The 72,089-nt window shown below is 38.5% G+C and overlaps 1 protein-coding gene and 2 pseudogenes across 1 annotated transcript; 1 reads left to right on the top strand and 2 right to left on the bottom strand.

Annotated features, from left to right (window-relative positions):
* Positions 1–29,647: 29,647 nt before the first annotated feature.
* On the bottom strand, positions 29,648–31,226 carry Gm5605 (predicted gene 5605; annotated as a pseudogene).
* On the top strand, positions 43,220–65,288 carry Slc10a2 (solute carrier family 10, member 2). The gene is made up of 6 exons (NM_011388.3): positions 43,220–43,700; positions 49,941–50,059; positions 55,158–55,246; positions 56,710–56,885; positions 59,326–59,483; positions 62,224–65,288. Exons 1-6 carry the CDS (start codon positions 43,324–43,326, stop codon positions 62,349–62,351), a joined length of 1,047 nt encoding a protein of 348 aa, NP_035518.1. The 5' UTR covers positions 43,220–43,323; the 3' UTR covers positions 62,352–65,288.
* Positions 67,514–69,210, bottom strand: Gm5739 (predicted gene 5739; annotated as a pseudogene).

Below are 72,089 nucleotides of genomic sequence, written 5' to 3'. Positions count from 1 at the left end.
ACCTTTTCTTATACTCTATCACTTTGACCTTGGTAGAACAAGAAATCTATTTCATACTACAGTTTTAATGAGGTTGTTAGCTTGTATATCTAATGAAATGATGGCTTATGCCATGAACTTCTAACTTCAAAATATATTATTTTAGCTATTCAAAGAATTAATGTCTTCTCCTTCCTAACTGGGTCTGCCTGGGACACAGCCAGCAGAATGAGTTGGGTGCAGCTCCCTGACCTCTACTGTCTGGCCCTGAGCTTGCTCTTTGGTTCTGAGGGGCCTTATGAGATCCCATGAGTTTCCTGCTTCCCCTAGAAGGCTAGGGGTCCCCAAAAACTACCATATTGGAGCATTGCCTCACCAGTTACTTGCCAGTGGTGTCTGCCTGAGGCACAGCCAGCAGAGTCAGGTTTCCTGACCTCTATTGTCTGGCCCATAGCTCTCTCTGCTTTTCCAAGTAGTCGAGCTGTCATAAGGATGATCCAAGCAACACCAGGGAAAACCAGATATCTAAAAGACAGCATAAGAACACAATCAAAAATATCCAGGGCATTATAGCACCACCAGAGACCAGCTAGCCTGCTACAGCAAGCTCTGGATAATCTAATGAAAATGAAGCACATGATGATCTGAAACCTAAATTTATCAAGATGATAGAGACCTTTAAAGGCAAAATGAATAAGTCCCTTAAAATACATTCAAATGAGTAGAGGTATTTAAAGAGGAAACAAATAAAGAAATACAGGAAAACATAAGCAAACAGGTGAAGGATATGAATAAAACTCTAAGATCTGAAAATGGAAAAAGAAGCTATAAAGAAAACATAAACTGAGTCAATCCTGGAGATAGAATGTCTAGGAAAGAGAACAAGAACTACAGACATGAGTGTCACCAAAAGAATCCAAGAGATAGAAGAGACAACCTCAGACATAGAAGATATGAGAGAAAAATCAATACACTGGCCAAAGAAAATGCAAACATCTAAAATGTTCATTTAACAAAACATCCAGGGAATCTGTGACACTGTGTAAAGACCAAATATAAGAATAATGGGAATAGAAGAAGGAGAAGATTCTCTCCTTAAAGGCTCAGAAACCGTCTTTAAAAAAAAATCATAGAAGAAAATTTTACTAACCTAAAGAAAGATGCCTATAAATGTACAAGAAGTTTACAGAACACCAAGCAAATTGGACCAAAAAAGAAAATCCTCCCTCCACATAATAACCAAAACACTAATTGTAACAAAGAAAGAAAGAATATTAAAAGCTGCAAGAGAAAATGGCCAAATGACATATAAAGGTAGTCCTATCAAATTACACTCAACTTTTCCACAGAGACTCTAAAAGCTACATGATTCTGGGTAGATGTCTTGCAGAAACCACAGATGTTAGCACAGAAGCTGATACCCAGTGAAACTTGTAATCACTATAAATGAAGAAAACAAGATGCTCCAACAAGGAAAACTCCAACCCAATAAGGCTAACTACACTAAAGAAAACACAAGAAATTAATAACTTTACATCATTAAAACTAATAGGAGAGAAACACATACCACTAACATCAAAATAACAGAAATGAACAATCATTGATCATTAATATCTCTCAATTGAGTCAATGGACTCAATTCCCCAATAAAAAGGATTCAGGCTAACCAATTGGATACATAAACAGAATCCATCATTCTGCTGTATTCAAGAAATACATCTTACCAATTGCCACACCCAATTTAGTAAAAACTGCGTGGCAGGCCCAGAAGCTTGGACACAGCCCTGAGGCAAAAAGTTTCATGGAAAATTAGTCTCCTGGAGCCTTGGCATCACATAGCACGAATGCTCCAAACTTGTCCTTGTATTAGTCAGTGAATGGATCTGTGTGCTTTCCTTCAATACTGTTTTATTATAAGTGCCTCTAAGGAATGATTTTTGACATATGGCTAAGTAAGATTAGCCTCCACTAGTGTTCCAATAGCCTAGGAAATTGTTGAGCCAACCTTGGGCTTTGATATTTGTAAGACTGCTACTCATTTAGATGAAAAGCCTCCAGTGTTGACAGACAGACAGTAAAAGAAATCAGGCATTACAATTTACTGGAATAGAGCTAGAAATCTCAGGGCTGATCTACAAAGTATACTTAGAACAACAGCCGAGTCACACAGGAATTTAGACACAGGAATTTACAATTGCCTAAGGGGAAGGTGGATTATACAATAGACTAGAATTGGAACTATGGCAAGGGCATGAAGCCCTTGCCCCTGGCTTCTAAGAATAAGTTGACCTTAGGTAGGGCTGCTTTTGACCCCGGTTGTAAACACTGCTTTTTATCCCAGTTGTAAACACTGCCTGGTTCTTTTTAACTTTTATGAATGTATTCCTCTGTTTTGTGTGAAGAGTCATTTTGCACCAGGTACCCTCAATGTGCCTTGGATGACCTTAATGTATCACTTAACTTCCTTGTCTCCTTCTATAATATAAATCTGATCCTCACTTTGAGAAATTATATTCAGATCAACACTCTCTTGTGTTCGTATCTGTTTGTCACTTTTTCCTGACTCTTTGTTCATCTGAACACCGAAGCCCTGGTTCCTCATGGGTTAAGGGACCCAATGAGTCCAGTCTGCTCCACGGCAACCAATAAAAATAGACATTATCTCAGAGTAAAGGGCTGGAAAAAGGGTATTCCAAGTAAACAGGCCCAAGAAACAAGCTGGGGTAGCCATTCCAATATCTAGCAAAATAGACTTTCAACCAAAAGTAATCAAATAAGATGAGGAAAATACTCATCAAGGGAAAAATCTACCAAGAAGATGATGTCGCAATTCTGAACCTCTATGCCTCAATTGCAAGGGCATCCACATTCATAAAAAGAAACATTACTAAAATTTAATCACACATAGAACCCACACATTAATATTGGGAGACTTTAATTCTCCACTCTCACCAATGGACAGGTCATCATGACAGAAACTTAACAGAAATAATGAAAATAATCGTATCCGGTCACTATGGATTAAAGCTTCACTTCAACAAAAAACAGAAACAACAGAGACTACATAATCATGGAAACAGAACAACTCTCTACTCAACGATCATTGAGTCAGGGAAGACATAAAGAAAGAAATTGAACACATGCTAGAATTCAATGAAAATGAAGGCAAAAAATATCCAAACGTATGAGACACTATGAATGCAGTACTAAGAGCAAAGTTATTCACTAAGTGCCTTCATAAAGAAATTGGAGAGTTCACATACTGAAAGCTCTAGGGAAAAAAAAAAAAAAAAAGCAAAAACACCCAACAGGAGTAGAAGTCAGGAAATAGTCAAACTTAGGGCTGAAATCAATCACTTAGAATCAAGGAAAACAAAAGAATCAACAAAACCAAGATCTGTTTCTTTGAGAAAACGACCAGTTAGACAACCCTTAGCCAAACTAACTAAAAGGCACAGAGACAGTAACTAAAATAACAAAATCGGAAATTAAAAGGGAGACATAACAACAGAAACAGAAGAAATTCGAAAAATCATTAGGTCTTACTTCAAAAGCCTTACTCCACAAAACTGGAAAGTCTAAACAAAACGGATGATTTTCCAGATAGATACCACTTAACAAAATTAAATAAAGATCGGGTAAACTTTCTAAGCAGTCCTATAATGTTAAGAAAATAGAAGTAGTCATTAAAGATCTCCAAACCCCCCCCCCCAAAAAAAATCCCAACCAGGTGGTTTTAATGCAAAATTCTGTTGCAGTAAATATCTATCACAAATAAGCACTGGCGATGAAAACACAATTCAATTAATAGGAATACATGCTGTGCACCTAGATTGGGCAAATCTATTACTACACTACCATCTTCCCCATATAAGAGACCCCTTATAACTTGAGGTTTCTCCAGTCCAGGTGCTTCTGCTCCATTTTCCTCCTCCTCCTCCTCCTCCTCCTCCTCCTCCTCCTCCTCCTCCTCCTCCTCCTCCTCCTCCTCCCCCTCCTCCTCCTCCTCCTCTTCCTCCTCCTCCTCCTCCATCATCCTCTCTTGCTCTCTTTTTCTCCCAAAATCTTCAGCTCCACATTCCCCTCTTTCTCTGACCAATCACCAGCTCTAGCCTATATTTATGAATTAAGGTGAGAAGGATGACAGGAAATCACCTGAGTGATGACTCATTCCTTGTTCGAAGCCCCTCACAGGAGAACAGAATTAACATCAAATACAACTAGCCACAGCCCTATCCACAACACTTCTCCCTTTCTGTCCAATTAAAAGACTATTTTATCTCAGATATAATTGAACACAACTATTACTATTTTGTAATTTATAAAGTACAATAGACCTAACACCCAATTCAACATCTTTGTTAATTAAATTGAACCTCTGTTATCCATCCTATCTTTAAAAACTTATAATTATATATCTTACTCATTTCCTGACTTTAGATTGTAAGTCATCTGAAAACCATCCTTTCAAATCTATATTATCTTTCTCAATGCTAAACAGCTTGGTGGGCTATACAGTCTTCACCCATCAGAAATCCAAGAATGACTAATATTATCTGAAAATATGAGAAGCACAAAATATAGCTTCCAAAATTTAGCCAATTTATAGAGACTACTGACCACCTGGACAGTCCCTTATACTTAAAGTTTGGAGCATCAGCCTTCTGGCCCAGGGTCATCTGACAGACCTTTGAAATGCAGAATTTTGAAGGACTACTTACCCTGTCTTGGCAGAGATTATCAGTCAACTATTTCACATGGTATGTTCTTTTTCTGTACAGTATTTTGTCTGAAATGAGGCAATTCTTGCTTAGTGGCTCTCTCACCACAACTGGAGCAACTCCAATTTATGTTCAATTTCTTATTTGAATCCAAGAAAGGGAATGATGTCAAAAGCAGACCTGTCTCAACAACAAGTGAGTAAACAATATTAAATGTCACATTCTGTGGACTTCTGAAATTTTTGAAAGCCAACTATCGATGTGAAGTAGTCTTGACTGTTCTCTGTTACCTACTCTCAGCCATTTCTAACTAAAATAACTGAAAACACCATAACAAACTCAGAGCCATGAATTTCCTATTTGGCCCTTAACTCACAGGCTTAAATGTGTCAGATCTTTTTCTAATAACGGAAATAGAAGAACTGGGTCTATGCCCTGCACTTCAAAATATTTAGTATCAATAGAATTTTATACCAATGAAAACCTTTGATTTTGCATCAAATTATATACCGTTTAAGAAATAAACTCTTAATCTCTTAAGAGATTATTAAGAAATAATCTCTTAGTAACAAAGAGATTTCTACCAAATGAGATTATGGCTATGCAATAAATTCTAAATATTCTTCCCTGTTTTAATTATGACCAATCCTACATTCCCTAGAAAGATAACCTGTGGTCTGTTCCAATCCAATCGCATGGGACCTGAGACTGCATTAGGTAGGAAAGCAGAAAACCCGTCCTGATCAGGGGCACAAGTCCCTTCCGGTCCCGCCAGCACCTGGGTAGCTAGGGCGCAGAGTCGGCTGACACCCACAATCTACCCAAAAGACCCGTCACAGGATCTTAAGACCTCTGGTGAGTGGAACACAGCTGCTGCTCCAATCCAATCAGTTGGGACCTGAGACTGCATTAGGTAGGAAAGGAGAAAACCTGTCCTGATCAGGGGCACAAGTCCCTTCTGGTCCGGCCAGCACCGATCCATAAGACCCACCACGGGATCTTAAAACCTCTGGCGAGTGGAACACAGCATCTGTTCCAATTCAACCACACTGGACCTGAGACTACATTAGGTAGGGAAGCAGAAAACACAGCCTGATCAGGGGCACAAGTCCCTTCCGGTACACACCAGCACAGGGGTACCTTGGGCTTGGAGTCTGCGGACACCCATAAGGTATACACAAGACCCTCCACGGGATCTGAAGACCTCTCTGAGTGGATCACAACTTCTGCCAGGAGGCAGGTTCGAACACCAGATATCTGGGCAAATTCCCTGCAAGAGAAGAGCCTACCTGAGGAGAGTACTCTGAACACTGAAACTCAGGAGAGAGCTAGTTTCCCAGGTCTGCTGATAGAGGCTAACATAAACACCCAAGGAACAAGATCTAACCAGAGACAACTACAACTAACTCCAGAGATTACCAGATGGCGAAAGGCAAACGTAAGAATCTTACTAACAGAAACCAAGCCACTCACCATCATCAGAATGCAGCACTCCCAACCCACCCAGTCCTGGGCACCCCAACACACCCGATAAACTAGATCCGGATTTAAAAGCATATCTCATGATGATGGTAGAGGACATCAAGAAGGACTTTAATAACTCACTTAAAGAAATACAGGAGAACACTGCTAAACAGGTAGAAGACATTAAAGAGGAAGCACTAAAATCCCTAAAAAAATTGCAAGAAAACACCACCAAATAGGTGATGGAATTGAATAAACCTATACAAGACCTAAAAAGGGAAGTAGACACAATAAAGAAAACCCAAAGTGAGGCAACGCTGGAGATAGAAAACCAATAAAAGAAATCTGGAACCATAGATGCAAGCATCAGCAACAGAATACAAGAGATGGAAAAGAGAATCTCAGGTGCAGAAGATTCCATAGAGAAAATCAGCACAACAATCAAAGAAAATACAAAATGCGAAAAGAACTTAACTCAAAACATCCAGGAAATCCAGGAAACAATTAGAAGACCAAACCCACGGATAATAGGAGTAGATGAGAATGAAGATTTTCAACTTAAAGGGCCAGCACATATCTTCAACAAAATTATAGAAGAAAACTTCCCAAACCTAATGAAAGAGATGCCCATGAACATACAAGAAGTCTACAGAACTCCAAATATACTGAACCAGAAAACAAATTCCTCCAGACACATAAAAATCAGAACAACAAATGAACTAAATAAAGAGAGAATATTAAAAGCAGTAAGGGAAAAAGGTCAAGTAATATATAAAGGCAGACCTATCAGAATTACACAACACTTTTCACCAGAGACTATGAAAGCCAGAAGATCCTGGACAGATGTTATCCAGACCCTAAGAGAACACAAATGCCAGCCCAGACTACTATACCCAGCCAAACTCTCAATTATCATAGATGGAGAAACCAAAGTTTTCCAAAACAAAATCAAATTCACACATTATCTTTCACGAATCCAGCCCTTCAAAGGATAAAAATAGAAAAAAACAAATACAAGGACAGAAACCAAGCCCTAGAAAAAGCAAGAAAGTAATCCCTCAACAAACCAAAAAGATGACAGCCACAAGAACAGAATGCCAACTCTAACAACAAAAATAAAAGGAAGCAACAATTACTTTTCCTTAATTTCTCTTAATATCAATGGACCCAATTTCCTATAAAAAGACATAGACTAACAGACTAGCTACACAAACTGGACCCAACATTTAGCTGCTTACAGGAAACCCATCTCAGGGAAAAAGACAGAAACTACATCAGAGTGAAAGGCTGGAAAACAATTTTCCAAGCAAATGGTCTGAAGAAACAAGCTGGAGTAGCCATTCTAATATCGAATATAATCGACTTCCAACCCAAAGTGATCAAAAAAGACAGGGAGAGACACTTCATACTCATCAAAGGTAAAAACCTCCAAGAGGAACTCTCAATTCTGAATATCTATGCTCCCACTGCAAGGGCAGCCACATTCATTAAAGACACTTTAGTAAAGCTCAAAGCACATATTGCACCTCACACAATAATAGTGGGAGACTTCAACACACCACTTTCATCAATGGACAGATTGTGGAAACAGAAACTAAACAGGGACACAGTGAAACTAACAGAAGTGATGAAAAAAATGGACTTAACAGATATCTACAGAACATTTTATCCTAAAACAAAAGTATATACCTTCTTGTCAGCAACTCATGGTACCTTCTCCAAAATTGACCATATAATTGGTCACAAAACAGGCCTCAACAGATACAAAAATATTGAAATTGTCCCATGCATCCTATCAGACACCATGGACTAAGGCTGATCTTCAATAACAACAGGAGTAATGGAAAGGCAACATTGACATGGAAAATGAACAAAGATCTTCTCAATGATACCTTGGTCAAAGAAGGAATAAAGAAAGAAATTAAAGACTTTTTATAGTTTAATGAAAATGAAGCCACAACATACCCAAACTTATGGGAAACTATGAAAGCATTTGTAAGAGGGAAACTCATAGCTCTGAGTGCCTCCAAAAAGAAACTAGAGAGAGCATACACTAGCAGCTTGACAACACACCTAAAAGCTCTAGAAGAAAAGGAAGCAAATTCACCCAAGAGGAGTAGACAGCAGGAAATAATCAAACTCAGGGGTGAAATCAACCAAGTGGAAACAAGAACTATTCAAAGAATCAACCAAACGAGGATCTGGTTCTTTGAAAAAATCAACAAGATAGATAAACCCTTAGCCAGACCCACTATAGGGCACAGAGACAGCATCCTAATTAACAAAATCAGAAATAAAAAGGGAGACATAACAACAAACCCTGAAGAAATCCAAAACACCATCAGATCCTTCTACAAAAGACTATACTCAACAAAACTGGAAAACCTGGATGAAATGGACAAATTTCTACCAGATAGCAGGTACCAAAGTTAAACCAGGATCAAGTTAACAATCTAAATAGTCCCATATGCCCTAAAGAAATAGAAGCAGTCATTAATGGTCTCCCAACCAAAAAAAGCCCAGGACCAGATGGGTTTAGTGCAGAGTTCTATCAGACTTTCAAAGCAGATCTAATTCCAGTTCTGCACAAACTATTCCACAAAATAGAAGTAGAAGGAACTCTACCCAACTCATTCTATGAAGCCACAATTACTCTAATACCTAAACCACAGAAAGATCCAACAAAGATAGAAAACTTCAGACCAATTTCCCTTATGAATATTGATGTAAAAATACTCAATAAAATTCTCACTAACCGAATCCAAGAACACATTAAAACAATCATTACTCCTGACCAAGGAGGTTTTATTCCAGGGATGGAGGGATGGTTTAATATACAGAAATACATCAACGGAATCCATTATATAAACAAACTCAAAGACAAAAACTACATGATCATCTCATTAGAACAGAGAAGGCATTCGACAAAATCCAACATCCATTCATGATAAAAGTCTTGGAAAGATCAGGAATTCAAGGCCCATGCCTAAACATGATAAAAGCAATCTACAGCAAACCAGTAGCCAACATCAAAGTAAATGGTGAGAAGCTGGAAGCAATCCCACTAAAATCAAAAGGCTTTCCACTGTCTCCCTACCTATTCAATGTTGTACTTGAAGTCCTAGCCAGAGCAATTCGACAACAAAAGGAGATCAAGGGGATACAAATTGGAAAATAAGTCAAAATACCACTTTTTGCAGATGATATGATAGTATATATAAGTGACCCTAAAAATTCCACCAGAGAACTCCTAAACATGATGAACAGCTTCGGTAAAGTAGCTGGATATAAAATTAATTCAAACATGTCAATGGCCTTTCTCTACACAAAGAATAAACAGGCTGAGAAAGAAATTAGGAAACAAAAACCTTCTCAATACTCACAAATAATATAAAATACCTTGGCATGGCTCTAACTAAGGAAGTGAAAGATCTGTATGATAAGAACTTCAATTCCCTGAAGAAAGAAATTAAAGAAGATCTCAGAAGTTGGAAAGATCTCCCATGCTCATGGATTGGCAGGATCAACATTGTAAAAATTGTTATCTTGCCAAAAGCAATCTACAGATTCAATGCAATCCCCTTCAAAATTCCAACTCAATTCTTCAACAAATTAGAAAGTACAATCTGCAAATTCATCTGGAATAACAAAAAACCTAGGATAGCAAAAACTCTTCTCAAGGATAAAAGAACCTCTAGTGGAATCACCATGCCTGACCTAAAGCTTTACTACAGAGCAATTGTGATAAAAAAAAAAAAAGAAAAAAAATGACCCAGAAATGAACCCACACACCTATGGTCACTTGATCTTCAACAAGGGAGCTAAAAGTGGAAAAGACAGCACTTTCAACAAATGGTGCTGGCACAACTGGTGGTTATCATGTAGAAGAATGCAAATTGATCAATTCCTATCTCCTTGTACTAAGGTCAAATCTAAGTGGATCAAGGAACTCCACGTAAAACCATGTAAGACACTGAAACTTATAGAAGAGAAAGTGGGGAAAATCCTCGAAAATATTGGCACATGGGAAAAATTCCTGAATAGAACAGCAATGGCTTATGCTTTAAGGTTGAGAATTGACAAATGGGACCTCATGAAACTGCAAAGCTTCTGTAAGGCAAAAGACACCGTCATTAAGACAAAAGGGCCACCAACAGATTGGGAAAGGATCTTTACTATCCTAAATCAGATAGAGGACTAATATCCAATATATATAAAGAACTCAAGAAGGTGGACTCCAGAAAATCAAATAACCCCATTAAAAAATGGGGCTTAGAGCTGAACAAAGAATTCTCACCTGAGGAATAACCTAAAAAAATTTTAAGCATCCTTAATCATCAGGGAAATGCAAATCAAAACAACCCTGAGATTCCATCTCACACCAGTCGTAATGCCTAAGATCAAAAATTCAGGTGACAGCAGATGCTGGCAAGGATGTGGATAAAGAGGAACACTCCTCCACTCTTGGTGGGATATGCAAGCTTGTACAACCACTCTGGAAATCAGTCTGGTGTTTTCTCAGAAAATTGGACATGGTACTACTGGAGGATCCCGCAATACCTCTCCTGGGCATATACCCAGAAGATGCTCCAACTAGTAAGAAAGAAACATGTTCATATGTTCATAGCAGCCTTATTTATAATAGCCAGAAGCTGGAAAGAACCCAGATGCCCCTCAACAGAGGAATGGATACAAAAAATGTGGTACATTTACACAATGGAGTACTACTCAGCTATTAAAAAGAATGAATTTATGAAATTCCTAGGCAAATGGATAGACCTGGAGGGCATCATCCTGAGTGAGGTAACCCAATCACAAAAGAACTCAAATGATATGTACTCACTGGTAAGTGGATATTAGCCCAGAAACTTAGAATACCCAAGATATAAGATACAATTTGCAAAACACATGAATCTCAAGAAGAATGAAGACCAAAGTGTGGACACTTTGTCCCTTCTTAGAATTGGGAACAAAACACCCATGAAAGGAGTTACAGAGACAAAGTTTAGAGCTAAGACAAAAGGATGGACCATCTAGAGACTGCCATATTTGGGATCCATTCCATAATCAGCCTCCAAACGCTGACACCATTGCATACACTAGCAAGATTGTGCTGATACAACCCAGATATAGCTGTCTCTAGTGAGACTATGCCGGGGCCTAGCAAACACATAAGTGGATGCTCACAGTCAGCTATTGGATGGATCACAGAGCCCCCAATGGAGGAGCTAGAGAAAATACCCAAGGAGCTAAAAGGATCTGCAACCCTATAGGTGGAACAACATTATGAACTAACCTGTACCTCAGAGCTCTTGACTCTAGCTGCATATGTATCAGAAGATGGCCTAGTCGGCCATCACTGGAAAGAGAGGCCCATTGGACTTGCAAACTTTATATGCCCCAGTACAGGGGAATCTTGGGGGTCGGGGAGGAAGAGTGGGGAGGGAAGGATATGGGGAAGCAAACACAGAAAGGCTCTCTCAGGCGTAGATACCTCTCTGCCATTTTCTGTAGGCTCTTCAAATCCAGTCAGCTTTGACGCCACACTGCTGCTGCCTATATCACTGCCCAAGCTCCGGGACAATGAATTTTTATCTCAGGTTAGTTGATTTCAAATCAGTACATTGGGCACCAGTTTGTCGTGGTAAATACCAACCCTAATAAGCCTGGGCAATGAAAACACAGCTTAGTTAATCTGAATGCATGCTGTACACCTAGATTGGGCAGATATATCACTACACTTCCATCTTCCTCGTATAAAGACCCCTTATAACTTGGAGTTTCTCCAGACCAGGTTCTTCTTCTCCACTTTCTTTCTCCTCCTCCTCCTCCTCCATCATATCTCTCTCTCTATCTCTCTCTCTCTCCTTTTCTCCTAAAACCTTCAGTTCCATATTCCCCTCTTTTTCTGCCCAATCACCAGTTCTAGCCTATATTTATAAATTAAGGTGGGAAGAAGGTTTATAGGAAATCACCTGAGTGATGACTCATCCCTTGTTCACAGCCCCTCACAGGAGAACAGAATTAACATCAAATACAACTAGCCACAGGCCTATCCACAACAGAATCCTGCCAAATTTTCAAAGAAGAGCTAATACCCATACTCCCAAATTATTCTACAAAATAGAAATAGAAGAAACACTGCCAAATTTGTTCTACGAGGCTACAGTCACCCTGATACCTAAACCACACAAAGACACAACAAAGACAGAGAATTTCCAACCAATTTAGGTTGTTAACATCTATGCAAAAATTTTCACAAACAGAATCAAAGAGCACATCAAAACATCATTCGTCATGGACAGAGCCTGGAGACCCCAATGAAAGAGTTAGGAAAAAGACTGAAGGAGCTGAAGAGAATTGCAACCCCATAGGAAGAATTAACCCAGACCACCAACCAAACTATACATTTTCCAGTCCTGCTATATATGTAGCAGAGAGCTGCCTTATCTGGCATCAGTGGAAGGGGAGGCACTTGGTCCTAGCAGGCTAGATGCACCAGAAAAGGGAATGTTAGAGCAGTAAGGCAGGAGTGGGTGGGTGAGTGGGTGAGGATGCACCCTCTTAGAGGCAAAAGGGATGGGAATAGGGTGGAGGGCTCAAAGAAATATCATAAAAGAAAATTAATTATTTTCTTTAAAAAATGTTCAAAGTCCTTAGTCATCAGTGAAACACAAATCAAAATGATTATTATTCCACAGTACCCCCATCAGGATAGCTAAGATCAAACACTCAAGCAAAAGCTCAGGCTGGTGAGGGTGGAGAAAGGGAAACACCCCTCAATTGCTGGTGGGAGTGGGAACTTGTGCAGACATTCTGGAAATCAATTTTGTGGTTTATTGGGAAATTGTGAATATTTCTGCCTCAACACTTAGCTCTACCACTCCTAGGCATATACACAAAAGATACTCCACCATGCCACAAGGATACTTGTTCAGCTATATTCATAGTAACTTTACTTGTAATATCTAGAAACTAGAAACCACCTAGATGGCCTTCAGCTGAAGAATGGATAAAGAAAATGTGGTTCATTATACAATAGAATACTGCACAGTGGTTATAATAAAAAAAAAAATAAGGGTGTCTTTAATTTCACAAGCAACATATCATCCTCATTGAGGTAACCCAGACCCAAATGATCATGCATGCTATGTACTCACTTTCAAGTGGATATTAGCCAAAAAGTACAAAATAGCCATACTATAATCAATAGACCCAAAGAACCCAAATTACAAGGATGGCCTAAGGGATGATTGTTGAATCTTTCTCAGAAGGGGAAATAAAATAGATATCGGAAGGGGAAGGAAGGAGAGAACTTGATGAGAAAGAGGATTTGGAAGGGGCAGAGGAATCTCTAGGATCGGCCAGAGACTTGGAATGGAGGAGGCCCAGGTGAAGACTCAAGCTGAGACTCCTAGCAATGGGGGATATGGATCCTGAAGTGGACACTTCCCATAGCCAAGCAGGACTTCCAGTGAAGGGATAAGAGCAAGAAACCCACAAAACCTCAGACCTAAAATGTGTCCTGCCTACAACATTTGCAGGGACAATGATAGAGCAGAAATAGAGGGAATGGACAACCAATGACTGTCCCAAATTAAAACCTATCAAAAGGTCTTGTGTAAGGCAAATTTTTAATTATTTTTATTAACAGGTAACCACATAATTTAAATTAATGAGCAAGTAACTGTATCTTAACTTCCAAAAGGTTTCCCTTTCAATTACAACATACCACATTTAATAGCTTCAGTCTGATCTCTTTTTTTTTCACTACTTCCACTACCCATGCAACAAAGCACTTAATATACTAAAAGGGATTATTCATTTCAAAAAGAAATAACAATCAACTATATTTGTATTGTAACAAATATGAAAATACACCATATGTGGTATTTATAAGTAATACACTATTATGTTAAAAAAAATAGTTCTTCAACTATACCATACATAGGATTTCCTATTCATGATAAATGTCATATGTTTCATGCTGCTGAAAATTCACTGAAAAGGACTCCACATCCACAGGCAGGTAATGGAGAGAAGTAGCAGGTCTAAATATTTTAGAACCGCTTTACTCATCATTAATTGCGTGTACTATTTTTTACCCATTATGCTCACTTAATTTGAAAGAAGCTTCCTTCTGCACCCATACTTCCCATTCCTAGTGTGGAGCTCATATCATTGTTTGCCATTCATTTTCTTTGCCCCATGTTCATGAATCCTGTGACCCACATGGTCTCCTACTGAGCATGGTCACTTCCAACTGAGGCTAGCAGCAATGAGATACACTGTATGGAAAGTTGAAAGTCAAAGAGGTCAAAAAGGAAAATAGATGTATAATCCATAAGAGGTAAGAGATTTCCCTAGCCTTGGAAATGGCTTATAATACCCTGCTCAAGGGAAAAGATGATGTCACTGTATTGTCCTTAGAAATATTGCTTAGTGACTCACCACTATTAAAAACTGACCCAGTTTGTGTAGCAAGCCTATTCTTAGGTTACCAAAATGGACAAATAAAATTCCACTGAAGTAATAAGGAAGGAATTCCCTTGGTAACTTGTGGAAGACATTTATTTGTAAAAGATCAGATGTTCTATAAAAGACCAATGTTACATTGACATGTATGGGACAAATTTGGTTAGCTAGTTCTTAATGGTTAAAGATTTTACTTTCCTCCTTTCTCCAGAAGGTGACTATTTTTGCCTTGACATGCCCACCCCACCCCACCCCCAGCCATCTCAAGTTACTCAAGTTATCTATCTAGCTTATCAGAAATGAAATTCAATATTTTTGTCTCAAGAAACAAGTATGCAATTTGATAACTGCTTCTCTCATAGCTTCTGGATATGTTGTGTATTCCTGGAGGAACAGCTTAGTCCCATGCTCAGCAGATGGCTTCCAAACAGAATGCAGTCATGAGTTCTCTTCTGAATCCATTTCACTAATGAGAACTGTATCCAGACAGAGCTGACTCAGAGGTTATGTGCCCTAGATCTTGAATGTCACTCCAAACAAATGCCCAATAGCCGAGAGTCCATTTATTGTGGAGACAATTGTATTTGTGCCCATTGTAGAGCTGCAGGCAAAGTCTAGCAATATGACAACAGAAAGAAATAAAATTCTTTATTTTATACATCCTACTTTTATTCCTGGAAAACTAACAAGGCCAAATAAATGCACAGCAAAGGATTCCTGAAGCTATTTTGATATTTTGTACACACAGCTTCTTTGTAAACATCTATTGTAAAGATTAAATCTTAAAACCATGTATTCATTCTAAACACTATTTATTAATGCCTGTCTAATGGTTTTAGGTAACAACTATGTCTAAATTTTGCTTAAATATCTATGACTTGCATGTTAAATCACTAAACTTTTTGCTGTTAGGTTTTTCTAAACTAGTTGCCTTTACATATTCCTTTCCCTATTTTTATTTTATAAGCTAACACTAACTCCAGACTATGTGCCTTCAAGCAACTTACTTCACCTTCTCTATCTAATGATTTTCTTTTCCCTGTAAAATTAAGCTACAACAGATGCTCCCCTTAGAGATTGTGTTCATATTTTGGAAGCTAGTGCATGAAGTGAGCATAGTCCCACACAGTTGTAAGATGCTGTATCACCATCAGGAGAAAGGAAAATCTCAGGCTACATGTCTCTTGATGTTAGCTGCAGGCTTATCATATATAGCATTTATTATGTTGAGATATACTCCCTCCATGAATAGCCTCTCCATGACTTTCATCAGCAAGGAATATTGGGTTTTGTTAAGTTTTTTTCTATATCACTAATTATTCCTATATTTGAATATATTTGTGATATGTAGTATTTATTAATACACATATATTAACTACCTCTGCATCTCTGAAGTGAAGCTAACTTGATCATGATGAATGAGATCATTTGACGTGATCTTGCATTTGGTTTGCCATTATTTTACTGAAAATGTTTAGATCTGTGTTCATGAGGGATATCAGTCTGCAATTTTGTTATCTTGGGTCTGTAGTATTAGAAATATGAGTATCATCTAATTAACACTAGGTAAGTGGTGGCTGTCATTATAACCTAGTACCCAACAGGAGAATGTTCCACGTATCTGCATTTGTTACATGCTTTTCCCACTCAACCTTTCACCATAGACATTCCCATTATTAGCTCTGTTCTCTACAACCATCCAATCATGTTCACATGAGAGTAAAGACTGTATTACTTTATGTTCTGCAAAGAAGGAAAGAACCCGACAAGCAGAAGTACCCATAAATACTTGTCAGATTGAGTTGGAAATTATATTGTATGGAAATATCTTTATATTTACATTACATTTTTTATTTGAAATTTTATTACTACTGTCAATGTCATATCTTTTCCTTTTTCTTTTATACTCCTCTTATTAGCAGTAAACAATATTCTAAGTAAGTTTGGCCTATATACTGAAAACCAGAGATAAGTGATTAGAGAAAGAAGGAGTAAGTATTTTCAGAAGTAAGTTCAATAGAACCTCATGGCCTTGGGTAATGCCATAAAACACCAGGTTGTAGTACCACTGAAATAAAATGAAGATAAAAATGTAAGATTATTTTATTATTCTTTGACACTATATATTTCCTTTGATTATTACTAAAACAGCTTTGCAAGAATTGTTCCTCTTGAATTGATGGATTAGAAATTTATTTCTAAATGTCACTGTATTAGAAAGTGCCTAATTAAGGAATAGGGTGGCAACATACAAGCATAGCCCTTAAGGTTGATTAATCTGGTTACCATAGGACAGGGTTCAAGGAAGCCTCCTTTTTTTTTTTTAATTTTTTTTTCTTTCCATTTTTTATTAGGTATTTAGCTCATTTACATTTCCAATGCTATACCAAAAGTCCCCCATACCCACACACCCCCACTCCCCTACCCACCCACTCCCCCTTTTTGGCCCTGGTGTTCCCCTGTTCTGGGGCATATAAAGTTTGCGTGTCCAATGGGCCTCTCTTTCCAGTGATGGCCGACTAGGCCATCTTTTGATACATATGCAGCTAGAGTCAAGAGCTCCGGGGTACTGGTTAGTTCATAATGTTGATCCACCTATAGGGTTGCAGATCCCTTTAGCTCCTTGGGTACTTTCTCTAGCTCCTCCATTGGGAGCCCTGTGATCCATCCTTTAGCTGACTGTGAGCATCCACTTCTGTGTTTGCTAGGCCCCGGCACAGTCTCACAAGAGACAGCTACATCTGGGTCCTTTCAATAAAATCTTGCTAGTGTATGCAATGGTGTCAGCGTTGAGATGCTGATTATGGGGTGGATCCCTGGATATGGCAGTCTCTACATGGTCCATCCTTTCATCTCAGCTCCAAACTTTGTCTCTGTAACTCCTTCCAAGGGTGTTTTGTTCCCACTTCTAAGGAGGGGCATAGTGTCCACACTTCAGTCTTCATTTTTCTTGAGTTTCATGTGTTTAGGAAATTGTATCTTATATCTTGGGTATCCTAGGTTTTGGGCTAATATCCACTTATCAGTGAGTACATATTGTGTGAGTTCCTTTGTGAATGTGCTACCTCACTCAGGATGATGCCCTCCAGGTCCATCCATTTGGCTGGAATTTCATAAATTCATTCTTTTTAATAGCTGAGTAGTACTCCATTGTGTAAATGTACCACATTTTCTGTATCCATTCCTCTGTTGAGGGGCATCTTTGACACTATATATTTCCTTTGATTATTACTAAAACAGCTTTGCAAGAATTGTTCCTCTTGAATTGATGGATTAGAAATTTATTTCTAAATGTCACTGTATTAGAAAGTGCCTAATTAAGGAATAGGGTGGCAACATACAAGCATAGCCCTTAAGGTTGATTAATCTGGTTACCATAGGACAGGGTTCAAGGAAGCCTCCTTTTTGCTGTCTTTTTTACACACACTCCTTTAATTTCTTCTTCTACCATGTAAGATACAAGAAGTCTTTAACAGGTGCTACCTGACATTGGACTTCCCCAATTGCAAGAGACAAATATGCTTCCATTATGAACTATTCATGCTCTGATATTTTTTACTACACGAATACCACATTAAGATGGTCCACATGGAGTTTAAAATTCTCTACTGTCTCACTGTAAATGCATATTTTTAATTTGAGTAATGAAATCTGGCATAAACATAGAAAGTAAATGCTAGTAGATCTTTAGTCTTCCCCAACTTTGTGTCTTGGTCTCTGTAATTTCTTTTCCAAATCTGAAACTTCTTTTCTAAAAGTTGAAAAAATGGAAAGCAAGAGATTTACTGTAAATATAATTGTGTACTGGGACTTTGTAGTCAATATTTTAAGTACAAAGCTAGATATATGTGATGCTTTAGCTTCCTTTCAAGAAGAACATCTGAAAAAAATGTACTATTCAAACTGCTACATTTTTAAATTTGTTTTGAGTAAGAGTCACAATCTGTAACCCAAGCTGGACTGCAACCAACTCTGTAGCTCAGGCTATCATGATAAACATGAATATAAAATACATGATAAACAGAAAAACTCTGATGTTTTTCTTTGTTTTCAGATATTTTAGAAAAATATTTAAGAAAAGAGAGAGGGAGAGAGAAAACTATTGAAGAAAAGAGTGAGGAAGGGTGGGGACTGCCGATTCTGTGGGAGGAGGAGACTTTGAACTAATTTATACAACACTGGTCAAGGTCCAGGGTTGAGTCTATATAAGGAAAGTAATGTGGGCAGTTCATGCTTTCAAGAGCTCCAATAAAGCTATTGAATGTGTTAAAATGTGTGCTTTTCACTAAACTAACAGTCCTATATTTGTTGGTTATAAAGGCAGTGGCATTTAAGGAAACTGTACAGGTTCAATGACCAAAAGGCTAAATGTGTCAGAAGCTCTGTGACCTGTGCCTCACATAGCACATCCATGGAGGAGGGCGAGATGACAGGTTAGGTAGAACTGAAAAAGATACCTGGAAAACTGCACCATGCATCCTTTTAAAAGATCAGTAAGCTTGGAAACTATTATTTTAGTCATTGCCCATCTTATTATTTCACTAATTCTCTTTTTATTATTTATTTAACTTACATCCCAATCATAGCTACCCCCCCTTCTGCTGCTCCCAGGTACTCCTTCTTACTCTCCCCTTCTCACCCATATACTTCTCCTCCCCTTTTCCTCAGGAAGGTGGAGGCCTCCCATGGATAGCAACCAACCCTGGCATATCAAGTTTCAGTAAGATTAGGTACATCTTCTACTGAGGCGAGACAAGGCAGGACAGCTAGGCAAAATATATCCAAAGTCAGGCAATTCAGAGATAGCGCTGCTCCTACTTTAGGAGTCCCACATGAAGATCCAGCTGTACAACCCTTACATGTGTGCAGAGGGCCTAGATCTGTCCCATACATGGTCTCTGGTTAGCATTTGATTCTCTATGTGCCCAAGTTACTAAATTCTGTAGGCTTTGTTGTAGTGTCCTTGACCTCTCTGGTTCCTTCAGTTCATCCTCCCAATCTATACAGGATTCCTCAAGTACCTATTAATGTTTGGCTGTGGGTTGTTGTGTCTCTTTCTATCAGTTTCTTGGTGAAGCCTCTCTGAAGGCAGACTAGGCTCCTGTCAGCAAGTATAGCCGAATATCACTAATAGTGTCAGGGGGTGGGCTCCTTCACATGGCATGGGACTCAAGCTGGGCCACTCATTGGTTAGCCCCTCCCTCAAATTCTGCTCCATCTTTTTTCCCTGCACATCTTGTAGTCAGGACAAATTGTGGGTCTAAGGTTTTCTGCCTGGGATAGTGTCCCAATCCCTTCATTGAAAATTGTGCCTGGTTACTGGAGATGGCTGGTTGAGGCTCCATATCCCCCATTGCTAGAAGTCTTAGTTAGAGTCATCATCATAGAATCCTGAAAGTTTCCACTGTCCTACATTTCTAGCTCATCCTAGAGTTGCAGCCCCAATACAGTTGGCTTTCCTAGTGCTTTCTCCCTTCACTCTTCTCCCACCTCATTCCTCCTATTCACAATCCCATCACCTTTCCCTGAAAGGTCCACTTCCTTCATCCACTCCCAATGGATCTATTTCCTCTTCTCTGTGAGTTTAAGCACACACACACACACACACAGAGGCTGTTTTTATTACTTAGCTTCTTTGAGTCTGTGGTTTGTTGGACAGTAATCCTGTGTTTTATGGCTGATATCCACTTTAAGTTAGTACATACTATGATTGTCTTTCTGGATCTGGATTATCTCACTCAGGACAATCTTTTCTATCTCCATTCACATTCCTGAAAATTTTCATGATATCATTGTTTTTAATGGCTGAGTAATACTCCATTGCGTAAATGCACCACATTTTCTTTATCCATTTGTACTGGTTAGTTTTGTGTCAACTTGACACAAGTTGGAATTATCACAGAGAAAGGAGCTTCGGTTGGGGAAATACCTTCATGAGATCCAGCTGTAAGGCATTTTCTCAATTAGTGATCAAGGGGCAAGGGGCAAGGACCCCTCGTGGGTGGGACCATCTCTGGGCTGGTAGTCTTGGGTTCTATAAGAAAGCAAGCTGAGAAAGCCAGTGGAAACAAGCCGGTAAAGAACATCCCTCCATGGCCTCTGCATCAGCTCCTGCTTTCTGACCTGCTTTAGTTCCAGTCCTGACTTCCTTTGGTGATGAACAGCAGGATGGAAGTGTAAGCTGAATAAACCCTTTCCTCCCCAACTTGCTTCTTGGTCATGATGTTTGTGCAGGAATAGAAAGCCTGACTAAGACACCATTCTTCAGTTTCAGGCCATATATGTTGTTTCCACTTTCTGGCTATTATGAATAAAGCAGCTATGAACATAGTTGAGCAAATGTACTGGTGGTATAGTGGACCCTCTGACTATATGCTCAGGAGTGGTATAGCTGGGTCTTGAAGTAGATCTGTTCCCAATCTTCAGAACCACCAAACCGATTTGCAAAATGATTATACAAGTTGCACTTCTACCAGCAATGAGGAGTGTTCCCTTATTCTACATCCTCATCAACCTGAGTTTTTGCTTTTAATCTTATCTATTAGCATGGGTGTGATATGTAATTTGAGTGATTTTAATCTTCATTTCCCTGATGACTAAGGATGTCGAATATTTCCTAAAGTGCTTCTCAGCCATTAGAGATACCTCTGTCAAGAATTTTCTTCTTATATCTGTACTCCATTGGTTTTGTATTTTGGTTATTTGGTTTGTTGATATCTAGTTTAATTGAGTTATTTATATATTTTGCATGTCAACTTTATGTCATATGTGAAGTTGGTGAAAATCTTTTCGAATTCTGTAGGTTGCCATTTTATACTTTTTTTTTCAATTTTTAGTTATTTCACTATCTTTATTTTAATTTTAAAATTTTTTTATTTTTAATTTGTTTTACACTCCATATTCCATTCCCTGCCCCCCATCTGCCCTCCATCTGCTCCACATCACATACCTCTTCCCCACCCTACCCCATCACCATGTGGATGCTCCCAACCCCCATCCCACCTGACCTCTAAACACCCTGGGGCCTCCAGTCTCCTGAGGGTTAGGTGCATCATCTCCGAATGAACACAGACCTGGAAGTTCTCTACTGTATGTATGTTGAGGGCCCCATATCAGCTGTGTGTGCTGTCTGTTTGTTGGTCCAGTGTTTGAGAGATTTCAGGGGTCCAGATTAATTGAGACTGCTGGTCCCCCTACAGGGTCATACTTCTCCTCAGCTTCTTTCAGCCTTCCCTAATTCAACAACAGGGGTCAGCTGCTTCTGTCCATTAGTTGGATAAAAATATCTGCATCTGACTCTTTCAGCTGCTTGTTAGGTCTTTCGGAGGACAGTCATGATAGATCCCTTTTTGTGAACACTCCATAGCCTCAGTAATAGTGTCAGACCTTGGGACCTCTCCTTGAGCTGGATCCCACTTTGGACCTGTCACTGCACCTTCTTTTCCTCAGGCTCCTCTGCATTTCCATGCCTGTAATTCATTCAGAGAGGAACAATTATAGGTCAGAGATGTTACTTTGTGATGGTAAACCCATCCCTCACTTGATGCCCTCCCTTCCTGCTAGAGATGGGCTCTATAAATTCTCTCTCCATACTGTCTGGAATTTCATCTAAGGTCCCTCCATTTGAGACCTGGGAGTTTCTCACATCCCAGGTCTCTGGTGCTTTCTGGGGAGTGCCCCCAACCTCCTATTTCCTGAGGTTGCCTGTTTACATTCTTTCTGCTAATCCTCATGGTTTCCATTCTTTTCCCTCACCTAAAACCAGATCAGGTTTCCCTCTCCCTCCAACTCCCCCACCAACCTGTCCACTTTCCCTCCCAGGTCCCCCCTACCTCCCCATTTGTGATTACTTTCTTCTCTCCCCCAAGTGGGACTGAGGGGTCCTCACTTAGGCACTTCAGTTTGTTGAGCTTTTTGAGTTCTGTGGAGTGTATCTTGATTATTCTGTAACTTGTTTTTGGTTTTGCTTTTTTATTTTGTTTTGTTTTGTTTTGTTTTTTCTAATATCTACTTATTAGTGAGTACATACCACACATGTCCTTTTGGGTTTGAATTACTTCACTCAGAATAATATTTTCTAGTTCCATCAATTTGCCTGCAAAATTCAGGATGTCCTCATTCTTAATAGCTGAGTAGTATTCTACTATGTAAATGAACCACATTTTCTGTATCCACTCTTCTGTTGTGGGACATCTTGGTTGTTTCCAGCTTCTGGTTATCACAAATAAGGCTGCTATGAACATAGTGGAACATGTGCCCCTTTAAGGCATCTTTTGGGTATATTCCCAAGACTGGTATAACTGGGTCTTCAGGTAGATTTGTTTCCAATTTTCTGAGGAACCTACAGATTGATTTCCAGAGTGGTTGTACCAGTTTGAAATCCCACCAGCAATGGAGAAGTGTTCCTCTTTCTCCATATCCTCTCCAACATGTGTTGTCACCTAAGGTTTTGATCTTAGCCATTCTGATTATTGTAAGGTGGAATCTCAGAGTCATTTTGATTTGCATTTCTCTGGTCACTAAGGACTTTGAACATTTCTTTAGGTGCTTCTCAGCCATTTGAGATTTCTCAGTTGTGAATTCTTGGTTTAGTTCTATACCCCACTTTTTGATTGGGTTGTTTGGGTTTTTGGTGATTAACTTCTTAAGTTCTTTATATATTTTGGATATTAGCCCTCTATCAAATGTGGGGTTAGTGAAGGTGTTTTCCCAATCTGAAGGTTGCTGATTTGACTTATTGACTATGTCCTTTGCCTTACAGAATCTTTCCAGTTTCATTGGATCCCATTTATCAATGCTTGATCTTTGAGCATGAGCCATTGGAGCTCTGTTTAGGACATTTTCCACCATGCCAATGAGTTCCATGCTCTTTCCCACTTTCTCTTCTACTAGATTCAGTGTGTCAGGTTTTATGTTGAGGTCATTGTTCCACTTGGACTTGAGCTTTGTACAAGGTGAAAAATATAGTTCTAGTTTCATTCTTCTACATACAGACAGCCAGCTAGACCAGCACCATTTATTGAAGATGCTTGCTTTATTCCATTGTATATTTTTGGTGTCTTTGTCAAAGATCAAGTGGCCATAAGTATGAAGTTTTATTTCTGGGTCTTCAATTCTATTCCATTGATCAACAAGTCTGTCTCTGTAGCAATACCATGAAGTTTTTATCATTATTGCTCTGTAGTAAAGCTTGAGGTCAGAAATGGTGATTCCCACAGCTGTTCTTTTATTGTTAAGAATTGTTTTCGATATTCTGGGTTTTTTGCCTTTCCAGATGAATTTGAGAATTGCTCTTTACATGTCTTTGAAGAATTGTGTTGGGATTTTGATGGGTATTGTGTTGAATCTATAGATTGCCTTTGGTAGAATGGCCATTTTACTATGTTAATTTCTTGTCAGTGCCCTTTGCCTTACAGTTTTTCAGTTTTTTGAGGTCCTATTTTATAATTATTGATCTTAGTGCCAGAGTTGTTGGTACTCTGTCCAGGAAATTGCCCCCATGTGTTAATGCATTCGATCAGATTTAGTGTATTTAGCTTTATATAGAGGTTTTTGATTCACTTGAACTTAACTTTTATGCAGGGTGGCAGATATGAATCTTTTTGCATTCTTCTACATGCAAACATCAAGATTTACCAGCACCATTTTTTGAAAATGATTTCTTTTGTCCATTGTATATTTTTGACTTTTTGTCAGAAATCCAGTGTGGATTGGTGTGTGGACTTACTTCTGGTTCTTTGATTCAATTCGATTGATCAACTTGTCTGTTTTTCGTTAGTTCCATGCACTTATTAATATTATTGTTGTTCTGTAATACAGCTTGAAGTCAGGAATGGTAATACCTGCAGAAGTTCTTTTATTGTTTAGAATTGTTTTCAGCTATCATTGATATTTCTGTGGGTTTTTTCTACATGAAATTGAGTACTATTGTTTCAATGTATGTAAAGATTTGTGTTGGAATTTTCATGTGAATGTCATTAAATCTGTATATTACTTTTGATAGGTTGGCCATTTTTATTATGTTAATCCTACCAATCAATGACCATTGGAAAATTTTCCATCTTCTGATATCTGATATTTCATTCTTCAAAGATTTGAAGTTCTTGTCATACATGTCTTGCACTTGCTTGATTAGAATATTTTACCTCAATATTTTATATTATTTATGACTATTGTGAAGGATGTTCTTTCACAAATGTTATTCACAGCCTATTTATTGTTTCTAGAAAGGAAAGCTACAGATTTTTTTTAGTTAATTTTGTATTTAGCCACTTTGCTGAAAGCCAGGTGAAGCAATCCAGTCAGCAGTAACTCTCCATGACCTCTGCATCAGCTCCTGCATCCAGATTCCTGTCCTTTCTTTTTTTTTTTTTTTTTTTTTTGAATATTATCTTTTCTTTTTTTTTTAATTAGGTATTTTCCTCATTTACATTCCAAATGCTATCCCAAAAGTTCCCCAGACCCTCCCTCCTACTCTCCTACCCACCCACTCCCACTTCTTGTCAGTGGTGTTCCCTCATACTGAGTCATATAAAATTTGCAAGACCAAGGGGCCTTTCTTCCCAATGATGGCCAACTAGGCCATCTTCTGATACATATTCAGCTAGACACACAAGATGCAGGGGTACTGGATAGTTCATATTGTTGTTCTACCTATGGTATTGCAGATCCCTTGAGCTCCTTGGGTACTTTCTCTAGTTCCTCCATTGGGGGCCCCATGTTCCATCTAATAGCTGACTGTGAGCATCCACTTCTGTGTTTGCCAGGCCGCGGCACAAGAGCCAGCTACACCAGGGTCCTTTCAGCAAAAGCTTGCTGGTACATGCAATGGTGTCAGGGTTTGGAGGCTGACTATGGGAAGGATCACCGGGTATGGCAGTCTCTAGATGGTCCTTCCTTTTGTCTCAGCTCAAAATTTTGTCTCTGTAACTCCTTCCATGGGTGTTTTGTTCCCAATTCTAAGAAGGGGCAAAGTGTCCATATTTTGGTGTTCATTCTTGTTGAGTTTCATGTGTTTTGCAAATTGTATTTTGTATCTTGGGTATTCTAAGTTTCTGGGCAAATATTCACTTATCAGTGAGTATATATTGTGTGAGTTCTTTTGTGATTAGGTTACTTCACTCAGGATGATGCCCTCCAGGTCCATCCATTTGTCCAGGAATTTCATAAATTCATTCTTTTTAATAGCTGAGTATCACTCCATTGTGTAAATGTACCACATTTTCTGTACCCATTCCTCTCTTGAGGGGCATCTGGGTTCTTTCCAGCTTCTGGCTATTATAAATAAGGCTGCTATGAACATAATGGAGCATGTGTCCTTCTTACCAGTTGGAACATCTTCTGGATAAATGTCCAGGAGAGGTATTGCTGGATCCTCCAGTAGTACTATGTCCATTTTTCTGAGCAACCGCCAGATTGATTTCCAGAGTGGTTGTACAAGCTTGCAATCCCACCAACAATGGAGGAGTGTTCCTCTTTATCCACATCCTCAACAGCATCTACTATCGCCTGAATTTTCTATCTTAGCCATTCTAAATGGTGTAAGGTGGAATCTCAGGGTTGTTTTGATTTGCATTTACCTGATGATTAAGGATGCTGAACATTATTTCAGGTGCTTCTCAGCCATTCAGTATTTGTCAGGTAAGAATTCTTTGTTCAGCTCTAAGCCCGATTTTTTAATGGAGTTATTTGATTTTCTAGAGTCCACCTTCTTGAGTTCTATACATATATATATATTGGATATTAGTCCCCTATCTGATTTAGGATTGATAAAGATACTTTCCCAATCTGTTGGTGGCCTATTTGTCTTATTGATGGTGTCTTTTGCCTTACAGAAGCTTTGTAATTTTATGAGGTCCCATTTGTCAATTCTCAATCTTACAGCACAAGCCATTGCTGTTCTATTCAGGAATTTTTCCCCTGTGCCCATATCTTCAAGGCTTTCCCCCACTTTCTCCTCTATAAGTTTCAATGATTCTGGTTTTATGTGGAGCTCCTTGATCCACTTAGATTTGACCTTAGTACAAAGAAATGGGAATGGATCAATTCGCATTCTTCTACATGATACTGCCAGTTGTGCCAGCACCATTTGTTGAAAATGCTGTCTTTTTTCCACTGGATGGGTTTAGCTCCCTTGTCAAAGATCAAGTGACCATAGGTGTGTGGGTTTATTTCTGGGTCTTCAATTCTATTCCATTGCTTTACTTGTCTGTTGCAATACCAGTACCATGCAGCTTTTATCAAAATTGCTCTGTAATAAATCTTGAGGTCAGGCATGGTGGTTCCACCAAAGGTTCTTTTATCATTGAGAAGAGTTTTTGCTGTCCTAAGATTTTTGTTGTTCCAGATGAATTTGCAAATTGCCCTTTCTAATTCGTTGAAGAATTGAGTTGGAATTTTGTCCATTTCATCCAGGTTGTCCAGTTTTGTTGAATATAGCCTTTTGTAAAAGGATCTGATGGTGTTTTGGATTTCTTCAGGTTCTGTTGTTATGTCTTCCTTTTCATTCCTTATTTTTTTAATTAGGATGCTGTCCCTGTGCCCTCTAGTGTGTCTTGGTAAGGGTTTATCTATCTCGTTGATTTTCTCAAAGACCTAGCTCCTAGTTTGGTTGATTCTTTGAATAGTTCTTCTTGTTTCCACTTGGTTGATTTCACCCCTCAGTTTGATTATTTCCTGACATCTACTCCTCTTGGATGAATTTGCTTCCTTTTGTTGTATGGCTTTTAGATGTGTTGTCAAGCTACTAGTGTTTGCTCTCTCTAGTTTCTTTTGGAGGCATTCAGAGCTATGAGTTTGCCTCTTAGAAATTTTTCTTTGTATCCCATAATTTTGGGTATTTTGTGACCTCATTTTTATTAAACTCTAAAAGTCTTTAATTTCTTTCTTAATTTTTTCCTTGACCAAGGTATCACTGAGTAGTGTGTTGTTCAGTTTCCATGTGAATGTTGGTTTTCTATTATTTATGTTCTTATTGAAGATCAGCCTTAGTCCATGGTGATCTGATAGGATGCATGGGACAATTTCAATATTTTTATATCTGTTGAGGCCTGTTTTGTGACCAATTATATGGTCAATTTTGGAGAAGGTACCATGGGGTGCTGAGAAGAATGTATATCCTTTTGTTTTAGAATAAAATATTCTGTAGATCTCTGCTAAATCCATTTGTTTCATAACTTCTGTTAGTTTCACTCTGTCCCTGTTTAGTTTTAGTTTCTACTATCTGTCCATTGATATAAGTGGTGTGTTGAAGTCTCCCACTATTATTGTGTGAGGTGCAATGTGTGCTCTGACCTTTACGAAAGTTTCTTTAATGAATGTGGCTGCCCTTGCATTTGAAGCATTGATATTCAGAATTTTAGAGTTCCTCTTGGAAAATTTTACCTTTGAGGAGTATGAAGTGCCCCTCCTTTTCTTTTTTGATAACTTTGGGTTGGAAGTCGATTATATTCGATATTAGAATGGCTACTCCAGCTTGTTTCTTCAGACCATTTGCTTGGAAAATTGTTTTCCAGCTTTTCACTCTGAGGTAATATCAGTCTTTTTCCCTGAGATGGGTTTCCTGTAAGCAGCAAAATGTTGGGTCCTGTTTGTGTAGCCAGTCTGTTAGTCTATGTCATTTTACTGGGGAATTGAGTCCATTGATATTAAGAGATATTAAGGAAAAGTATTGTTGCTTCCTATTATTTTTGTTGTTAGAGTTGGCATTCTGTTCTTGTGGCTGTCTTCTTTTAGATATGTTGAATGATTACTTTCTTGCTTTTTCTATGACATAGTTTCTGTCCTTGTTTTTTTTTTTTTTTCTGTTATTGTCCTTTGAAGGGCTGGATTCGTAGAAAGATAATGTGTGAATTTGGTTTTGTCGTGGAATACTTTGGTTTCTCCATCTATAGTAATTGAGAGTTTGGCCGGGTATATTAGCCTGGGCTGTCATTGTGTTCTCTTAGTGTCTGTATAACATCTGTCCAGGATCTTCTGGTTTTCATAGTCTCTGGTGAAAAGTCTGGTTTAATTCTAAAGGCCTACCTTTATATGTTACTTCACTTTTTTTCCTTACTGGTTTTAATATTCTATCTTTATTTAGTGCATTTTTTGTTCTGATTATTATGTGTCTGGAAGAATTTCTTTTCTGGTTCAGTCTATTTGGAGTTCTGTAGGCGTCTTGTATGTTCATGGGCATCTCTTTCTTTAGGTTTAGGAAGTTTTCTTCTATAATTTTGTTGAAGATATTTGCTGGCCCGTTAAGTTGAAAATCTTCATTCTCATCTACTCCTATTATCCGTAGGTTTGGTCTTCTCATTGTGTCTGGGATTTCCTGGATATTTTGACTTAGGATCTTTTTACATTTTGTATTTTCTTTGATTGTTGTGCCCATGTTCTCTATGGAATCTTCTGCACCTGAGATTCTCTCATCCATCTCTTGTATTCTGTTGCTGATACTCACATCTATGGTTTCAAATTTCTTTCCTAGGGTTTCTATCTCAAGCATTACCTCACTTTGGGTTTTCTTTATTGTGTCTACTTCCCTTTTTAGGTCTTGGATGGTTTTGTTCAATTACATCACCTGTTTGGTTGTGTTTTCCTGTTTTTCTTTAAGGACTTTTACCTGTTTGGTTGTGTTTCCCTGTTTCTCCTTAAGGACTTGTACATCTTTAGCAGTGTTCTCCTGTATTTCTTTTTTTTTTTTTTTTTTTTTTTTTTTTTTGCTTTTTGATATCCAGTATTTTATTCACCCTAGTCAGTTTCAACAATGATTACATTTTGCTTCAAGCATATTCAAATCTTAAAATAACAAATTTGAATTGATAATTATTCAAGATTCTGTCACTGTTTTAATGGTATTTCAAAACAACAACAAAGTCACAGAATTACGTACATATTTTAAATCTGGTATAAGGCAGAAGAAACAACTACCAACAAGAAAACCACCACTACCACCACCATCACCACCACCACCACAACAACAACAAAACAAAAACTACTTGTATACCCTAAATTCCCTGCAAATATCTGCAAACTTAAGGTTGTGGTACAACGGTGCTTTAATACTTGAAACAACAGTTTACAGAGATGGAAAATAAATTGACTTTTTTTATTAGATAACAATGTGTATGTTAGCCCTTGCTAAAGATGTCCTTGATGCCCAGGTGGTTGCTCTGAAGTTCTGTTGAGCCTGCTGCCTCTCCCTTTATCTCCTGGGCGCTCAGCACACATGCTCTCTTCTATGGTCACCTTCACCATGGCTTCTGGTGCCCTTTCTTCCCTTCTGCTCTTCACTAGGGCTCCAGTGTGGCCGGCTCTTCACCTCCCTGTGCTTCTGAAGGTAAGGACTCCTGCTTCCACTTCGCTGGCTGCTCTAAGCCCGGCTACGTCTCTGACTTCAGATTCCCCGATTTCTGTCAGACCCTTTCTTCTCTGGACTGTGCCAGTGGCTTCTGGATGTCTGGTCAGAAGCAGAATGGACCCACATGCTATTCTCCCCAGAGGTCTCTTGTTTTGGAAACCTTAATTTGTCCTGGACTTTTCCCCTGTCACTATGACTGCTGGAAAGTTCTTCGTAAAGCATGTTCTTAGACTTGTCCTCCTTACAGTCACTGGATTTACTTTCAGAACATTTGATTTTCTTCTTTTACTTTCTCTTCTCTTTCTCTCTTTTCTTTGTTATCACTCTCACTGCTGCTATCTGATGTCTCGGAGGAGGAGGAAGAGGAAGGGGATTTGTTTTTACGTTTTTTGTGTTTATTTTTGCTCTTCTGTAACTTCTTCTTTTTCTTATCACTTTTCTTTTTCTTTTCTTTTTTTTTTTTTTTCTTTTCAAGTCTATCCAATTTCCTGAGGAGCTTCTGCTTCTGCTTGGTGGTGGGCGACTTTAAGAATTCAACTTCAGGGTCTTCTTCACAGTCACTTCCGACATAGTCCTGTGATGGATCATTTGTGGTCTAGTTTCTCCCCAGTACATTTCGTTTCAGTGCAAACCCACTGTTTCTCATCTCCGCTATTAGATCCGAGGCATGCATCGACGTCCCTGAGCCACAATAGGAACTGAACTTGCATTGATTCCAGAAAGACCAAACAAGGGACACTCTCGATCTGTGTTCACGTGGCCCCACTTGTGACATTTAATACACCTTACATTTCGAACCTGAATACCAAAGGGCTGATCTCTGATGTTCATGTCATCTTTGGCATATTTTTCTCTCAGAGTGCCTTTCTGCCATTCAAACTTGTACTCGGTCTCTCCTTCCGTTTCTTCTTTCTCTTTGTTTTCTTTCTTAACTCCTGGCGGGGCCTCGTACATGAAATTCAGGCCATTTTTCACATGCTCATCTCCCATGAGCAATCTGTTATCATACGACTCCTGCTCTTTAAGGTACTGTTGCATTAATTCTTCTTGTTTCTTTTTATCATACGATATTTTCTGTTCTGCCATCCATACCTTCTTGATGTTGGATTTGGACACAGGATGGAAATCCTTCTTACACATGAAATTGGTGAATGACTTCCCCATCTTGGCGTCTGAGTCGGAGAAGCCAACCGCTAGGTCTTCTCGGAATGTAAACAAACTCTGGGAGCTTCACCGGAACTGCTTCTCCTGTATTTCTTTAAGTGAGTTATTAAAGTCCTTCTTGATGTCCTCTACCATCATCATGAGATATGCTTTTAAATCCGGGTCTAGCTTTTCAGGTGTGTTGGGGTGTACAGGACTGGCTGAGGTGGGAGTGCTGGGTCTGATGATGGTGAGTAGTCTTGGTTTTTGTTAGTAAGATTTTTCCATTTGCCTTTAGACATCTGGTAATCTCTGGAATTAGTTGTTATAGTTGTCTCTGGTTAGAGCTTGTTCCTCCCGTGATTCTGTTGGCCTCTAACAGCAGTCCTGGGAGACTAGATCTCTCCTGAGTTTCAGTGGTCAGGGTACTCTCTGCAGGCAAGCTCTCCTCTTGCAGGGAAGGTGCACAGATATCTGGCATTTGTACCTGCCTCCTGGCAGAAGATGAAGGCCCAAAAGAGGGCCTGTCCCAGAAGCTGTGTAGCTTCTGTTGTCAGCACTGTCACCTACACAGTCTAGTCTCTGAGAAATTCTGGACCAGGGATGGCTCCCCCAGGTGCTCCAGCAAAGCCCTCCCAGATGGGGTGGACACATCTCCTCTGGCAGGGAAGATGCCTGGATGTCTGGAGTTGAAACGGGGCCTGCCCCAGAAGCTGTGTGGCTTCTGCCTTTCCCAGAAGCTGTTAGCTTCTGTAGTCCACACTCTCACCTGCACAGACTAGTCTCTTAAGGATCCGGGGACCAAGATGGCTTTCCCAGGAGGTTCCTGTCCTTTTATAGTTACAGTACTGACTTCCTTTGGTGAAGAAAGCAATGTGGAAGTGTAAGCTGAATAACCCCTTTTCTCCCCAACTTGCTTCTTGGTCATGATGTTTCATTGCATCAATAGAAATCCTGACTAAGACAAAGAGGCACTGCAGATATCTCAGGTGCTTGCTGATTAGGAAAAAGGAAGCTGAACCTGTAATCTAACCAAGGCTATGTCACATTCCACAAGTAGTGCGGATAGGCAGATGGATGAGGGTTGAACTCCCTAGACAGGTCAGAGGTAAATCCCTGTGGACAAAGGGAATCTACCAATTTGCACAGACGTTATAAGGCTATATGGACAAGAGTAGAATTTGACCTTAATTAGCAGGGCAACATTCCTTTTGTTTCTATTTTGTAGAATAATTTGTTAAGTATTGGTGTTTGCTCTTCTTCAAAAGTCTGTAGAATCCTCTGCTAAAGCCATTTGACCCTAGGCTTTTGGGGGTCAAATGGGGGGGGTAGATTTTTTTAATGACTGCCTCTATTTCTTTAGGGGTTATAAGACTATTTAAATTGTTTGTTCTGACCCAGATTTAATTCTGGTATGTGGTATCTAATTTAAAAAGCACCTATTTTGTTTAGATTTTCCAATTTTGTGGGGTATAGGTTTTTGAAGTAAGACCCAAGGATTCTTTAAATTTCCTAGATATCTAGGTATCTGTTATTATGTTCCCCTTTTAATTTCTGATTTTGTTAATTTGAAAATTTTATTTCTGCCTTTTAGTCATTTTGGCTAAAGGTTTATCTATATTGTTTTTGTTTTTGTTTTTCCTCAAAGAATCAACTCTGTATCCATTCTTCTGTTGAGGGACATCTGGGTTCTTTCCAGCTTCTGGCTATTATAAATAAGGCTGCTATGAACATAGTGGAGCATGTGTTCTTATTACCAGTTGGAACCTCTTCTGGGTATATGCCCAGGAGAGGTAGTACTGGATATTCCGGTAGTATTATGTCCAATTTCCTGAGGAATCTCCAGACTGACTTCCAGAGTGGTTGTACAAGCTTGCAATCACACCAACAATGGAGGAGATGTCCTCTTTCTCCAAAACCTCACCAGCATCTGCTGTGAGGAATTTTTGATCTTAGCCATTCTGACTGCTGTGAGGTGGAATCTCAGGGTTGCTTTGATTTGCATTTCCCTGATAATTAAGGATGTTGAACATTTTTTCAGGTGCTTCTCAGCCATTCAGTATTCCTCAGTTGAGAATTCTTTGTTTAGCTCTGAGCCCCATTTTTTAATGGGGTTATTTGAATTTCTGGAGTTCAGCTTCTTGAGCTCTTTGTATATATTGCCTATTAGTCCCCTATCAGATTTGGGATTGGTAAAAATCCTTTCCCAATCTGTTCATGGCCTTTTTGTCTTATTGATAGTGTCTTTTGCCTTACAGAAGCTTTGCAATTTTATGAGGTGCTTTTGTCAATTCTTGATCTTACAGCGCAAGCCATTGCTGTTCTGTTTAGGAATTTTCCCCCTGTGCCCATATCTTCAAGGCTTTTCTCTACTTTCTCCTCTATTAATTTCAGTGTCTCTGGTCTTACGTAGAGATCTTTGATCAACTTAGACTTGAGCTTTGTACAAGGAGATAAGACTGGATCAATTCGCATTCATCTACATGGTAATGCTATCTTTTTTTCCACTGGATGGTTTTAGCTCCCTTGTCAAAGATAAAGTGACCATAGGTGTGTGGATTCATTTCTGGGTCTTCAATTCTATTCCATTGATCTACCTGCCTGCCATTGTACCAGTACCATGCAGTTTTTATCACAATTGCTCTGTAGTGCAGCTTAATGTCAGGCATGGTGATTCCACCAGAGGTTCTTTTATTGTTGAGAATAGTTTTTGCTATCCTATTTTTCCAGATGAATTTAAAGGATGGACTATCCAGAGACTACCCTACCCGGGGATCCATCACATAATCAGCCACCCAACTCAGACACTATTGCATATGCCAGAAAGATTTTGCTGAAGGGACCCTGTTATAGCTGTCTCATATGAGGCTATGCCAGTGCCTGGCAAATACAAAAGTGGATGCTCACAGTCATCTATAAGATGCAACACAGGGCCCCCAATGGAGAAGCTAGAAAAAGCACCCAAGGAGTTAAAGGGGTCTGCAACCCTATAGGTGGAACAACTATATGAACTAACCAGTACCCCCAGAGCTCGTATATCTAGCTGCATATGTAGCAGACGATAGCCTAGTCAGCGATCACTGGGAAGAGAGGCCCCTTGGCATTGCAAACTTTACATGCCCCAGTATAGGGGAATGCCAGGGCCAAGAAGCAGGAGTGGGTGGCTAGGGGAACAGGGTGGAGGGAGCGTATAGGGAATTTTTGGGATTGCATTTGAAATGTGTATAAAAAATATCTAATATGAATAAATAAATAAACAAATAAATAAATTAAAAAAAAAAAGAACCAACTCTGCTTATCCCCGAGAAAGGAGATAACTCCTGGTGCCCACAGGGCTCTGGGAATGAAGGCAGTGTTGTGGACCATGAAGTGCAGAAAAAAAAAAGGTGTATTTTGCCACTATTAAGTGTACTTTAGGGAAACCATCATGGAAACTCTTAATATAAAGAAGCATTTATCTCAGGCAAGATTACAATTTCTGAAGTTTGAAGCAGAGTGTGGAGAAGAGACTGCCCCACCTGAAGACCCAACCCATATACAATCACAAAACCCAGACACTGTTGTGGATGCCAACAAGTGCTTGCTGACAGGAATCTGTTATAGCTGTCTCTTGAGAGGCTCTGCCAGTGCCTGCACAAAACATCATGACCAAGAGGCAAGTTGGGGAGGAAAGGACTTATTCAACTTAAACCTTCAAAATGCTGTAGTCAGGAAGCAGAAGGTGATGCAGAAGCAATGGAGGGATGTTTCTTACTGGCTTGCTTCCCCTGGCTTGCTCAGCCTGCTCTCTTATAGAAGCCAAGTCTACCAGCCCAGGGATGACCCCACCCACAAGGGGCTCTCCCAGCCTTGATCACTACTTGAGAAAATGCCCCACAGCTGGATCTCATGGAGACACTTCCCCAACTGAAGCTCCTTTCTCTGTGCTAATTCCAGCCTGTGTCAAGTTGACACACAAAACCATCCAGTACAGATGGGATAAGGGGTTTTCAGAGGGGAAACCAAGAAATGGGATAACATTTAAAAGGTAAATAAAGGAAATGTTTAATAAAAAAATAAAAAATAAAAATTCCAAAATAATATTCTGAAGTGGAGTTTTTGTTTTGTTTTGTTATTTCAGTTCTTACTACATCTGAGAAATTTTGTTCTTTTTGTTAGATTCTCAGAAAGAGAAAGAAATTCACAAGGAAGACTTCCAAATGTAAGCCTTTCTCCTTTTGAAAATAAGATCATCAGGTCCTTTTGTGGCTAGCTATATAGTGGTCCCACCCCTCTCTGTGTGGAGACAGATACTTATTCATTTTGGAAATGCATACATGAAACAAAGCTTAAGAATTCCCAAAATGTTTCACATGGTATTGTCAGCTTTAGTCATTTTATACTTGGGTTAAAATACCATGTCCTAAATTACAGAGACAGTAACGATATTTACTCTTAGTCTATCTATATAAAAGTCAACATCTGAGCATTAAATTACATATCTCATTCCTCTGTAATCTCTAATCTAATCTATAATTTTATAACCTTATATATATATTCATATGCCTTATATATCATACCAATGTGTTATTTGAAAGAGTCGAAATGAGTTGAACAGATATCTATAGAACATTTCATCCCAAAACAAAAGAATATACCTTCTTCCCAGGAAATATTTTTAACAAAATCATTGAAGAATATTCTCCTAACCACTTATCAGTGAGTACATATTATGTGAGTTCTTTTGTAATTGGGTTACCTCACTCAGGATGATACCCTCCAGGTCCATCCATTTGCCCAGGAATTTCATAAATTCATTCTTTTTAATAGCAGACTAGTACTCCACTGTGTAAATGTACCACATTTTCTGTATCCATTCCTCTGTTGAGGGACATCTGGGTTCTGGATATTATAAATAAGGCTGCTATTAAATAGTGGAGCATGTGTCCTTCTTACCGGTTGGAACATCTTCTGGATATATGCCCAGGAGAAGTATTGCTGGATCCTCCAATAGTACTATGTCCAATTTTCTGAGGAACAGCCAGACTGATTTCCAGAGTGGCTGTACAACTTGCAATTCCACCAACAATGGAGGAGTGTTCCTCTTTCTCCACATCCTTGCCAGCATCTGCTGTCACCTGAATTTTTGATCTTAGCCATTCTGACTGGTGTAAGGTGGAGTCTCAGGGTTGTTTTGATTTGCATTTCTCTGATGACTAAGGATGCTAAACATTTTTTCAGGTGGTCCTCATTCATTCGGTATTCCTCAAGTGAGAATTCTTTGTTTAGCTCTGAGCCCCATTTTTTAATGGGGTTATTTGATTTTCTGGAGTCCACCTTCTTGAGTTCTTTATATACATTGGATATTAGTCCCCTATCTGATTTAGGATAGGTAAAGATCCTTTCCCAATCTGTTGGTGGCAAAACACATGAAACTCAAGAAGAATGAAGACCAAAGTGCAGTCACTTTGCCCCTTCTTAGAATTGGGAACAAAACACCCATGGAAGGAGTTACAGAGACAAAGTTTGGAGTAGAGACGAAAGGATAGACCACCTACAGACTGCCGCACCCGGGAATCCATCCCATAATCAGCCTCCAAACGCAGACACCATTGCATACACCAGCAAGATTTTGCAGAAAGGACCCTGATATAGCTGTCTCTTGTGAGGAGATGCCAGTGCCTGGCAAACACAGAAGTGGATGCTCACAGTAAGCTATTGGATGGAACACAGGGCCCCCAATGGAGGAGCTAGAGAAAGTACTCAAGGAGCTAAATGGGTCTGCAACCCTACAGGTGGAAAAATAATATAATATGAACTAACCAATACCCCCCAGAGCTCCTGTCTCTAGTTGCATATGTAGCAGAAGATGGCCTAGTTGGCCATCATTGGGAAGAGAGGCCCCTTGGTCTTGCAAAATTTATATGCCCCAGTATAGGGGAATGCCAGGGCCAAGAAGTGGGAGTGGGTGGGTAGGGGAGTGGGGGGGGGGGGACTTTTGCAATAGCATTTGCGATATAAATGAAGAAAATTCCTAATTATATATATATATATATGTATATATATATATATATATATATGAAAGACAGAAAATTCTCCTAACCTAAAGAAGGAGAGGCCTATAAGTACAAGAAGCTTACAGAGCTCCAAATATATTGAATCAAAAAGAAACTCCCTCTGCTACATAATAATCATAACACTAAACATATAGATCAAAGAAAGAATATTAAAAGCTGCAAAGGAAAAATTCCAAGTAAGATATAAAGTCATACCTATTACAACTATACGTGACTTCTCAATGGAGACACTAAAAACCAGAAGGACTTAGACAGATGTCTTGAAGACTCTAAGAGACTACAGATACCATCCCAGACTACTATACCCAGTAAAAGTTTAATCACCATAGAGGAAGAAAACAAGTTATTCTATGACTAAGCCAAATTTGCACAATATCCATAAAAAAATACAGCCCTACAGAAGATACTAGAAGAAAAACTCCAACCCAAGAAAGTAAAGAATACCCATGAAAACATAGGAAATAAATAATCTCACACCAGAAAAATCAAAAGGGAAACACACAGACACATTATACCATTACAATTACCAACAACAACAAAATAAAAGGAAATAACAATCATTGATTATAATATCTCTGAATATCACTGAACTCAAACCCTTAATAAAAAAATGCAGGCTAACAGGACAGATGTGAAAACAGAATCCACTTCTGCTATGTACAAGAAAAACAACTCAACATCAAAGATAGGCATTACCTCAGAATAAAGGGTTAGAAAAAGATTTTCCAATCAAATGCAACAAAGGAACAAGCTGGTGGAATCATTCTGATATCTATAAAGTAGACTTCCAAAATTAATCAAAAGTGATGGGAAGGATACTTCATACTCATCACAGGAAAATCTACCAAGGTAACTTCTCAATTTCAAATATTTATACTTCAAACATAAGGGCATCCACATTTGTAAAAGAACCATTACCAAAACTTTGAACACCATACAATAATAGTGAGAGACCTCAATATCCTATTCTCACCAATGGGACAGTCAACCAGACAAAAACTAAATGGAACAATAATTGGGTTAACAGACATTACGACTCAAATGGATCTAATAGATATCTGGAGAAAATTTGACCCAAACACAAAAGAATATAATTTCTCAGCACCCCATGGTTTCTCCAGAACTGACCACATAGTCAGTCACAAGGCAAGTCTCAACAGACATAAGGAAATTGAAATAACTCTCTGTATCATATCAGACCACCACAGATTAAAGCTACATTGTGATAGCAGAAACAACAGAAAATCTACAAACACATGAAAACTGAATTGAAAAATGAAAAATGTGTCAATACAGAAATTAAGAACGAAATTAAAGATGTCCTCCAATGCAATGAAAATGAATGTACGGCATTGGAAGCTTTGGTTTTTGAAAACCTACTTTAATAAGGGTTTGTTTTTATTATTATTCATTTTTAATCTTTTTTTTTACAGTCTAGATTGTATCTCCCTGTCAGTCCACCCTCCACATCCCACACCTCCCCCAAAATGATGCCTCTACCAATACTCCCCCATACCAGATCACCCCACTCACTGAGGCCCCAAATCTTTCAAGGGTTAGGTACATCTTCTCTGAGTGATTCCAGACCCAGCAGTCCTCTGCTGAATATGTGTTGCGGGCCTCATATCAGCTGGTGTATGCTGTCTGATTGGTTTCTCAGTGTCTGAGAGATCCCACAGACCAGGTAACTTGAGACTGCTGGACTTCCTATAGGATTGCCCTAGTGGAACACAGCAGAAGATTTGAACTTTTGGGCAGACACCCTGGCAAGTTATGAAAGCCCAGTCCCTATCAACTGACATGTTAGAAGGGAAACCTTAAGTGCAAAGTAAATGAACAACTTCTATGTCCCCACCAAGGATGCCAGGGCAATGAAGTGCTGCTGTCTCTCACACGTGCATGCAAGCATGTGTTTGTGTGTGTGTGTGTGTGTGTGTGTGTGTGTGTGTGTGTGTGTGTGTGTGTGTTGCCTGCAGGCATGTCTGTGTAGCACATCTGCTGTGCCCACAGAGACCAGAATAGGGCCTCAGATCCCCTGGAACCTGAATTACAGACAGTTGTGGCCTGCCACGGGGGTGCTGGGTTAGAACCCAGATTTTCTGGAAGAGCAATCAGTGCTTTCAACTACTGAGCCAGCTTTCCAACGATCTGAGGTGCTGCTTTCTTTAGAATCACTGGAAACTGAGCTTCATATAAGGAATCTGAGAACCATGACAATGGAAAACCAAGCTTCAACATGCCACCCTCCTCTGTCAAATGTGCACCTGTCCCACCATTCTGTACATGAGCAGTTATTTCTGTGTGTTTAAATATTTGCATTAGAGCTGTCTCTAAAGTTAAGGATACTCATTAATTGTGAATCATTCCAGAACTTGAGTATGGCCTCTCAAGCCTAATGTGAAAATTTATGTAAAAACAATGTGAAAATTAGATATGCATTGACACTTTTTTTTAAAGTCAGAATTGTAGCACTCTGTCTAGTCAAACAGACTGCTCATTTGCAGGTTGTCTACATGCAAAACATTCTGCCCTTGGAAACTTAAGATCACCTCATCGAGCCATCTCGAACTGAGTAGCAGCTTTGTTCTGGCCTTGCTTTCTGCACTCATATTCTCTTCTCTGCTTCCTACACTGTGGCAATAAAATAAAATAAAATAAAATAAAATAAAATAAAATAAAATAAAATAAAATAAAATAATACAATATAAAATCAGAGGGAGATTCCTCCAAAAGCAATGAATAGAACTCCTTTATGTCCCAGCTAATCACTCCTGGGTGGGTATCCAGATGACACTAAGTCAACACACCACAAGGGCATTTTCAATCCATCTTTATTGCATCATTACCCACAATACTCCAGTTATGAAATCAGCCTAGGTATGTCAACAGAGAAATGGATAAAGAAACTGTAGAATAGATATACATTAGAGTTTTATTTAGCCAGAAAAAGGAACAAAATTACATATTTTTGTCAGAAAATGGATATAACCAGAGATCATCATATTAAACAAAATAGTTCAGATTCAGAAAGACAAACATCACATATTCTCACTGCAGATTCTGGAGTCTATACAGATATATAAACTCATATATTCTTACGACACAGAAACAAAGCTAGATTAGAAGAAATTGGAGGGAAGGAGAGGGAGTGATAGGAGCCAACATTCTTTTTTTTTAATTTTTTATTGGATATTTTATTTATTTACATTTCAACTGTTATCCCCTTTCCCAGTTTCTCCTCTGCAAACCTCCTATCCCATCCCCTCCTCCCCTGCTTCTATAAGGGTGCTCCCACACACACACACACACACACACACACATTCCCACCTCCCTGCCCTAGCATTCCCTGACAAAGGGGCATTCACAGGATCAAGGGCCTCCCCTCCCATTGATGACAGATAAGGCCATCCTGTACTACATATACAGCTGGAGCCATGGGTCCTGTTTGGTTGATGATTTAGTCCCTGGGAGCTTTGGGGGTTCTGGTTGGTTGATATTGTTGTGAGCCAGCATTCTTAATCTACTTAAAAGAGAATGTCCTTATGAATCCTGTCACCATGGACAACAAGTATATACCAATTAAAAATATTTTGACAAATGTGTAGCCATAAAAAAAATCACAATTAGAAAGCTTCTTTATTAGAAATAGTCTGGCCATTTAACATGGTTAGTAAGCCAAATAAACCCATTTATATGAAAAAAGGAGAAGATGCGGATAGGATTGATTGCAGATGACCAGCCTAGCTACAAACTCAGTCCTCATCACAAAGTTTACTGCCCTGTAATTCAACGGAGGAAGTCTGAAAGTGAGGTGCTTTGACCTAATAGTGAAATCTTTCAACTTAGAAGAAATGTACAAATCTAAATCCTTCCAAGCTAGGGCTCAAATATCCTTTGGCAGAAGAGACATGATAAAATGAGTAGGCTATATAGAGTCAGATCCTAGGTTACCTTTCTGATATTTTTTCTTTTATTTTTTAATTTTTATTTATTTTATTTTATTGGACATTTTATTTATTTACATTTCAAATGTTATCACCTTACCTGATTTCACATCCCCCAAAACCTCCTATCGCATCCCCGCTCCTCCTGATTCTATGAGGGAATGCCCCCACCCAACCACCTATTCCTGCCTCCCTGCCTTCACATTCCCCAACACTGGGGCAGCCAGGCAAAAAGGAACTAGCTCTGGCAGGTACACAAAGGCAGCAGCAGGAGGCGCACCTTCCTCACATGCCTTGGGACTGACTGCCACCAGGTGAGGTAATGAACCAGAGATCAATCAGACCGATGGAGAGGCACAGCCAGGAGTGGGAGGAGAGGCCTTGCTGGGAAACCTAGCTAATCATTTAGCCACAAGGCAGGGCAGGTAGTGGGAGAGAAGAAAGAATCTTCCAGAACCTAGCCTCTTGCCAACTAACTCCAATCTAGGCAATCTGAGGCTGGATTTGGCAGCGCCAATTATAACCAACTAACAGAAGAAAGCACAAACAAAGCAACCTAACAGCTTAAAAGGACATTACTGGAACAGAAGTTATATTAGCAAGGAGAATTAATCAGTTATCAGTCAAGAAAATGGCCCTGATCCTGACATTAACTCAATCATAGGTTAAAGGGGAAGGGTCCCCAGTTCTCCAGCTGCTAGGACCTAGGACTGTTTTTCTTCTGCCCGGTGGTCAAGTCGTGATAAGAAGGCCATTATTTCTGTGAGGAGTTTTTCTTCACAGGTAGCTTCTGAGTGTGAGCAGTCAGACTTCACTATTATGATATAACTAGAGACACAATCAAAGCCCTGCCCAATCTCAAAGGGGTGCCCTATTCAGCATCATTACGTTCAACTGGGAGCTCTATAGAAAACAAAGTCAAGAGTCAGAACCTACATTTAAAAAATGCCTCCTGAAATCTTAAGCATACTGAGTTCTAAGAAACTGTTCTAAATGGTTTGTGTTAGTGTGTTTGTCTTCCTGGGAGAGAGAGATAGAAACAGGACCTCATTCTCTAGTCCATGATGGTCTTGAACTTCATATCCTCATGCTTCATGCTCTTCAGACTCCTGAGTCTGTAGATATAAGCTAGAACCCAGCCTACTCTAGTGTTGGGTTTAAATACCTGAGAACTGGACATTTGTCTTCTGCCTATTTTTGTGCCTTCCTTACATACCTTACCACAGCGCTCTGTTCATCCATCATAAAAATAACTACTTGATATTTCCAAAAACCTCTTATAATACTTTCTATTTCACACACACACACACACACACACACACACACACACACACACACACACACACAACTTTAATTCCTGGCTCTAAGCACAAAGAGTTATACTGTCACTTTGACCTAATCTAGAGTTTATGCCTCTAACTAATTGTATTGTCTCTATCTATAAAACACTTTGTTGCCATGTCAATATATGTATAATTCATGTGTAAGTAACGAAGGTGGCTCCATATGATGGACTTCAGCAGAAAACATTCAGTGCTCACAAGGACTAACCACCCTTCCCTAAGTTTTTTTTCAAGCCCTAGAAGTCTGTGAAACATGCATATGTTTTGTGGACATCATAGTTCATATAAGGAAGAATGACCACTTGACAGCTATTGTAAGAAAGCTGAAAATCTTCTTCAGTCAACTTATAATGTAGTTTGGCATGGGGTTATTGTTTTTTTTTTTGTTTTAATATAATTTTCAAAGCTTTAGTACCCCCTACTTAAAGTTGGAGGAGAGAATAATACACTTTACTCCACTCCAACTCTTGGAACATTCTATACAATTCAGAGTTTAACTAAAATTATTCCCAGCAAACTTTCCTGGCATTAATTATTAACGTGGCTATTTCTGTGTGGCTTAGTTCATTATCATGTCAATAAATGATTAATTATAACTTTCTGTCTTGGCCAGTAGTTTCTCTGGACGTTTTATGATTCATTATTTGTGCTATGTTGTAATGCAGCCTCTCGAAACTGACATACTAGCATTTATTGTTTTTTATTGCTTCTCTAACGTGGCTTTTCAAAGAGACACCAAGTACCACATGTTGAGAAAGGGTTTAAAAGTTTGGCGTGTTGAAAGCATACTCAGCTGGCAGTAGAGACAGAACTGGTGCTTCTGTGGACTTGGCCATTTGCACAGCACAAGCAGTGATGGATAACTCCTCTGTCTGTCCCCCAAATGCAACTGTCTGCGAAGGCGATTCCTGCGTAGTACCTGAGAGCAACTTCAATGCAATTCTCAATACAGTGATGAGCACTGTGCTCACCATCCTCTTAGCCATGGTGATGTTTTCTATGGGGTGCAATGTGGAAGTCCACAAGTTCCTAGGACATATAAAGAGACCATGGGGTATCTTCGTGGGCTTCCTCTGTCAGTTTGGAATCATGCCTCTCACAGGCTTTATCCTGTCTGTGGCCTCTGGCATCCTTCCTGTACAGGCTGTAGTGGTGCTAATTATGGGTTGCTGCCCTGGAGGAACTGGCTCCAATATCCTGGCCTATTGGATAGATGGCGACATGGACCTCAGGTAAGATATAAAAATCTGTAACTGTTACAGCCAACTGGAGTTAAGTTTAGAAAAATCTGTATCTTTTTCAACATCCATTTGATCTGCTGCACTGACTAAATGTCTAAGGAGTTAAATGGGAAGAGTAAGTGCATCCATGTGCCTTTTGAAACAGCTGCTTTGCTATTCGAAATGGGGACTCTTATTTGTGTCTTTGTATTTTTTGTAGTTTTCATCCTAAACCAAACAGTAGTTTACATTTTAATTTTTAATATTTTCAGTTAGCACACAAAGAAGCAACCTTCTAAGTGACTTTTGTATGCATGTTTATCATTGCGTTTTGTTCCTAATTATATGTCATTACCACTAGTTCCCCACTCTCCCTCCTGCTGTTCCACTCCCTGTCCTGCTTCCATGCCGCATACATTCCATTATCTTCCCTATTTCCGCCCTGATCTGCCCTGAAAGTTCCCTCTCTATCAAGTCCTGTGAGTATGTATGGCTATGTGTGTATGTATAAATTTAAATCAAGATCAGCCTCTGAGAGGAAGACTTGGTATTTGTCTTCTTAGTCTGTATTAATATGCTTGCACTTTGAACTCTAACTCAGTTAACAAGAAGTTGTATTACCTGTGGAAAACATTCAAACTTTTTCATTAAATAATTCTTCCACAAACTGCAACTGAGAAAGTCTTGTTGCAATGGAATTAAGGATGAACTTTCTGTGTGATGACAAGTTGGTCTTAGTGCAAATACAAACTCAAACTTCTCATCAAATATTAAACTCTGGTCAACATCAGCTCCACCAAAAAGCCTGTTCTTTGGACAAATACTTCTTGGTTAGAAAGCTAATGAAGAATTCATAAATTCATTTTAAATCTGGTGACATTAAGAGGAAACATTCTTCAGCAGTCATTTTAATTATGCTTATTTTTTTATAAAATAAGGAGAAAATAATGTCTCTCTTTTTCAAGAGAGTAATCTAACTTTAACATTTGTCCAATACAACTTGTGCCAGTTTTAACTAACACTGGGTGGGAGGGAGGACTGGTAACTAATAGAAATAAGAAACATTACTGGGACTAGAGCAGGAGTTTGAGGGTTGTTGTTCTGTTTTGTTTTGTTTTTACTTAATCACTTTACGTCCCTATCACTGCCCTGCTCCCAGTCACTCGTTCCACAATTTTCCCCCATGCCTCCGCCTCTTCTCATCTAAGCAAGTGGGTCCCCACTAGGTATCTCCCACGCTGGTTCACAGCAAGTCTCTGTAAGGATAGGTTCATCCTCTCCCACTGAGGCCAGACAAGGCAGTCAGGAAGAACAACTTATCCCATATACAGGCAACAGATTTTGGGACAGACCCTATTCCCACATTATGTTTGGGACCCACATTAAGACCAAACTGCACATTTGCTACATATGTTCATGGAGGCCTAGATCCAGCCATGTATGTTCTTTGATTGGCAGTTTAGTCAATATGAGCCCCATTGGCCCCAGTTAGTTTACTCTGTAGGTATTCTTATGGTGTCCTCCCCCTCCAACCCCCACAATTCTATCCCTCACTCTTCCACTCTTCCATGAGACTCTCTGGTCTCTGCCTGACATTTGGCTATTGGACTCTGAATGTTTCCAGCTAGTGTTCATTAAATGCTGGACAACCTGCCATCAGCTCTGTTGGTCCCTGGGAGCCTGGTGAGCAGCTGAGAACGAGCCACCAACACCAAACTGGTGCTATTTTTCTGATGCCTTAGAAAACAAAGAACATGCATTATTCATTTTTGCATAAGGACATAGAATTACTGCCTAGCAACATATACTACTAGTCTTAAAGAAAAGCCCTGTGAAAAAACACAGAATAGTAAATGCTACTGACATTTAGTTAATCTGTGAACCACAATATAGTAATCAGGATTTTTTTAGGCTTCTACACCATTGATCTGAACATACACAGAGAATGAGAGTTCCAGGAACTACCAGACTTCAGGAAATGACCCTGAGGCTTTGACCTACACTAAACAGTTTCTTAATATTTGTAAGTTTTAAATAATATAGCCTTGTAACAGTACAACCAGTACCTGAACATACATTATTGCTGAACATAAAATCAGTTGAATATGGAACCATATTAATTCCCCTACATCACTTATCCTGAGGTAAAAAATCACTCTGTAGTGTAGTAGTGTCACCATACTATACACAGAGATTATAATGGACCTCTGTCATTAAGAGGTGCTCATGTCATAATGCAAGGTAACATTAGTGGTTAGAGAGATATCTTAGGGAATAAGAGTACTTACTGTTTTTGCATATGACCTAAGTTTCACTCCCAGCACCCATATGAGGTGGATCAAACTGTAACTCTAGCTCCAGGGCATAGAATGGCTTCTTTTGGTCTCTGCAGGTACCCATTACACAGAAGTATACACTCTTATACCCAAATACATGTGCAAATACAAAGAGAGAGAGAGAGAGAGGAAGAGAGAAAGAGAAAGAGAGAGAGAGAAAGAAAGAAAGAAAGAAAGAAAGAAAGAAAGAAAGAAAGAAAGAAAGAAAGAAAGAAAGAAAGAAAGAAAGAAAAGTGTTTTTAAAAGAGAATATTACATATTTCATGTTAAGAAAACATGTTTAAACATTTCTTAAAAGAAGTACAGGGTCAGCTACTAGGAAACAGTCCTTTAAAACGAAATTCTTCTGGAGTATTGGACAACTTAAGTTTCAGAATAATTTCTATAGATGCAGCATAATCTACTGTTTATATTTCTAATTTTGTATTCTTAGAACATTGCCTACTCCATCTTCACTTGAATTTTATTTTTACTAGCTACTGTTCTTTAGACACTGAGCCATTAAATATAAGACTAAGTTCTTAAAGAACATTGGTTTATTTAACTCTCCAAAGAGTCTTAGGGTCCTCTGCATTGACACAAGAGAAAAAAATGAGGCTTATAACCTTTGCCAACATCATCGGGTTGGTGACTGTCAGTGTCAAATTTGGGTTTCAGACAGATAATAGCTACTGTACTCCTTTTAGCTCTTGACCTGTGATCATATTGTATCTATCACCTGCCTAGTCTACACACTTCTGCTGATGGTTAAGAGGTAAAGTTTTGCTTTTGATGTGATTGCAGTCTTTATATTCCCTTATGCTTGATTACACTCAATTCCTCAACACATACAAGATTTTTACTTATGAACTTCTTTCCCTCAGTTACATAAAAGTTTTCCCTAATAGTTAATAGATGAACCTGAAAAGATTTAAAACCAAATTATATTTTAATTTTCAAATTCATTAGATTTTATTATTCTAATGTGATCTCTCAGAACTATTTATATTTTCTACACGTATGCCCTTTATAGAACTTTTTTTTCTCGTAAAATATGTTTTTGTTCCGTGAAGTTATTGCTCTCCCTACTGTTTATGAGAATTCTCTGTGAATCATTTCAACATAATTTTTGTTTGTTCTTGTTACTAGCGCAGATAACATCAACTTCTACACTCCTGTCATTTATTCCTCAACATATTTACAAGAGTTCTACCACACCTTAACACTTCATTTCCAACTTCCATCTTTTCTTCTCCCTTAAAGTTTCACTGAGAAATTGCTCACATAAAACTCAATACCACAATACAATTTCTTAAGTTGGACAATAATTCTCATTCAAACTTTTATGAAACAAGAGAGAATAATTCTGACTTCCTTCTAATATCTGTTCTTGTAGTTTGGCCTCCTCCTCTTTACTATGAGCCAGTAAGAAGTCCTGTTACCCTGAATTCCATCCTCACTATGAGGATGTATTAGGTGACCAGAAAAAATGGGGGTTTTATTGTCAAGTAGGAATATCAGATCAATGAAAGAAGGAAGCAGGTGGAGTAAATTTGCAAATTCCAGTGTGTTAGTTACAAACAGGATGAAGAACTGCTAGTAATGAATGGATAACTTTATTTGTCCATATAAAGTTCATCTCTAGCAGAAATAAACTTATAAGAAACTCTTTTTATTTCATTTTAGTTAGTATGTAAAACAACACATATCTTTATCACATCCAAGTTTATATATTATCATTGTGCTTTCACTAAGATTCACTTCCCAATGTCTTTCCCCACAGTTTTATCCTTGTGTTTAGTGCTACTCTGCTCTCAGATTGTTATATATCATAGTGCAACATTTTTCAGAGGAGATGTGAATAAACAACTACGCACCACAGATAGGACACCAACAACAGAAACAGATGATTTCCTGAAAATCTAGCTAAAGGAACCTAGATGTTTAACTGGGATTTCTTATAGGAGCATGAGTGAAATGTTACTTACAGGAGCATAGATTAGCTACCCTACTAAAGAAAATGTCTTCCATCATCAAACAACGATTGGCTGTATAAATCCTTGGGAGATACACAGCTTTCTGAGCATGCATACCCCAGACATGATCCAAAGATAACAGGCCCAGTCATATATATATATATATATATATATATATATATATATATATACATATATATATATATATATATATTTATATATATATTTCCTTCTGGTAAGTTCAAGGGAGAATTGGCTACATCATGTCTAACATAGATAAATGATATATATAGATGATAGATAGGTAGGTAGATAGATAGGTAGGTAGATAGATAGGTAGGTAGATAGGTAGGTAGGTAGATAGATAGATAGATAGATAGATAGATAGATAGATAGATGGATGATAGACCTACAAACAGGGACTGAGACACAGACAGACAGGCAGACAAACAGGGAGACAGACAGACAGGCAGGCAGGAAGACATGGTTTTATATGTAGGTAGAAACATATGATATTCATCTCCCTGCCTTCAGAAAGTGTTTTAAACGCATCTTTTTGTATTGGTTTACTTTCATGGTATTTCAGCTCTATTAACACAAACATTTTCACTGGAATCTTTTATACCCATTATAAATTCATTCATTTAAAAAGATTTCTAAAGAAGTTAAGATCCTGATAGACTTTGTTTCTAGTATTGCCCAAATCTTGCAAATTTATTAACAGATGCATTGAGATAAAACCATTTATCTTCAATGTAGTTTCCTTACCATGGTCTATTTATTTGTTGTGGAGTAGACATAGAGTGTAAATACAACTGACTTTCCTCTTTATATTGTTCTATTAACCAAACTCCACCAAGTGGCCGTCTAATTCTTTGCAGTCTGTGAGGTAATGGTGACAGAGAAGTCCAATGCCTTGCAAACTAAGGGATATCACATTCTGCCAATCCAGTGTGTGCCTTCTAAGCCCAGGTATTAAGACCTTCTATTTTACAAGCAGAGAAAGAACCCTTGTGTCCAGAACATTTTGAAGAAGTCCAGGAAGAGTCAGTGCTCAAAACCTCTCTTCCATTCTGTCATAGTGCTGAAAATAGCTTAATTTAATTTAAGAGATTCTTGCAGATCAAATGATAAAATCTTTCTTAGTCACCCATAGTAAACAAAGTGTTTGCTGTTCTTTGATTGTCAATTCAAACAGTGATAGTACATTAACTTCCCCAGCAAGAGGTGAACAAACACCTTGTTACCCTGATAAGAGAGAGAGGAAAGGATTTCGCTAAAATCCACTTGTGAATCCATGACTTTATTGAATTTAATTGCAAAGCACATGGAGGAAGTTACTGCTAAAAGTATCAACAACCCCAAAACATGTATCACCACAAAGTCTACCCCATTATGGTGAGAGTCCCACCTGTAATCCACTTTCTGCTTCCTGTGTACTGCAGCAGTTCCCAATATCACTAGAAAGTGGGGATGGAGCAAAAGGAAATGGGCTTCACACTGGAATTCTGGATGGGATTCAATGACCCTCCCCACATGCTTTCTATAGGAAATTGATCACCACTTCCATTATCATAGACTAGTTAGCATCATGCTATTCTGCTTATTTCATTGTCATGGCTACTGTAAGCCAATATAATTTCTATTCCAAGACAACCTGGTATGATGATGTTATGCTTAAATGAAAAATTCATATACAACAGTTTACAAGCTCAGATCTTTTTCAATAGTTATTTTTAACCATCATTGACTGCCCTCTATCTTTCAGAACAAATACTGAGTGAAGTATGACATGAGATAACACCAAGTGCCAGTGACCCTGCCCAAAGTCAGGCACTTTAGAAATATAACCAATGTGTATTTCTATCATAAAGAATGGTGTGCTAGTTGAGTCTGATGCTCACAGAAAAAAGAAAAAAAAAACCACAGGTAGACACCTCAAGTTATTTGTTTCATTTCAGTGTTAGCATGACCACTTGCTCCACACTGCTTGCCCTTGGAATGATGCCTCTTTGCCTCTTCGTCTACACCAAGATGTGGGTTGACTCGGGAACGATTGTGATTCCCTATGATAGCATTGGTAAGTAATTCCTCTGCAAGATACTTCTTATTACCCTCAAGTTATATGCTTAGTCCCTGCTAGGATCCCAGGTCAGCATCCATGCTTACATCTAAGTATCATTTTCCTTGAAACTAGGGGTAGATATTTTCCCACATAATTTCTTTACAAATTTACCCTGGAGTTTGTAAGAGTATTGATAGAATATAAATCCCAAAACTTGACTCCACAAAGAAAAATTAATTTGTCTCAGTTCAAATTAACATGGGAAAGAAACAGCTTTAGAAATTCAGCTTTTACCTAATCATCTGCCCTGAGGAGAATTAGGCTGCTGGCAGGTAGGAGACACCATTTTTCCTGTGGTGAGTTTATGGAAAAGAGGTCTATACACTCAGCTTAAAGAAATACACAGACACACAGAATCATAACAAGACTTAAGAATAGTAAGTAGTTGTGAGTGGCAAAATGGACACTCCTGAATAAACTGTGAGCCATATCATGATACAAAGATCAATTTAATGGTACTCTCCCATTTTCTTTTTCTTATTTTTTTAAGGTTAATTTTTTCAATTTTTTAAAAATTTTATTTAATCTTTTTTTTTTACACTTTAGATTTTATTCCCCTCCTGGACCACCTTCTGACTGTTCCACATCCCATACCTCCTCGCCATATCTTCACGAGGATGTCTCTAGTCCCCCAACCCACACACCACCAGACTTCACCACTCCCTGGGGCCCCAAGTCTCTTGAGGGTTAAGTGCATCTTCTCTGGCTGAACCTAGACCCAGTAGTCCTTGCCTCGTATCAGCTGGTGTATGCTGCCTGGTTGGTGGTCCAGTGTCTGAAAATCTTGGGGTTCCAGGTTGAGACTGCTTGTCCTCCTACTGGATCACCCTCCTCCTCGGCTTCTTCTGGCTTTTCCCTAATTCAACCACAGGCATCAGCAGCTCCTGTCCATTGGTTGGATACAAATATCTGCATCTGATTCTTTCAGCTGCTTGTCGGGTCCTTCAGAAGGCAGTCATGATAGATCCCTTTTTGGGAGCACTTCATAGCCTCAGTAATTCAGGTCTTGAGGCCTCCCCTTGAGCTGAATCCTACTTTGGGCCTGTCACTGGACCTCCTTTTTCTCAGGCTCTTCTCCATTTTTGTCCCTGCATTTTTTTCCAGACAGAATCAAAAAGTCAACTTAATGGTATTCTCCTATTTTCATGTCCTGGAAGTCAAATTTGCGAGTTATGACTCTACCTCTACTCATGTCAGTTCCTACATTGCCTTCCCATTTTGAAGAAGCTTCTTTTCTGTTTGGGGAATAAAAGAAATGATAAAAGATTAAACAATTGGAACCACATGAAGATTGGGTCAGGGACAGCTGAAAGAACTGCCAGCATGTGCAAAGCTCTCAGAAATACCCTGACATAAATGACTTATAGTGAATACAGTAACTAGTACCAATCATCAGATACAATGCATGACACTTTTAAGCTGACTTTGCAAATAATTCTTCCCTAAGCTGTCTCAAAAACTCTTAGATTTACTATTAACAGAAAGAAGCACACATCCAAGATCACAGAGAAACTCTCAAAGATATTTAGAAAAGAAATTCCTGTAGGAGTAGGAAACTAGTCTAAAAGTCTCTTCCATTTCAAAAAAAAAAATTATTTCAATGATTAAATATGGTTCATCCTGGAGACAAGTAAGAATAAACTTGGTTAGGACTAACTGTGAGGTAGACATTTGTAGTGCAGTTTTTTTCAGAATTTTTGCACTCTTCTACCCCTATTATGTATATTAAGTTGTGAGTTCTCCTTAATTTCAATGGGGAAGTTTGTATGTATAAGATTCTCCTATTGGCCCCCCGAGGAACTCCCAAGTAACAATAGAATTTCCTTCAAATAGGATTTAGAATGACACCCAAGCCCAAGTATGTATGCACCTGCTTGCATCTCATACTCTTCCCTTATTGAAAACCTCCTTAGGGTTAAATAATCCCATCTGTTTAAACACTAATCTAAGCTGTAGGTGTCTCAGAGCTGATTAAAAAATTTGATTGGACATTATTCAGTGCTAAAACAATGTAAGCATTGATAGATAGATAGATAGATAGATAGATAGATAGATAGATAGATAGATAGATAGATAGATAGATAGATGATAGATATTGATATTGAGTCCCTTCTGGAAAATGTCCCATGGGAATATTAACAAATCTGAATGACTAGGTGGATGACTTGTATTATATATTTTAAGACAAATGAACTTTGAGTTGGATTTTGCTTTCTTTGTTTTGTAACAAGGTTTCACAACATAGCTCTCTGACTGTTCTGAAACATGCTATGTAGAGCAACGAGGCTGTCCTCAAATTCATAGAGATCTGCTTCTGTCTGCCTCCTGAATTCTTTGATTCATAGTGTATGCCATGGTGACCAGTAAGTCAAATAAATTTTGAAAGGAGAAAATAAGAAATGGATTGAAAATCCATGGGGAATGACCTCATAAAAAAGTAAGAATAGAAAAACACAAGATATTCTATTTAAAAAAAGATAAGAAAAGAAAAAATGGACTTTTGAACACAAAAATTATTTGCTTACAATGTCTTCTAGGCTGTTATCTAAACTGACATTTTCCGTTTGTTTTTAATCTTTTAATGAGTATAAAAATGAGCTGACAGCCTCATGAGATGTTGTCATCACTTATAAATGAGGTTATTGAGGCTTGGGGTGATAATTTAATTTGCCAAAGATTACTGGGGATCTGAGAATAGATACTGGCAAGCTCTCCAGTCTACTCTACAGGCACTGTGCCTCTGACAGCTTATATTGCTCAGTGTGTCTGTGCCACTCTAAAAGTGCTGCTGAACCCTGATGATGCTGGCGTGTGACTAAAAATCAATCCCTGTAGAGCTTGAGCCACTGAACTGTACTGTGTCAGTGAGTCCCTGATGTCAACATTACTAAACAGATCACCGTAGCATGGTGATTCAGGCACTATTCCATCCCATTGTTTTGTAGAGAAATCTAGGGAAGTTACACTGTCAGTCCACATTGTCTTCTTATTCTTCGTCTTCTGTTCGCCTTTCTTTCTTTGTATTAGCACTGTGCTGTCTTAATTAAAAAGCACATGATGGTTTCTGGTATGTGTAAACATTTCCTTTTAGATATGTACCGACAGGCATCTTACACAGAGAGTATAAACAAGTCATGAAAATTATGTTTTTAGATTCATTTTACATTAATATGTATGGGCTTTCAATCTATAGTCTGTTGCCCAGACCTGGGTCAAACTATCCAATACTAGGCACATATTTATTCTCAAAATTTTACCATTTGGTCTCACTTTTTCATATTTGTTTAAAAGAGTATTTGAAAAAGAAACTGCCCATGAGAATTTGAAAGTCTCCAGTGGTCTGTTAAACAAAGGGCAAACAAGTGTTAAATAATATAAAGACACAGATAGTACGTCACAGGAAAGGCAGTAAATCTCCCATGGTGAAGTTGAAGTATGACTTTTTTATCTGGTTGGGTGAACACTGAGCTACAAAGAATTATAATTACATGAGAGGTTGCCAGATATATTATCTCACAGAAAATTTAGGGTATGGTTTTTCATCTTATTCTCTCACAACTCTATCATAAATTTGAATAGCTGAAATGAATTTTAACTAGAGTTTGTTAGCCTTCAAAATTCTTATGGCTATTAAGTAACATTTTTTTAATATTTTCTTCTATTTTAAAATTTAGAAAGATTTATTTCTACCACCAGGAAGTAACAGGCTACTGTAAAATATAATCTACCTACACCTCAAGAACATATATAAACATGTATATATGACTAAGTTGTCAGAAAAAAAGACCTAATAGACTAAAGAAGCAAAAATTTTGACAAATAGTGCCGCAGACTGACCCTAGTCAGTCCCTCCAACCATGGGAAATCAGGGTTCTGGTACAGGTGGGCAGTGAGTCAGCAAAAAGGATGACAAACAGACATGGACACAAGGGAGTGTTGTACCTGAAAGTCATTTTTCAAAGCGAGCACCAGTCTTATAATACAGAAGAAAAACAAGAAAGCTAGGCGAATACTTCCACCAAGGTACATCCATAATGGTTCTTTACACAAAACAAAGAAAATGCATACATTAAAAAGCTAGGGGGGAGCCAGGCAGTGTTTACAACTGAGATAGGAACAGCTCTTTCTAAGACCAGCTAAACACAGGAGTCAGGTGAATGGTCTGATGCAATGCTAGTCTATTGTTAAACTCACTACCAGGGGTCTCTTAGTAAATACCTGATTATGCTGTTCCTCTGGGCCTAGTGAAAAACATGCACAAGGGGAATTCCTTTCTACTAACCCTTTCATGAATTCAGTTCCTCCTGAAACCACAACCCACCTTCTTCCTAGGCCATTGTAAATTCCTGTATATGGGAGTGACTCAGCTATTGTTCTAAGTATTTACTGTGTAGACTAGCCCTGAGATTACTAGCTCTATTCAAGTAAATTGTAATGCCTGATTTCGTTCAGTGTCTTCCTTACAATACTAGAGGTAATTCTGAATATTACTGAATAAGTAACGTTCTCCCAGGGTCGGCTCAAGGACTGCCTAGAACATTGGAACACTGGTGGAGGCTAATCTAACTTAGCTATATGTCAAAATCAATCCTTAAAGACACTTATAATAAAACAATATTGAAAGAAAGCACATAGATCCATACACCTGACTAAAGCAAGGTCAGATTTGGAGCATTCGTTTTACAGGATGCCACAGTTTCAGGACACTAAGTTTCCATGAACTTTTTGCCTCGCCTCGAGACTGCGTCCAAGCTTTTGGGCCTGTCACATGAGTCACTACTGGAGTGGGTGTGGCAATATAGAATGAAAATAAGTTGCTAATATAAGGAAATAATCATCCCTAGATTTATATAAATTATTTACATCATCATTTTTCTACCTATTATTAACTGGAATGGATGTGGGATTTTGTATGTGAGCATGTGTGTATCTGTGTGCACGTAATTCTACATTCTGTTTTCAGCATTCAAGAAGACAAAAACACTGCTAAGCTTTTTCCAAGCTACTTACATTTTCTCTTCCCCCATGTTAATGTTGTTTTCATCTTTGTTAGGTATTTCTCTGGTTGCTCTTGTTATTCCTGTTTCCTTTGGAATGTTTGTAAATCACAAATGGCCACAAAAAGCGAAGATTATACTTAAAGTAAGTATCCCATGCATGGATCAGACTGCACAATTCAGTGCTCTGTAGTCAGAACTGGAATGAGATGGTCTTTTCATCTCCACAGATTTGCAATTTTCACACTACCTTTGGGAAGACTTGCCTTGCCAGTCATAAAGTCTTTCTTTAGAGAATACCCTTTTTGATACTATCTGAGGGACAAATTTCTATCCAGCCTTTAAGCCACAAATTTAATTGTGACCCTTTAATTTTAATCTATTCTCAAATTATCTTGATGTTATATAGGCTGAATTTATGGTATAAAATATATTTAGGCAACTTTTTTGAGACAGAATAGCATTCTCATACCTAGAATAACACAGAACTCGCTGCTCAAACACTGGTAGATACTAGTTTGGGGGAGTGGAGGGGTAACATATTTGGCATTTCTGGTAATATAGGGAAAAACAAAGTTCTCATCTTCACATGTTTTAAGTTTAATAGAAAAAAGAAGAAGAAAATGGAGATATCTCAGCCATTAAGAGTGTGTACTCCTCCTGCAGAGCAGGCACATCTGGCTGCTTAATGCCACCTTTACTTCCAGGGGAATCCACCGCCCTCTGTGGACATATACATAGCAAAATTATGTACACATTGACATACACATAGCAAAATTAAACTCTTTTAAAAGGAAAAATAAATAGAATAGTTTATTAAATAGAATCGTTTATTTTACATCTTATTGCACTTTTGTTAAAACTTTTATCCATTTCTCATGATGATAAAAGCATAAAATGTGACTAAGGAAGGATCTTATCCCCAATAACAAATAAAAATAAGTCAAAATTGAAAAAGGTTCATGGCTTAGTAAAGGACTTATAACAGAAAGAAGTCCTCCTGGGGGTGGGGGGGATAGATCTTCTAGGCTCTTATAAGAATAGGTTTTTCTTCTTCTTATACGGGAGTACAGGATGTTTTCAAAGTTCAGAAATCTTCCTTGGGTCAATTAAGCATGAATACATTGTCCTGATATTTTCTTTCTTTTTCTTTTCTTTTCTTTTCTTTTTTTGTTTTTTGTTTGTTTGTTTGTTTGTTTTGTTTTGTTTTTGTTTTTTGGGGATTTTTGTTGTTGTTGTTGTTTGGTTGTTTGGTTGGTTGGTTGGTTGTTTTTTTTTTTTTTTTTTTTTTTTTTTTTTTGAGACAGGGTTTCTCTGTGTAGCTCTGGCTGTTCTGGAACTCACTCTGTAGACCAGGCCGGCCTCGAACTCAGAAATCTGCCTGCTTCTGCCTCCCAAGTGCTGGAATTAAAGGTGTGCGCCACCACGCCCAGCTGTCCTGTTTTCTTAATCTCTAGAACACAGAAGAAGCTCTTCTCTTCCTATGAAGCTAAAGGGACATACAAAGCTCTATTTTTGTTTCCCCAAAGGACAGCCCAGACTTCATTCCTAACAAACATCTCTGACTCACTTTGAAACAAGTATGTTTACTTATGCCTTTTCTTCCAGATTGGATCCATCACAGGTGTAATTCTCATTGTGCTCATAGCTGTGATTGGAGGAATACTGTACCAAAGTGCCTGGATCATTGAACCCAAACTGTGGATTATAGGAACAATATTCCCTATAGCTGGCTACAGCCTGGGTTTCTTCCTGGCTAGACTAGCTGGTCAACCCTGGTACAGGTATGAAATTTAGATAAATGAGATTGAACATTTTAGTTTATAACATCTGTTGCATAAGTTTTCTGTGGTGCCATTACGAAACAACCATAGGGCACAAAGAAATAGCTCAGCAATAGGACTCAAATTTGTTTCTCAGCACCTTCATGGCTGCTCATAACCACCTGTAATTCCAGTTCTAGGGTACTCGGCACTATTTTCTAACCTCTACAGACACCAGACATGTATGTGGTACATAAGCATATATACAGAAAAAAATATCCATTCATATAAAATATTTAATTAAAAAATAAGAAAAACTGTCCCAAGGTGAATCATTTTAGCAACAAAAAGGCACATTCTTACTGTTTCACGAGTCATAAATCATTAAGGCAGCATGGATCTGATTTCTGAGGTCTGTAGAAGAAGATTTATTGGAAGTCTCTCACTTCCAATAAACAGGTTTTAATGCCTATCTTCTCCTAGTGTCTCATCATGTTTTATTACTTCTGTGCATGCATTCTGAGTTCAAATTACCCCCACTTTATAAGTACATGAGTCACATTAAATTATAAGCCACCCTAATAACCTCATCTTAAATAATTATATATAAGTAACCCTGTTTCCACATAAGGTCACATTCTTAAATACTAAAGGTTAGATATAGGTTGGCAATATTTGAATTTGGGTGAGAGACATATTCAACCCATAGAAGCTGAAAGTATTGGTGCCAAGTTCAAAACCCTTTATCTTCAATCACCGATTACATCACTTAATTAGCATAATTTGTCCAAAAATTATACAAATATTCAAAAAGTACTGGCTCCTTTTGTCCTCAACTCCCTGATAATCTTCTTCATTAGTCCTTATCCCATGGAGTAAAGCTTTTTTTTGCTACATATGCTGGCTTAATAAGCAGAAAAATTTCATTCAAAGAGTCAATTTAGTCTTGTGATATATATAGGTTCCTCCAACCATCTCCAAATAGACTCATCTCCTAAAGTTGTCAAACACTAAAGTATTTTTGCCATATATCTAAAATCATTTATTTTCAAATGTTCCACCTAAGTTGATAGATAGGCAGAAAATTAGATAAAGAAACAAGTAGGAGTATGCAGCTGAGAAAGAGGTGAGCACACTTGACTAGTGTTGGGCACAAGTGTTGGGCTTAAGCCAGGCAGACTAGGGCTTCATTCTACCCCTGCTTCTCACTCACTGAAGGAGTTTGGGCTATACATTTATTTTATCTCAGTTCTCTTTATTGAAGATTAAGAAAATTAATTTTTATCTTGCAGAGTTTTAATCAAGACTGAATTAGAACAAACTTTATTTTAAAATAAGTGCCTACGAGAAATACCATAGCTCAACGTTTTTTGAGTTGTGCTCTCTCATGTACTTTTACTAAGGAAATAATTTGAAAAGGGTGAAATGAACCTCCTTTGAAATCTCATTGGGAGGAGAGCCCCTTGGTCTTGCAAAGATTCTATGCCCCAGTACAGGGGAATACCAGGGCCAGGAAGCAGGAGTGGGTGGGTTGGAGAGCAGGGCAGGGGGAGGGTATAGGGGACTTTCAGGGTAGCATTTGAAATGTAAATGAAGAAAATATCTAATAAAAACTTGTTTAAAAAAAGAAATGTAAATAAAGAAAATATCCAATAAAAAAAGTGAAAAAAAATAAATTTAGGCAAGTCAGGCTACCAAAATAAATAAATAAATGAACCTACCTCTCACATTATAAATCTATTGGGAAGGGTGAAAAGGCTCAGTGGTTAAGCGCATGTACTGCTCTTCCAAAGAAGCTTAGTTTTCATCGTAGCATCACAACCACCTGTAACTCCAGTTTCAGGAGTACCCAGTGTCTCTGGTTACTATGTGCATTTGCACACACACACATGAATATACCCACATGCATGCACAACATTAAAGTTAAAATAATATATAATAGTATTTGTATATTGATGCACTTACTCAAGTAAAGTTATATGTTAAAATGATTACACCAAATATGTATGTTAAAAGCAGACATAAAATTTAAGGATGTGCTTGTAATCTCAACAACATGGAAACTGAAGCATGAGGATTGCCACAGGTTAGACCTAACTTGGTGAAACCTTTCTTGAAAGGATAGAAAGAAGGAGAGAAAGAAAGAAAGAAAGAAAGAAAGAAAGAAAGAAAGAAAGAAAGAAAGAAAGAAAGAAAGAAATGAAGAAAGAAAAGAAAATAGGAAAAAAGAAAACAGAAAAGTAGAGAGAGGGGAAGGAAGAGCAAACAGGTAAAAAGAAGAAAGGAAATTAGGGAAAGAGGAAGGAAAGAAAGACGTAGGTAGGGACAGAGGAAGTGAAGAAAGGAAGGATTGGGAGGGAGGAAAGACAAAAAAAATCACAATTTGTGTATCCTTTTATATCTTTCCCCTTTGTTATATCATAATAAGACAAATAACACGTCATATCCATCTTCCTCCCAGGTGCCGAACAGTAGCCTTGGAAACTGGAATGCAGAACACTCAGCTGTGCTCCACCATTGTACAGCTCTCCTTCTCCCCCGAGGATCTCAACCTGGTGTTCACCTTCCCACTCATCTATACTGTTTTCCAGCTCGTCTTTGCAGCAGTAATATTAGGAAGTAAGGAATAATGCTAATCAAATTCTTTGATGCTTTTTTTGTTTAAATCCTAGATTTGATAAAAAAAAAATAGACTTAAAATTCTCCATTTTTGGCAGTGGATTGTACAAATTGAAAGAAAATGTATTCACCAAAGTCACTTATCATGACTTCACATATGCTGATAAGAAGACTACAATTTCATATAGGTTCTAGTGGGGATTTTTTAAAGAGAAAAGCAAAGGAGATGGAGTCTCTTTCTTGACTTTCCTTTCCTCAGTAGTCAGACTTACTAACCTGTGAGGAACATTTCCTTGTGAATCTTTTTCAATGCTTCCAAGGAACCTGGGTTTTAGTGATTTTTTTCCCCAAAGCCTTGTCTTGACATGCTTGGTAAATATGGTGTTTATCAGAAAATGGAAAACCATATTTATCATGCAAAATCATAAGTCAGGTGTAATTTTAAGTTCATGATTATCAATTTTAAATATCCATATAGCTGAAGACGTGTAAGCAAGATGTGCCAAAGACAGATAGCACAGTTTTTCATTTTGTTCTGTTATAGCATAATTTCACCCTCATTTGGCCCATACCAACTGGCCTTCACCAAACTGAAATTTTCCTTACATTTGACTATCCAAAGCCTCATGCTACCTAACCCTCATCTTTAAAGTTCTATTTAAAACAAAGAAAGAAACTTTCCTTTAACATTTCATGACATTTTAATAGGAAATGGAAAGTAGAGGTGCATGACAAAATCACTATGAAGATTAAGTTGTGAATTGCCCAGAGATAGTTTCATTTATCTTTGCTTTATTTTTCTCCCCAGCCCTAGTATGAATCTATTTGCCTACAGGTGCCCATCACACTAATATCTCAGTGTTAGTTTTCAAACAACATCACATGGATTCATTAGGGGTCTGGATTTGAGGAATTGCAGATAAGTAGGTGGCTTGAGCTTTCTGGACAGCCAGCCTAGCCTAACCAGTGGGTTTCAGGCTAGCGGAAAACTTGTCTTCCATGGGACAGCCCTGTCAGGGGTCAGGTACTGAGGTGGGACACAGAGTTGGATGAACACCAAAGATTGATGATCTCTGGCCTTGTAACTCCCTCTCACACACACTGATCTGGAGGCCAAAAGCCATCTTCTGTCACTATAACTCTTACTGTTCTGGAGCCAAGAGCTGATGACTTTTGGCAATTTCACAGATAAAGAGAAAAAAAGTCAGATGTGTGCGCGCGCGTGCACACACACACACACACACACACACACACACACACACACTGGTCAGGTCTGACCACTTGTCTCATCAATTTTACAAGTGCAGATGCATACTTATATACCTACATATGTATGTAAATGCATACATGTAGACAGATAGACATATGCATATATACAGTTGGTGGATCAAGCTGAGCCCCAAATGTCACAGTTACACATTTTGTGGGTGGGGCAGAGCCCCAAAAGCCATACTTTACTTCTTCTCTCTGGCCTTTGTATACCTTCTCAGACAATAGTTCTTTATAAAATTACCTTATTGACAAAATGTTACATAAAAGCTGAATTCAAATCAGTGTTTCATTCTATAAACTGTAAGTTCAAAGTAACAATTTTGCATGGCCTTGCTTTACCATAGTGCATACTTGTAGCTTCTGACCTGTAATGAATGTTTTTTCCTTGATCACAAACTTGTTTCAACCCTGTTTTCTTATCCTAGTGCAATTAGTCCATGACACGTGAAGGTTTACAGAGCTCTGTTTACAGCTTTATTCTACAGGGGGCTTGGGATTACTTGTATCCGTTTGAGTTCTATAAAATCATTATCAGGAATTTTGAAATCATCAATGCATCTATTATGAAATGAGAGTATATTGTCATGTTGATCTGCAGGAAATCTGCCCAATAGGGTGGGCTAATAATGCCCAGGGATCATTAGGCTATGTAATAGTGACAGAAAAGGCAGATCAGCAGCAAGAAGCAATCCTAGGATAAAGTCTCTGGTGTTGCTGAGTCTCAGAGCTCACCCATCACAGGCCATCCAAAATGGTAGGCCATTTCTAGAAAACACATTTATATGCCTTATATGGCTTCTGACACCTGTTTCAACAAGCTAGATAGATAGCTTTTGAGGAACAACATCCAAGGATGACCCCAGGACCTCTACAAAGTACATACATACATAGAAATGAATCTGAATTCACACATTACTTGAATACAACATATACACATATAAGTGCACACAGGTTCAAATGGACACAAAGAAAGACAAAACATGTTGAGAAAAACTTGCACCACAGGAGAAATAAAGACTGATCAACAACAGGAAGGAATAGATAAAGACAAAAGACCAAGCATGCAATTTTGATCCAATTTTCTCCACAAGGAATGATCAAATCAAGGCCTTGGACATTGCACACAGGTATACATATATTTAGTTGAAGACTACTACATTAACACAAAATATTTTTTTCCTTACTGTTAAGTACCATATACATCTTAAAGCCATGAAAAGATCATGTACTTGTACTGAGCAAGCATCCTCTGAAGCTCTCCAGCCAGACTTTGCTTCTATATCAGTAATCATAGAACAACAACAACAATAACAACAAAGAAAGTGAGTTTCTCACAATAACTCCAGTATGTAGAAAATGCAAACTGCTTTCTGAGCTGTACAATGCAATCATTGTTCGAAATAAGTTTTCAAGGTACCATTCTGAAATTTACTTGTCATCCCTCCCTGCCATGTATTGTTTTTTGCAGTTTATGTCACATACAGGAAATGTTATGGAAAAAATGATGCTGAGTTTCTAGAGAAAACAGACAATGAAATGGACTCCAGGCCATCATTTGATGAGACAAACAAGGGATTTCAACCAGATGAGAAGTAGACAAGAAAGAAAAAGAAAACTTCAGAACAATATTCATTAAACTAAAACTGAATTTATTTCTTTTGGTGGAAAATCATCAGAAAAAACAAATTTAAAAGTTAAATTCAAATTGAAATTATGTTTTTTGTATAAAGTAATCCATTCTTTAGTGTGACAAAGATCCAAAGATATGTGTGTGTGTGTGTGTGTGTGTGTGTGTGTGTGTGTGTGTGTGTGTACATGAGCGTACGATCGTACATGAGTCAGTTTTCTGTATTCATAGTCAGATTGGTCACAAGATATTCCTTGATTTCAAATTCACAGAAGCTTAAGCCTCTTTTTTTAAAAAGGCAGTGTTTATATTAATCTCTTATTACTTCAGATCAATATTATCTTACTAAAATATTTAACATGATGTAAATGTGTAAATAGTTGTTTCACTGTATTGTTTAGGAAATGATGTTTTTTAAAGTCTATGATATTTTATGTTCAGTACAGGTATCATTTTTCAGATATTTTTGGCCATAGTGAGTTAAAATCATAGATGTCAAACTTATCCTTTGGGGGCCAAATGCATGTACATAGAATGTATAGATAGATGAAAGATAGGTAGATAGATAGATAGATAGATAGATAGATAGATAGATAGATAGATGAAAGATAGATAGATAGATAGATAGATAGATAGATAGATAGATGAAAGATAGATAGATGATAGATAGATAGATAGATAGATAGATAGATAGATAGATAGATAGATAGATAGATAGATAGATAGATTAGATAGGTGATAGATAGATAGATAGATAGATAGATAGATAGATAGATAGATTAGATAGGTGATAGATAGATAGATAGATAGATAGATAGATAGATTAGATAGATAGATAGATTAGATAGATAGATAGATAGATAGATAGATAGATAGATAGATAGATAGATAGATAAACTGATTATCATTAATATATTATCAGAAAATATCTATAGACCTAATTTGATATAGGTCAAATTGGAAACTTGGTCATATGTAAGCTGAACTCAGAGTCAAGCACTTTTGTTTGTTAAAATATAACATATTATTACTGTAAAATAATTATTTTCTTCAGTGTTTATGATTGTAAAATGATTGATGTGAATGAATGTATTCCTCTGACATTTTAATCATGAGTTTGAAGATTTGCAACATATTTATTTGTGGTTTTGCACTATACTCCGACAAATATCTGTATTTGTATTTTAGAAAAGTAGGTCCTTCAAATGATATTCCAGAAATAGAAACAAGAGAAAGTATTGCTAATCAACTGAAGAACAAACTAGAATTGAATTAACTCATCAACATATTTTATATCCATTCATATGCCTCTAGGGTCCCTGATGCCCTTTTTATCTTTCAAGAAATAGAGATCATTCAATACAGTTTGAATTTGACAATTAATTTTTGGAACTCTGAAGAGGTTTGTTCAAATATGATCTGTATGAAGCAGGTCTAAATGGGACAATATGATAGATATTAAGCCCATATGAAGTGCCATACCAGTCACCATGAGCAGGAGGTATCAGAAGTTACAAAGGAACAATGGTATCAGTCTAGAAAATGACATAATACAATGAAGAGATAAATAAATGTAAGGAAAAGCACAGATAAAAGAAATATTGAAAAAACTTAATATGGCAAATCTGATGTGTGACAGGAAGTAGCTACAGGAAGATTCATGTCAGAAAGTGAGATTTGAAGAAGATAAGAAGTCCCCAGGCAACAAAGTAGGAAAATCATTTCTCAGATGTCATAGATATAGATATATACCTGTCTATATCTAAAATGGTAGAAACCAAATAAGACTTATAAATCAGCAAGACTGTATGGCTGTCATAGGGATGGAATTTGTGCTTGTCTTTTTCCTTGAGACCCAACTTGATTTACTTTTCTTCATTTTGGAGGAGAAACATGTTTTTAACTAGTCTTTGGTTGTTGGTCTTATGGCAACTTTTGATATTGCCAAAGGCTTGTGGATTCCTTTAATTTATAATGTTTTTGCTCCAAAGACTATTCTGCATTTGAATGATCTGACTTTAGATCACAATGAGGGCTTCTGGTTGTAGACTTAAAATATTTTGGCTGGAGATATTGTCACAGTCTGTACAGTGTTTGCTCTGACAGCATGAGGGTCTGAACTAGACTACCAACACTCATATAAAAATGCCAGGTATGATACTGTGCAGCTGTAATCCCAGTACTAGAAAGAAGAAACCAGGAGGATAAGAGCCAGTCTAGCCAATCAGTGAGCTCTGAGTTCAGTGAAAGACCATGTTGCAAAAACTAAAATAAAGAGCTACAAAGGAAGACACTTGCCATTGACCACATGTACATCACACAGACACACACACACACACACACACACACACACACATTTGGAGCATTTTTCCATCACTAGACAAAAGCAGAAAGTTGAACTCAGAATGTCTTAAGGCATTGGACATTTATTGGTAGACAGGAGACTGGATTTTCTTCTTGATAATGTCAAGAAAGTACGTCCAAACATGGAAAATGAAGTCTAGTTCTTAAGTACCTCTTAACATTCCTCATCAAGAAGAAAACAGACAGATGCATTAAAGACACCATGTGAATTTCGATCAAGTTTTCAACACCCCCCAAATTAAGGGCCTGGATGCCAGCAGCTGAATCAACTGGGTTTTCATCCCTAATGATTAAAGAATATGAGTGACATAGAACTTCATTTTCTTACCATATATGGTGGCTTGTGAGGTTATTTTTCCCCCTAATATTCTAGAAGAATAGAAGAATATTCTAGAAAAAGAGTTAAGCATTCTAAAATTACAAATCTCTTTTTTTAATGATTTTGAAAAGCTGATGAAATCATATATATTATTGCCTCTGTTTCATATTAAATGAATATTTTTATTTTAAAGGCATAAATAAAAAAATGATTGTGTACTATCTGGTTAGCCTTTGTGAATACTGTCAAGAGGTCCTTCGTGCACAATATTAGGGATATAAATAAGGGGGAGTTTCTGAATTCTTAAATTGCTCTTTGAAAAGTGAATGAGGGAAACTCTTCCTTTTTATTTTATTAGATATTTTCTTTATTTACATTTCAAATGCTATCCTGAAAGTTCCCTATATCCTCCTTCTGCCCTGCTCCACTACCCACCCACTCCCACTTCTTGGCCCTGGCATTACCCTGTACTGGGGCATATAAAGTTTGCAAGACCTAGAGGCCTCTTTTCCGACTAGGCCATCTTCTGCTACATATGCAGCTAGAGACACGAGCTCTTGGGGTACTGATTAGTTCATATTGTTGTTCCACCTATAGGATTGCAGACCCCTTTAGCTCCGCGGGTACTTTCTCAAGCTCCTCCATTAGGGGCCCTGTGTTCCATTCTATAGATGACTGTGAGCATCCACTTCCGTATTTGCCAGGCACTGGCATAGCCTCACATGAAACAGCTATATCAGGGTCCCTTCACCAAAATCTTGCTGGCGTATGCAATAGTGTCTGGGTTTGGTGGCTGAGTATGGGATGGACCCCTGGGTAGGGCAGTCTCTTGATGGTCCATCCTTTAGTCTTAGCTCCAAACTTTGTCTCTGTAACTCCTTCCATGGGTATTTTGTTCCCTATTCTAAGGAGGAATGAAGTATCCACATGTTGGTCTTCCATGAAGGAAACTCTTAATTAAGAACACTAATAATTGGGTCTCCCACTGACACTAAGGTTTTCCCAGAAGAAAATAATGCAGGAGAAACATTAATCAAAGGTTCTTAAAAGTGATGTGACAATGCTTGCTAATTTAAAATAATAATAAAAGTACTTCACGGACACATTAATAAAGCCATTGCCCTATATGAGAGATATATGCCTGTGTGTGCATGAGAGAGAGAAATCAATTACCCATGTATTGAATCTCTTATCAATGCCAATGAAAAGAAACTCAAAGTCTGAACCTTATTCAACTCCTCAAACAAATTATTCTATTATACGTTAAAATGTAGGAGACACTCATTTTCTTCTAACAAAAAAAAATTATCTTCCTTAGAACACTTAATATCACACTGAGACACCCGTAGAAAGACAGTGGGATACTGAATATCTCTTCCTGAGACTATTTGACTAGGACTTACTTTTAAAACACAAGTCATCAGACTAATCTCTTAGGTACTCATAGGAACTCATGGAATTTTCCAAGGAGTATGAACACATGAAAAGATACCCAGCTTCCTGTTTTATGTTTTCCATATTTCTGTTTTATAAATCTGCCCTGTCTGATGTGCTCAGTGCTTGAGTTAATCTCTATCCTCCTTTCTCAACTCCTGTCCACAGCCAGCTCTCAGCATCCTTAATCTTACTACAGGACCCAAAGAAGAAAAAAACATTTAATATCAACCAATACATTCAACATATTGATATCTGGAGGAAAGATTCATATCTTTTTCTAGTTATACACATATTGAAGAGTTATTAAGAAAAGAGGGTTTGGTTCTATTTTAATGTTAAATTCTTTTATTCTGTAAAAAGTGACAAAATATACAGAACAAAACTTTCCCTTTTAAAACTGTTACAAACCCATATTATCACTTATATAAATATTATTCTCTACAACAGATAATTCAGTATATAAGTCCAACAATGTGTGCTAATAGGTAAGCATGAGAATTTTGTATCGGAAAGTCCTTACCATATACTCTGTAGACTCTGCCAACGGTCTGGAAGAAGGAGATTGTGTGAGGGCATGCTTTAGACTCAAATTTCAAAATCATTTTCACCCCTCAACACACAAAGATGGATCCTTCATAGAGATCAAGAACAAAATCTATTTGAGCTCATTGTAAAACTAGAGAAAGTATGGCACCCATGTGTGAGGCACAGTGCTATCCCCAGTGACACTGAATCTTGTGTCATACCAGCCAGCTATCCAAATCCCTGCTCCAAAAAGGAAATGATTCGGTGACTGGCATAAAAATCTGGTCTGTTTGGCACTATGTGATACAATTGAAAGTAACCAGGGAGGATTCCACTGGGTCTTGGGGCAGAAAGTTGGCCCGGTAACTGCTCTTAATGGAACTGGAACACCATAGCAAGAGAGTTTCTAGACCTGAGTACTAAAGAGTTACTTTAGTACTGCCTGTTATGAGGTGCCCTCCGCCCTTGGTCCAGACCTAGCCTCTACACGGCCTCGAACTCGTCCATGCGCTGCTTGGTGTTGCCCTGCCTGATCTATTGCTGCATCTTACTGTTGTGGTTTTGCCTCCATGTACTTGTTGTGGATGATGTCATTGTGGGTCCTCTTATTCTCATCCCGGGCCTGGAGCAACTGGTTGCTCAGAGTCAGCAACTGCCGCTGCACACACTCATTCTTTTCTGCCTCAGTGATCTGCTTCTCCTCCTTGTGGTCATCCAGGATGCCCTCACTAGAGAGCTTAGCGCTGTAGTCCATGGGCTCTGCTCCCTTTTCCTGGGTCCTTTCTGCGCAAGGTAATTCACAGGTTAGTACACTGGAGGTGGTGAGGGTGAGGAAGCTGTCATTAACAGGTGCAGCAACTCCTTGGTCTTCACCAGGTCGTCCTGGACACTCCTCTACCTCTTATTCCTTGCATCTCTACACCTTCTCCAGAAGTGCAATCTTGGCACAGTACTCTGCCAGCTCTGCATCCAGCTGTTCCTGGCTCTTTTACTGATCCTGTGCCTGTCTCTCCAGTTTTTCCTTGGTCCGCAGGGTGACCATGCCGAGTCTCCAGATAGTCAGCCTCCTCCTGGGCTTGCCTCCTCTGTTCCTCCAGCTGGAGGGCCTTCTCGATCTGCTCGGAGAGCGATTTCTCCACCTTCTTGGTCTTCTGCTCATAGTCCTGCAGCCGAAACATCAGCTCCTCTGTCTCCCGGAGCATCTCTTCCTTTTTCTCTCTCTACAGTTTCTCTCCTCTTCTTGGTTTCCAACTGTTGTCGCTCCAGCTGCTTCTGGTGCTTCTCTTCCCAAGCCTGGGCCTTCATCTGCTGCACCTCGATGGTGTCAGGCTGCCAGTGGCGCATGTACAGCTCATGGTTCCCCATGAAAAGCTACAGGATCTGGTCAGGCCGGGAGCATAGAACACAAAGTCAGGTGCCGTCTTGTCGGTGGGCTCGATGACAAACTGCTTGTCGTTCCTGATTTCACTCCAAGGGAAGGCGATCTTTGGGGTCAACTTGTCATCTTTCTCATAAATGTTAAGTCCAAGGGCATCAACTTCAAGCCAAAGGTTTGTTCCTTTCTTGGTTTTGATCTCGAAATAGTTGGTCCCACACATTTCCAGGTCCGGGCAATCGTCAGGTATTCCAGCATAGCACTGTCCTTGAGCATCCCTCGGTGCTCTGGGTGCCGCACCTGGATCCAATCCTCCCACTGATCCCTGCTGAGCTTGTGCTGGTCCAAGACTCTCTGAGGGATCAGTCGCTCAGAGATGAGGTACCCAGACTTGTGCATTTCCTTGTTATAACCTCCGACCTTAGCCTAAACCGCATAGAACCCCAGGAGCTTGGCTATCTCTGAGGGGCAGTAGATCTCACCGCTGAGGATCCCTTCCTTTGATGTGCAAGAAAAAGAGCTTCTGCATGATGTCCCGGATGAGCACCTCAGCCATGTCCTCAGGGTAGAACTTGGCCTGGAATTTGACCTGGACAGGGTTCGCCTTTCGAACCTGCTGTGCAGAGACCTTTTTTATCAAGTTTCAACCAGGTAGGAAATCCTTTATTCTCTACATACTGGAGGCTGAAGTACTACACTTCCAGGAGGTCAATAGTCTTTATCACATGATCTGCTGCTGGATGGTTTGGCTGGATGGCAAACTCCAGCTCTGCATCCATGGGGTCACCTGGACGTTGATTGGCTTGGGCATCTTGGGTGTCTGTTCTGCATGGGTCCTCAGAAAGTTGGCTGGGCGATGATGGTGGAGATGTGCCAGGACCTGCAGGTGGAAGGAAGCCCACTATATTTGAATATTTTTAATCTAAAAACACTATGTGGTGGGAGTGGAAATATTTTTGTCAACCAGAGCACAGCTGCTGTGATTCTCCAAAAATCTTGGAACATCACTTTTTCCTGTAAAAAGAATGGCTAAACACTAAACAAATGGCTGAAGCTTATATCTTTCAGATTCAGCATTTAAATTTGAGATATTTTCCGTAGTGTTCTACAATGACACTTTTTTTTTCAGTTGAAGACTGAATTCAATATTTTTTCTGTTAGAAAGATCAAATTTGGCTAATTGTTCTGATTTCATCAAATACTGGCTACTGGAGCCAATGAGCAGAAGATAATGACAAACAAGGAAAAGTTGCTCAGCAGGACAGTTAGGCAAGCATGAATTAAATCACAGTGAGAAACCACTGCATGTCCAGAAAAGTAGCTAGCAAGATAAGACAGCAGAGATGACAAGAGACAAACAGCAGTTCTAATAAACTCCTGGTGGTGCAACAAACATACAAACAAACAAAAAACTTCTCGGTTTCTTTAAAAGGTAAAATAAGCCAGCAATGTCATCCCTATGTACTCCAGCAGTATCACCTGAAACAAACATTTTCACAAAAAGCCAATCTTCAGGCATGTGGAGAAGAGGTTGGATGCAAGGAAACATGAGGGAACAATTTAAGATCATAATGACTGCAGAGTGTTTTGTATCTGTCATAGTTTATGTAGTACCCAGACACAATAGATTTTTTTTTTGTTTTTCTTTTTTTGTTGTTTTTTGTTTTGTTTTTGTTGTTGTTGTTGTTGTTGTTGTTGTTGTTGTTTTATCGAGACAGGGTTTCTCTGTATAGCCCTGACTGTCCTGGAACACACTTTGTAGACCAGGCTGGCCCCGAACTTAGAAATCCACCTGCCTCTGCCTCCCAAGTACTGGGATTAAAGGCCTGCGCCACCACAATAGATTTTATGAAAAGAATGTAATCTATAGGAAAATAGATGAAACTGGAGATCATTGTGTTACAGAATATAAACCAATTTCACAAAGAAAAATGTTACATGTTTTCTCAGAATTTAGATTTTTAAAAAACAATGAGTGATGATAGCAGAAGTGGGAATATTTGGGAAAAATAAAAGGACATTTATTGAAATGAGTAGAAGTTAACTGAGGGGAAGGAGGTTGGAAAAGGAGCAAAGCATGGTGCATGATAGGAATATATAAATGTCACAATAACATTCATTATTTTGTACAATGAATATAAACTACAAATTTGTAAAATATACTTTTAATTTTATTAGCATATGTTAATTATAAATAATAGTGGGTATTCTTACACTACTTTCATATATATATATACACAATATATCCCTTACCCTCCCTTGCTCCCTTCCCCCTTCTACTGATACCCTTCCTCTTCCAAGCAGTGCATCTGCTTTCATGTCTTTTTTACGTGTGAAACTCAATACATTTTTTATAGTTGTATAGAAGAATTTGGGAATCTTACCAATGTCTATACATGGTGATTTGAATGAAAAATGTATCACAAAGGCTTATGCATTTGAATTTGGTCCCAGGATAGTGGTGCTGTTTACAGAGGTTTCACATCCTAGAACTTTTAGGATGTGAAAACTGGAGAAGACAAACATCATTTGGTATGGGCTTTAAGAACGTATAGCTTCATTCACCTTCAAGTTCATTCTCTCTGCTTTCTTTGTGTGGTTGGAAATGGTATCTCTTGGTTTTTTATTTCAGCAGCCTGACCCCCATGCCTCTCCCACTATTATAGACTCTCACACCATGAAACCATAAGCCAAATTCTTCCATAACTTGTTTTTAATCATGGCATTTTTCCACAGCAACCAAAAGTAATTAATACAATACCACTAAAGAAAATGTTTCTCCCTTCCTCATCAAATATTAATTCTGTATGGATCTTCAGGGAGGAGCTAGGTCTTAGAACTATTCCCCCTTCTGTAACAGGGTGTTGACAGGCCCAATATTCTGAAGGTCTTGGGTAGGTAATCACAGCTACTGTGAGTTCAAGAGTACAACTACGTCATGCCAAGAAGTCAGCATTCCGTACCATACCCTCACCCTTCCTTCAGCTTTTGGCGTCATCTTCCATGATGTTCTCTGGGCCTTAGAGGGAATGACATGAATGTCCAATTTATGGCTGTCCCTTCAATAGTCATTTATTCTTTGAACTTTGACCAGTTATAAATCTCTGCAGTCACCACCCACCACAGCAAAATAAAACTTCCCTGTCAAAAGCTGACATTAACACTATTCTGTGGGCATAAACAGTTATTTTTTAAGCCAATTTGACAGGCACATTATGCCCATTTGGCAAGAAAAAAGCAGGAGCTTCACCACTAATGGCCTCCACCCTCCTTATCTAGAGATTTAAACTGAGTTTATAGAACCAGACATTAAATCCTTCCTATAAATCAAGCCTCAAATCCAGTAATAATGTGATTAGTTACCCCAATAACTGACTTGCCACTATTTTACTAGTGCAGTCATCTTGACTGGCCTATCAGTATTACTGCATACAAGGTCCACAGCTGAAGTATTGGTGAAAATCCTTCCCAACACCCGCATGACACTAATTGCTGTTAAAAGTATAAAAGCTAGCATCAAGAAGGATGTTGTCAGAATAGTTCAAGCTAGATTTCTATATCTCATATGATGGAGAAGCATATGCTGTCTTCTGTCATAATGTCTTACCACCTAGAACAATTATACTTTTAAAGCTGGTGGATCTTGCTTTATATAAGTTTTGCCATAATAAATATGACTGAAAACTT

The sequence above is a fragment of the Mus musculus genome, chromosome 8, assembly GCF_000001635.26.
Source record: "Mus musculus strain C57BL/6J chromosome 8, GRCm38.p6 C57BL/6J".
NCBI lineage: Eukaryota > Metazoa > Chordata > Mammalia > Rodentia > Muridae > Mus > Mus musculus.
The sequence above is the reverse complement of the archived record's forward strand: the minus strand, read 5'-3'. Positions and strand labels throughout refer to the sequence as shown.

Excerpts from the sequence above, each read along its gene's own strand:
- Slc10a2 (NM_011388.3), top strand. The coding sequence starts at position 43,324 with ATGGATAACTCCTCTGTCTGTCCCCCAAATGCAACTGTCTGCGAAGGC. Across the intron at positions 50,060-55,157 it reads GATTCCCTATGATAGCATTG|GTATTTCTCTGGTTGCTCTT; the intron begins GTAAGTAATTCC and ends CATCTTTGTTAG. Across the intron at positions 55,247-56,709 it reads AAGCGAAGATTATACTTAAA|ATTGGATCCATCACAGGTGT; the intron begins GTAAGTATCCCA and ends CTTTTCTTCCAG.